This window comes from Mytilus galloprovincialis, chromosome 9 (assembly GCF_965363235.1).
Source record: "Mytilus galloprovincialis chromosome 9, xbMytGall1.hap1.1, whole genome shotgun sequence".
NCBI lineage: Eukaryota > Metazoa > Mollusca > Bivalvia > Mytilida > Mytilidae > Mytilus > Mytilus galloprovincialis.
The window spans coordinates 64,391,120-64,458,522 of NC_134846.1; the positions used below are offsets into that span (position 1 = coordinate 64,391,120).

Here is a 67,403-nt window from a genome sequence, read left to right on the forward strand (position 1 = left end):
TTCCAAGGCAAGTAAGCTTATTTGTAAACGGGGTCCTGAGTTTGCAATGAAAGGAACTTGGGGCATGTTAAGCAGGATGATTTTAGAATAAACATATATCTATGAAAAAAAAACAAAAAAAAAAACATTGATACGAAAAATATTTCATTGTTATGAACGCTTAAATGTCGAGTTTTTAACGTAATGTTCGATGCGGTATGATTGAAAATCTATTTAAATGATTCGTACTTTACTTTTTGTTTTCAAATATCAATACCGAAATAACATTATAGTTATGCAGGAAAATCTTTACTCTATGACTTATATTACCTATACTAGCAAACCGAAAGTAGAATTGTCCCAATGATAAAGTACATATTCGGAAAGATTATCCGTGTGATTTTCTAAAATCAATGTTATTTATATTTTAGTGGATCAAACTAAAAAAGAAATACCTATATGAAAATTATTTTGCATGTATATAGACATTACGTAATATATGAGGATTTGAAGAATATTATACTTCAATATTTTGCAATTAAAGCTCTTGTTCACTCATCTTGGTATCCTTTGGAATACGAAAACATCAAACAATAAACAGATCATATCTAACAGGTAAGAAAACGCCACATTTTGGTACCTTTAATTCGTATCTACAAATTTGTCTATCATTTTGGCATATTAGTTCCAAATTTCTACCAATAAGTGAACATCAGGGGAAAACGACAAAAATAACCTCATTTTAGATCTACAAAATCTAGTCAAATATGTATGTAAAGATCATAGATCTACATTTGTGAAACAGATAATGCATACAAATCTCTGCATATAAACGGGAAAACTTTAGTCATTACATTTGACCCATGCCATGGTTAAGAATGTAAGTCTCGATATATTTTGTTAGTCGATTGTAAAAAGAACATATAAAAAATGTGTATGTACTTCCTTATAAACTACGATAGTGCAACTTATCTCTTAAGATTTTAAGATATATTCAGTTTTGAAAAAGAGCAGAACCTTGTCAGAAAAGGTAAGTTATATAATGAAAATTCTAATTTAACATCCTATTTCCATATGTGCTATAGGGTGACTCATGTTTGTGACATTTTGATTAAAGCATAGGCTTAAATTGGGTAGTTTAAAAAATGTCTAAATAAATGTGTTTATCTAAAACAACCAACACAATTACATCAAAGAACATTGTGAAAAATTAATAAATTTAGATGTTTCGCTGGTTTTCGGGGCCGAAAACAAAGCGCATAAAAAATACAGTGTAAACTAAATTCACTACAGTACTTGTCTATATCAAGTGACCTTATTGTTTTCTTTCTGAAAATCGTAAAGCCAAAAAGTGGTAGCTTAAATATTGGACTCTCCATTTAATGACAATACCAAGAAACTTATTTCTTACAATTCAAATAAGTTAACTTACGCGCATGTCATTGACAATATATAACTAAACAGATCAGTACTACCCCTGCAAAGCATAAAGAAATAACAATTGTAGACTATCTATTATAATTTTGGCCTCCTTTTTTCTGTTTTATTTCTCTTTTCCTACCATTTTTCTCAAAGGTAAGCACATTATCTGTTTGCCATAACGAATCAATTATAAATTTAAATAATGTTAAATAATGTAGGACACCAGTTATTTTAGAAATTCGAAAAACGAAAGTAGATCTAGAATTATTTGAATTGATTTCATACTAAATTCTTAAATCGCTTTATATCAATGTTTTATAATAAATAAATCTCATGTACATACAAGAAATAAAATGCGAGGCTATTAAGCATCACTAAGGAAAGATTGTAAAATTATGGTATTGTGTTTAACATAAACATATACCATTATATCCATTATTAAATATTCGAAAGAAACCAATAGATATAGATTTAGGAATTCGAAATACCAGATAAAAGATAACCCAAATCCATTGAAATCACTCGTAATATTTCCAATGACTCCAGATTACCTTCGTTATACAAATGAAGATAAATTGTAAGACAAACTAAATAATAATCATAATAAAAAACAATATCTGAAAATATACAACAGAGGGATAGGGTGGGTTTTGTGTTCCTTCAGTTCAAATCACGCAATGAACAAATCACGAAAAGCATGCAATTTTATACCAAATAAAAGCGGGAAAACCGCTTATGAAATTATGTAGGTAAATGAAAGACGCTCAAGTCCTTCAAAATTAAAGAAAAGATAACTCAAGTTTAGCAGAAGATAATCTTAATTTATTAAATTGATTTAATGCTTAATGATTAAATCTTATTATCAGAAAAAACTACATGTAGTGAAAAATGCAACTAGACGTATAAAAGCAAGCAATGAATCAATCATATAGGCGACATGGTAATACTTTTCTACTATTATTTCATGATTTCACTACCTTTTATAGAAAAATGGAAAGACAAATATATGTGATAGTAATTGATTAATCGGTTTTAGAAATTTCAGTGCAATGGGGACTTTCCATTTTTCTTTTGAGTGGGTTTTTTTGCATCAATATCAACCGTCATCCTTTATCAAATTAATGGTAGACTGATGCCTTTTCGATCTATACATCATTTTTTTTTTGTGTTTCAGATTTTTTCTGGTAAATCAACGCACTGCGGTTATTCATCAATAAATAAATAAAATATTTATGTATCCCAAGCATGAAATCATATTGTTGCAAATTGGACTTTCTTAATACAAGATCCCCATAGTCAAGATAGCTAACCCCTAGTAACATATGATAATATTAATATTAAATTTTTGTTGACTATATCTAAAGAAACATCCCTCTCCCTAGAAAATAATATTGTTGATTTAAATAGGGTTTTTATAAAAAAAAAATCGGCAAAGATTTTTAAACAATGTAAATAATAAAAAAGTAATTGTAAAGCTCGTTTCCGTTAAGAAGAGAAATATGAATCTAGACTCAAACTCCCCTATGACAACCGTTCATTTAAAATTTCTGTAATCATTAGCTGCGCTAACTTTACAAACGAGACAATTTTAATGTTTAAATTATCAAATTCCCCTATCTTCTATACAATATACCAACTTCCCCTGCAAATGGGATATACATTTTCCAATGCATTCGGCATTCAACAGATTGCAGCTGCTACTCAATCGTTCTTTAACGTCGTCACTGTATGAACACATAGTTGGAAACAACTTAGTGGAATATAAGCAGATGGAATTAAGGGAAAAACAAGTTTATATAAAAAAAAAACATTGACACGAAAAAAATGTTATGCTTTCAAAATGTATATGTCGAGTTATCCGTAACGCTTGACGAAATATGCCAAATTCATTGGAAATCGATTCAGAAGGTTTCTACTTGATATTTTATTTCTATTCTCAAATATCGATATCGAAAATACATTGTCAAAATGTTACCAAATCTTTATGCAGTGACTTATAATACCTACATCGACAAACTGAAAGTAGAAAAGTGACAATAATTAAATACATTTTCGGAAAGATTATCCATTGGAATTTTCAAAACAATGTTATAATTCGGTAAATCCAACTTAAAAAAAAATGAAAACGTTTCTGGAATAACATCATATACTCATCTAAGAATTTGAAAAAAAGAGAGGCGAAAGATACTGAAAACGTTATGGATAAACATTATCAACAGGTAAACAATAGTACATCACTTGAAGACAACATAGAAACTAAAACTTAACAACCCAAACCCAACCAAAACTAGGGACGATCTCAGGTGCTTCGGAAGGGTAAGCAGATCCTGATCGACAGCTGAAGAATAACATATTTCTATAGCTTGTAAGTAAAGAAGTTGTTTACTTGTTTTGGTATCTATTAGACATCACCAATACCAATCAATATTAAAGAAGGAAATAAAAGGCCACTTTTCGCCCCTTTTAATTCGAGAATCAAACGTACTATAAAACTTTAAAACCACATCACTCAGAGGTCGAAAATCAGTATTGTATTTTGAATTTTGACATAATTGCTACAAACTTCTTCAATTTAGTAAAACACAGAAACAAATATTTTCAAAAATAGCCTCATTTAGATCTTGTAGTACATCATATAATAAAAAAATATATTCTGCAATAAATTATATTTAATATAGATGTATATGTGTCGAGAATATCTTAGTAGTGGAAACGTGAAGCTTATATATATGTGTGTGTGTAAAAATTCTGCTTAAAGAGGCCATTTTAAGGGAAATGTCAACATGTTTTTAACATCAAATTGAACTCCCAAAATACCTGTCTGCAATGAAATGTCAAAACTATTGATATTTGTCATGATAAATATTGTCAGTCGACTATTGATAGAACAATTAAAATCATTTAGTCAACACAGCATGGATATGATTTGTATTTAATTGTAATTCATAAATGTATTCCTGGTTGTTGGAAGTGACTTTATAAAAAGTCATATCCTGTTGATATGAATGTTGAGCAAATGATATAATTAAATTTTGAATTTCAACAATTTGATAACATAACAGTTGATAATTTAATTACTTTTAGAAAGTCACAATTATATTATTTGTGTAGGTACTTTCGTTATAACATTAATTTAATGCAGGTTGAAATTCGAGTACTGGAAATTTCTTTTACAATTTTTGGAAAATTAACGTGGACGTTTGACAAGAATATATAAACTTGAGGGTAGACTTATGAATCTTTTTAATTTTGAACAGACAGTGGTACATTATCAGAGAAGATAAGTTATATAACATAAATTCTAATATAAATTCCCGTTTCCTTGTGTGATAAAGGAGGTCATGAACACTGATCGAGTTTACCGTGTCCGTTCACAAATTCTTAATGAGGAAGTAATACGTGTGGTGCATAAACACGTTACGTAAGAATGTTGTAGGATAATGATATAATAGAAATGTAATCTCACCAAAGAAACGTTAAAAATGTATGAAATTGTTGTCCAATAGACACATATCATCAGAAGAATAAATACCTGTAGTGAAATAATTGCTTTTTTGTCTAGCAATACATTTTTTTTTAATTTTTATCAGACCTTACCCCATTATAAAGTACGTGGTTTTTATTTCTATAGAAAGTACGAATAATAGTCATTTCATAGAGTTAAAGGTAAAAATAGAGATGTAAAGGCACGAAAAGAGGATGAAATTGAAATTCATGTAACATTAAAAAAAAATAAAATTCAATAAACAAAAGTATGATTTCCAAAGTGTGAATCAAATAAGATATTCAAGATCAAACAAACGGTTGTGTTAAACGTGGTATGTCTATAGACTGATATTAAAAGTTTGCATTATTAAATCAATCTTAAATAGAATGAAATTCAAAACAGTGTGGCTGTGGCCATTGATTGACACATTAAATTCATTTATTGACTGGGACAATTTAGGTGAACGTTTGTATGTAACGACCACTTCTCACTATGTACTTTTTAAAGACACTTAAACTATGGGGTCACCAAAGGATCTCAACACCTTAATAAAGTAATTCGAAAAATTAATCAGAAATAACACGATGTTTTGATTTATATCAATTATATAAATCAAAACATAAAGGTTATTCCTGATTAATTTTTCGAATTATTTCATAATTAAAGGCGTTAAGAAACCTTTGGTGATCCCACAGTTTAAATGTCTATCGTGGGTACGTCGTGAACAGTGTTCGTTACAGACAAACGTTCACGTAAATTGTCCCTGTCAATGGATGAATTTAATGTGTCAATCAATGGCCACAGCCACACTGTTTTGAATTTCATTCTAATGTCCCCTTATTGTAGCGATAAATTAATAAAACTTCACATTTTTTTTTCAAAAGTTAAAATGTGCGTCAACGCCGATTATTGGTACGGTGGAAAGGATTGATTCTGTCTTAAACCCATTTAACACGGCCACCAATCCAACTTAGTCATACACAAATAATATGAAAACAATTGTGTTAGTCCGACTTTCGAGTATGCAGTAGAAGAAATAAACAATATAGAATTGCTAAACATTCATAAGGTTAGTCACCAACTTATATCATAAGCTTTATTTTTTCCAAAAAAACGAGAATGTCATTCGACCCTTTATTTTGTTTTCCTTCATGGGTTATCACAACTTTGTTGTACATTGAGTAGTATTTTTATACAGCTTTCCTCCCGGTGAATAACGATACAATCTGCACAAAATTCTTACCGATATCTTATGTTATTTGTTAATAAGACACGTTATGCATGAGTACTGGTACATTTATTGATCGGTGTGATACATAGATTATTTCTAGAAAGAAAAATACTTTATAATTGTAGTAATTATCAAATTATCACAACAAAATAAAAAAAAAATGGATACGAAAGACCATATATGACTTTAAAATAACGAGTATTATTAAGTGAAAGATATTTCAGTAGCAAACATGATGATGTTCTTTTACACAATGTGAATAATTTCATCTTCAGGAACCGTCCTTCCTTTAAGGGATATATATCTAACAGTAATAATTAGTCAGTAAGCATGAAGATTTCAATTCAACCCTGTTGAGGCGGATTCGCTCAACTCCTATCTTAGTCGACTGGGATTGCCAGTTTTCTTACCGAAGACCGGAGTGTCTACTGGAAGCCTTCAACAATAAAAGGAAACTAGTAGTCGAAAACTGAGCTAGCAAAACAATCCATTTAATGAAACACGCAGATCAAAACTATTTGCCTGGAAATGCAAATAATTATTGTACGCATATAATTGCTATTTATCGTTATAACAAGTTAGCAACCTGCATATCATATATAAATATTCTCGTCCTAAATTCATTAAATGAAGTAATCTTAGTTTAACAGCTTCTAACAATCTAACTATGATTATAAAAATAAGGTCTATAGCACCATCAACTTTACTAAGTCCATAGTCTCTGTCCCTCTGTCTGTCTGTTAATGTTTCCCGCTTTTCAAAACATATCAAGTCAACATCTCCACCTGTTCTCACCTTTTTGCCATCGAACACCAACACGTTAGACTTGTTGTTTTGGTCTGTGTCGGATTTCATCTTTATCATTAATGTTAGCATTCCTGGCGGCATTTCGGTTTTAAAATTATTTCCTAAAGGATTAATATCTCATAAACTGTTCTCACTTGGACGAGGAACTTATTTTTTTGAATGCATTGGATCTAGTAGTTGACTCTCGCCTTGTAGGTATGCTGTTTATTTCTTAGACCAGACATGAATCTAATAAAACGTCGACCAAATAGCGTACGTCCAATCAAAAAAAATTATAAAGTGTCCTTTGAATACCTCATTTGTCACGTATTCATTTATACCATACCATTGGACAAGTTCACACCAAAGCGTGAATGTATTGTTATCCTTTAAAATTTGTTCTCGTGGATCAGTTTCATAAAGTAAATAAAAGAATTATCGCGATCTATCTCAGATAGGTTATCCAGAACCGCTGGTAAAATCTGTGTTGCGTAAGTCAATTTTTTAAATTTGATATCAGCGTTTTCTCCTGTCCCTACCTCATCCCTGACTCCGTCCTGCTCTTGGACAAAGGACTCAATATCACTTAACATTTCCATGTCTGGTTGGGATGATGTGTGTTGTTGTGTTAGTAAGTTACAACTGTAGGACGTTACATTTTCTTGACTTTCCAAAATTGTTCCTAGCCCCGGCCATTCACGTCTTAAATCTATTGTACGGCTGCTGTTCAGTAAAGTCATTTTTCCCAGTCTTTTCTTTCTAGGTGGGGATTTGAATGTTGTTGCGTCGTTACATAATCTCTTCCTGCTGTAAGTTTTGGATTTGATTCTGGATAAAGAGACCCCTTTTTTTCTTTTCCCTTTAACTCTTCGAATTTGGAACCTGCAAAGACAAGCGAATAAATTTAAAGGAGAGCTTATTCCGCAAGCATTACAAATATAAAGATGTTTTTTTAATAGAACGCTGGATTATCGAGATGTGTAACTACATTATACTAAGAGCAAACTCATACTTGGTACCTTTTAATCATATATGATAAATTCAAATCATATCCTCCTAGTTTTATATCGATAACATGATAATAAAGACATTTATCGCTATTTTGTGCATTATACCTTTGATCTTTTTTTGTGCTAATTTTCATATCATGCTACTCGCTATAGATGGAACATTATTACTAGAAACTAAGAAGCCACGTCGCATTGCTAACAATAATAGCGATAAACAGATTATCATTGGTCATCTCAACTCGATTGATTTTCTCGCTTTCGCCGTGACCGGCTCAAGCGAGAAAATCAATCTCGTTGAGATAACCAACGATAATCTATAAATATACACATCTCGCAACGTATGATTGATTTATATAACACAATGCTTATTACATGTACCAGTACTCTTGCATAACGTGTCTTATTAACAAATAACATAAGATGTCGGTAAGAATTTCGTGCAGATTGTATCGTCATTCACCAGGAGAAAAACTGTGGTAAAATACTACTTAATGTACAACAAAGATGTGATAACACATGAGGGAAAACAAAATAAAGGGTCGATTGTTATTCTCGGTTTTTTGAAAAAACATAAAGCTTATGATATAAATAGATGACTAACCTTGTGAATGTATAACAATTCTTGATTGTTTATTACTTCTACTCCATACTCGGAAGTCGGACTAACGCACTTGTTTTCATATCATTTGTGTATCATGACTTAGTTGGATTGGTGGCCGTGTTTAAGATGGCAAATTTAAAATTGAAAACCCAATTGGCATTGGCACACGATAACAATCATATTTGATAACTGTTTAAGTGAATTAAAGTTTGCGTTTTCATAATGGAAAACAATACCTTTGACAGGTCAATTTTGTATACCTCAAAGCAAATTGCATTGACACTTGATATCGTCCGTATTTATTCTTCAAAAGAATGACTGATCATTCTGAAAGAAAAGAATTCCATAAGTTATATCAGTTTTCTTTATCCTAAATTTTATTTGCCATAAACCTCCGCTTCTTTGATATATTATTTCATCATTATTGATATAAATTTTCGGAAAATTATTTAAATAAAATGTTACACTGAACAATGTAATGTGCAATGTTACAATTCACATGTTATTAACCTTTTGGTACATTTATACCTATATCATATCCGTACATTTGGTTTAAAAATCATATCTGTGTAATTTATTTGAATACAGTTGTTTGTTAATTTAATAGCCCCCGTTCATACTTGGACATTTAAATCGATTTAAACTAGATCGGTTCGCTTAAGGCCGTGTTCACACCAAACACCATGTACAGTAAAGTTTAATGGAATGTACACTGGTTTCACATTAAATTTGTTCTCATTCTAAAAACCTTGTTTAATCACCTGTACATAAGATTTGTTCACACTTGTAAACTATATGTCATTTAAATGTTCATAACGTAGAACCGAATGCAATTTTTTCGGAAAAAATTTCCTGCAGTAAGGGAACGACCATTTAACTTCAAAAAAAGGGGGGGGGGTGGATTTTTTCTTGAAAAATATTCTGGTCCTCAATTTGATAAAAAAAAAAAAATTAATATTCTGGTCATAGAGATGATAAAAAAAAATCTGGATCCAGAGTTTTCCCATACAGTACAGTGTTAAATATTGAAGAAAAAAAAAAGATATTTAATGCCGGCATCGAAAAAACTGAATAAAAACGTTGGCGCGAAAAAAAAATCTTCTTTTTTAAGTTTAGTGGTTGCTCCTTTATGAAAGCCTTTTGACGATTTGGAGTAGTTTAACGATACTAAAGATGTTTTGATTACGCATTAAAAAACGTAGGCTGCAGCAGCTTGCAGACGAAGAATGATGTTAAGGATCACTATATTTTTATCTTTTCTATTTCTTTCAAATGGTATTTCTTCTCCAAGGAGTATTTAGCAAAGGGATATGATTATGGTTTTTTTTTTTCATTTCTAAGTGTATTTTAACGGATCTGAGATACTAAACAATCAATACAACTTACCTCACACTTTTTAGTAATGCATGTATGAGTGGATCGTTGTTTTAATAAAGACCAGTGGCAAATATTTCCCGGTACGTCCAGTCGATTCGAAAAGAACTTTTCAAATGAATTATGTGTTCGGCAATGATGATGCTTTGATAATCGCTTTATAAAGTTACCTTAAAGAGAAAATTCGAAAAAAAAATATAATTTGATATTATGTTCATCCTAAATAAATAAGCATATTCCCAAAATATTTAAGGTTTATTCGTCTTGATAAAGTAGTTATTAGATTTTTCAAATCGACTCTCAATTCTCGGGAGGACGCCATCTTGAAAACTATTGAAAACAGTTCATGACTAAACTCAGTAAAGACCCGTCGAAATTGCATTTAATGGATAAATTCAACAATACCGTTATCTTGATGATATATTTTCGTTAAATAATCAAGAATTTTCTCAACATACTGCGGAAATTTACCCAAAGGAACTTACTTTAAATAAATCAAATTTATTCGGTAATAACTGTCCTTTCCTGGATTTAGATATTTCGGTTTTAAACTGGAAACTCCACACTAAAATTTACGACAAAAGAGACGATTTTTCGTTCTCTATTGTTAATTTTCCATTTTTAGATGGTGATGTTCCTTTGGCACCATCTTACGATGTTGGATGTGTACGGCCTGATAGTTTAGTCTTAGTTGCATGATTATTTTATTAGTTGTTAATGGCTTTGAACTAGCTTTCAGAAAACTGCGAGTACTCTCAGATCCGTTCATTGTGTCTTTTTGTGTAGGGATGTATAGGTACCGGGCCACGTCCACTTGTATTTTTGTCCATCTGATGAGTTAAGCCTTTTTCAACTGATTTTTAAAGTTCGTATTTATGTTGTACTGTTATACCACTGCCCCAGGTTAGGGGAGGGTTGGGATCCCGCTAACATGTTTAACCCCACCACATTATTTATGTATGTGCCTGTCCCTAGTCAGGAGCCTGTAATTCAGTGGTTGTCGTTTGTTTATGTGTTACATATTTGTTTTTCGTTCATTTTTTTTTACATAATTAAGGCCGTTAGTTTTCTCGTTTGAATTGTTTTACATTGTCTTATCGGGGCCTTTTATAGCGGACTATGCGGTTTGGGCTTTGCTCATTGTTGAAGGCCGTACGGTGACCTATAGTTGTAAATGTCTGTGTCATTTTGATCTTTTGTGGATAGCTGTCTCATTGGCAATCATACCACATCTTTTTTATATTCTCAATTCTCGGGTAGACACCATCTTGAAAACTATTGACCACGGATATTGAAGTACCACAAAGTCCTAGTATCCAGCATGGCATGTCCGTTAATCAGTGTTACAATGACATGTCAAGCTGATGTTGTTCTACCCGATCAAGCAATATGGAAGAAGTTAACATAGTTTCCAAAATCATCAAATCAAGTAATGCTTCACTAAAATTGATAAGAATATTTCAAAAAATATTTTACAAGTAATCTAAAAAATTTTAGAGGGTTAAATATTCAGCGCACAGTGGTGAAGTCAGGTTGAAAAGCTGTAAATGACATAAGATTGTGCATTCCCCATTTCCATTCTCAATTTTATTGGTTTTAGGTCGTCACTAAATTTACATTTTTGGCACTGAGATACAGTTTCAAGTATTATATAAGAATTATGCTATAATAATGTTAAAGTAGTCACATTAAAGATAAAAAAAAAAAAAGTCCGGTGACACTTATTGTGGAGGAATCATAAACTAATATTTACCTTTGTTGTAACAGTTTTTTTAAATGTTTCTTTTTCTAACGTATGTTTTTAGATTATTTTGGGATTTGATCTAACTTGACCAACGTTCAAAACCTTGTCTTCTTGTAATTAGCATAGCTTAATACCGGTAATTACCTAGGTATTGCGAAAATGACATATTCGGGTATTCTAACAGTCGGCTTCCTGGCAGGCTTGTTTAATTTAATACACAATGAACAATGTCAATGAATCACGTGCGTGATTGCGAGTGAACCAGGTGTGCACAAGTAAAACTTATAAAATATACCATACCAATATAAAACTGTCCGTGATATACAGCCTGTGTACAAAACTAACATAATGTAAGAGTGGTTATAAGAATAGGTATAGACCACATCCCCATGTTATCTAAATAAAATTTTACTTTTATTTATATTCCAGCACCTATTCTTCCGTTTTATATATATTTTTTTATTCCGCTATTTCTAATCAGCTCGTCCCGTTTATACCCTCGCATGGCTCAATATCTTTAATTGTTTTACATAGGCGGTAATGGTAACGTTTTTTCATGTAGCTCAGTCCATATCGTAAACTTGGATATGTATGATAGCTCGTTTCGAAGCTGTGACATTTTCACATATGTGGTTAAATTTTCGGGGTACGAAGTGAGATTACTTTTTCCGTAAATTAGCAAACCCCGAACATCCTTTTGTGATGCGGCTCCTTATGGTAAAATATCCCCTTTTTAACACAATAAGTTCTTTGAAAATTTAACACTTTGAACACATTCAATAGCTCCATAGTTTTTACACATTTATTCTATGTTCCTCTACTTTCCTAATCACCACAAATAATTAAGTTCGGTCATTTGTTAAAAATAGAAACATGTCCAATATCACTACACAGAGATTTTTTCTTTACACGTGACTTTTGAGTTCCTCATTTCGAGGCGCATTAGGGATGTTGTCCCACATATGTGACTTCACTCTAGAAAACTATGTTTCAAAATGAATGCCGTTTTTTATAATTGTTCATTCATTTTACATGTGAAATAAGAATATCAATTAGGAAACTTCAGACTATAGAAATGCAGAATATACTGTGCCGGTTTGCTTTTGTCTAACGAGATAAGAGAAATGAGAAAAACTATCATGTAAAATCAAGCACGCTAAAATCAAAATAGAGAAAAAAAATGTGTGATTAAAAGATGACTGGATCAGCAAAATTAACAACCTTTGATCTCGAGTGTATTGGTAATTAGTTTATTTGTTTTTATAGAATAGCTTCTTCCATTATCCAAATGATATCAGATAATCTATATTATTTCATAAGATTAAACCGTCCGACCCCACTATAATCTGAGACTAAAATCTAATGCTAAACGCTAGAAGTGAAAATGTCATATAGGTACACCTTTCGTTTGATAATAGCTTTCAAATGTCTAAATTTAAGAGTTCCCGTACATTATTTGCCTATTTAGGACAAGTAAAATGCTTTTGTAAGACTAGTTTTGTTTTTCTTTTTAAAGAAAAAATAAATAAATGATAAGAGTGTATATCATTTCATTCCGATAACTAAATTTAATTTCCAGACCTTGACCGGTTCATTTCTTAGTTTTGTAACTTTTTTGAATTCAAAAAAAATATTAGCACCAAATATAATTAAATAATTCCACAGCGATTCACCTGTATTTGTCCACACCTTGAAAATGTATTTTAAATTTGTGTATTAAAATTGACCTCCTGTCGTATAACCCACTGATCCGAATAGACAGTCACACCTGGCACGGTGTGCCCTAGAGGCCAAGCTAATTACCGATCTGCAAATAACATTTCACCTTTATACAGGTCTTTCACGAGTATTTTCGGAGAATAAAACACACATCGCATAAATCAAGGCATAGCGTAGATAGTAAAAGGTCAATAAGCGTAAACCTATATATTGTCTTAACAGTTTAAGTTTTATACTTTAATTTATTCACTTTATCAATCTCAAAAAGAATATATTTAAGCAAAAAATATAATTATAATAATTTCTTTAATATTTTTAGCATTAATCATCGGCACGCTTACGATAACGGTAAAATATGATTAAAACCCAAGACTTTTAATAATTGTATTTTAAATTCCGGCATGCAAAAACCAGGAGAAAATGACACGACCTACAGGCAGTAATTAATATTTTTCATTAATTATTGAATTTCTCCTTTATTGCTGCACTTATAGCGATAAAACTTTGTGAATATATACATTATGTCATAATAAACATATCTAAACCATAAGTACCAAATCGCGAATTTTCCCTTTAAGTTCAGGTTTAAACCATCATTTTCTACATTTGAAAATGCCTGTACCAAGTCAGGAATATGACAGTTCTTGTCCATTCGTTTTTTATGCGTTTTGTTATTTGATTTTGCCATGTTATTATGGACCTTCCGAATTGATTTTCCTCTAAGTTCAGTATTTTTGTTATTTTACTTGTTATAACAAAGAAATATATCAAGTTTAGACAAATATGTCTGTAATGAACTTCATTAATAATTGTTATAAATATCAATTTTATTTAAAAACCGTTCCTTCCTTAAATATAAATCAAAGTTTTGTGTACACTTAACCTACACAAGGCCTACATTGACTATCGACTGCATGCATACAAAACATGATCTAAACTACATGTAAACTTGAGTTTAATCAATGGGAACGTAATTGCATTTAGTTTACGTGTGAGCTACACTAACACAACACCGAGATTAGGTCAATGTGAACACGGCCTAAGATTGATTTGAGTCCAATTTGAACGCTTTGAAGTGATATCAAATCGGTCTAAACTAAAACACCAACAGAGGTTGTTTAGTTTGAATCGATCTAAAGTGAACCAATCTAACTTTAAATGGGGACGCAGTGATCGATCTTAACTGGTACGATTGAATCGAAAATAATTTGTGTGCATGTATGGGGGAAAAATTACACGTGCAACTGATTACAAAATTGATGGTAAAAAAAAGCAAAATCACAAAAACACTGCACTCTCAAGAAAAGTCCAAAACAGAAAGTCCTTAATCAAATGGCGTGAACAAAACAGACATAATCGGAAGAATAGTCAAAATATGGTTATAGCAGTCATCATTGTGTTATAATCTCAAATCAACGAAACATTTCCAAAAAAACATAATAAGCATCTATCAATGTAAAAAAGCACATTCATTGTGTCGCGTGTTTGGCGTCAGAAAATGTAAACGTAACATAGGAAGAAATTTTGTCGTTCAATGTTTATTCAAAACAATTGTTATTTGACATGGGGAATGGTGAAGAAGGGTTGAAAATTATAGTCCAGTTAATCTAGCAGAAATTTGATCTTAACCTTGAAGTAATTGCAACAGAAGATTTGTCATTTTTAATCTTTAGCATTATACCTCAAATATTCTCAGAAAAAAACTCGAATAAAATCTAACTTGAAGAAGACTAAAGAATTATGATTTTAAATTTCCTATGGATACTTGCATTGATATGGGAGATAACTCTGCAAAAAAGGCAGAAACATCAGTAAAAAATCATACATAATTATAAATTTACCGCTTCTATTCAACAGAATGTATGAATTCTTGATATTTAAGCCGTCTTGAGAGTATAAAATACAACTCTAAAGGTGTTTTTATATCTTATATCAAGCTACAACCTAGATTGCATTTATTAGATTTTCAGCATGTCAAGATAAAGAATCTCAAATTGAATAAAACTAATTTGTAAAAGCATATATTCTTGTTTTTGTGGTGTAAAGTTTCTCTTAACAAAGTAGATGCTGCACAAATATTTTTTACAGATATAAATAATACCAAATATTCACATTATTTTTTCAAAATGGTCAAAAAGCCATAAATCTGAAATTTCATTAATGAAAAATGTGCAAAAAAACCATTACCCATAACACTTCGGTTTGTACACTTAATGCGCAGTGAATTATACAGTTTACTTTAAAAGAACTTATAACCCCACAAAGTATCAAATTTTACATGAATTTTAATAAAATCAACCAAAAACTGACTAAAAAATCTCTTTTTTTGTGGGGTTATCTCCCTTTCCAATGTTAATTTAAATAAGAAATTAAAAATGTAAAAATTTGAGTTCTTCTCAAGTTCGATTTTAAGGGACTTTTGTCTGTGTATATTTGGGGCAGTGTGCTATAGATTAGAACTAAACATTTTCTGTTGCAATTAGTTTAAGGTTCAAACTTGTGACTGGACTATAAACAAAAAATATACTAACAGTTCGCAGAAAAGAGTCTCGAATACTCAACATTAATACATCGCTCAAAGTAAATAATTATATATATTAAAATAACAACTAGTTTCAACAGCAAACATAATTAATAAAGCAAAAGTTTTTGTTCTCCGCTTCAGAATTTTGAAGTGAATGTGATATTCACTGAACATGCTGAATTTGTTGCATGGTTGATTACCACGCTGGTAACACAGGTTTACATTCAGTTGGCGCCGTAGAAATTGAAATTAATCGTGTTGTTCACGTTTATCTTTTAGCAGAAAATGGGTTTAATTCATATTGCTCTAAAGAAATGCTTGAAAACAAACAGAATGTAAATAAATCTATAGTTCATATCAGGTCCATACGTCATAATAATACGACTGTAATACACTATCTGAGGGAGACGAAATCTGGATTGATTTTTTACCATTTGCGGCACCTGTAAATTCATGTTCATCATCAACTGTCATCGTCATTCATTATGTAAGTTAAGACTATTTCTATACTGTGGATTCATTATTAATCGTTGGATGCCAATTTTCGTAGATTTCGTTTGTGCATGTGACCCACGAATTTAAATATTCAACGAATTTCAAATTGTATATAGGCTTTGTTTGCAGAGATTGGCAAAACCACGAAATCAAAACAATCCAAGAAGTTTTTCTTACACTTGATTTTGAAATTAACAATATTCATACCTACTTTTTCTTATATTATTGCATGATTTTAGAAATCCAATTATTCCATAGAGACTTAAGCAGAACAAGAAAGTTAAGAGACAGGTAAAAACCTTGTACGGTCTCACAATGACGTCTACTTTCATTGCACAGGTTTTCATTTCCAGAATTCTTTTATTGATAATACTGCATTGCTTTCGTCTTCAATTGACAATTTTTGCGCGAACGTCAGTTTGCAAAGAATTCCGCTCATACCGATAGTAATGACCGTCTTAAACAAGAGTCAGGTGAAAATGTCTTAATGTGAATTTCAGATCAAGAACAGAAACAAAAGCGCTGTTCGTTTGCTTTTTGTGTTTGTGCTGTGCATATACTGATTCAATTCATCATTATTGAACGACTTGTGTTTTGAACAAAAGTTCTAAATAATTATTGACGACACCAAATGTGCATTTTGATATCTGATGTTTTTTAAAAGAGGGGGCGAAAGATACACGAGGAACATTCAAGCTTATAAATCAAAATCAAACTGACGTCGCCATGGCAATAAAAGAAAAAGACAAACGTGATGAACACAAACAATAACTTTCTGATTGTTTTTTTTTTTATTTTTCTATCACCTGATAACTCTGCCGTGTTTAGAATGAATAATTTACCGAAAACGCAAGACTGAAATCCTCGCTGCTCTATATCTTATCTACATGTTCTGTGTTTTCAAGTTGTGTATATTTTCTCAATTTTGTGCGTCCGAGGCGCTTTTTATTTTTCGTCATCGTGAATACTCAAACTTTAGCATCTGAAAGCCTTGCTGAATAAATGCGTAGTATAATTAGGTGCTTTTCTGGATTACCATCGCCGAGCTTCTACTGAACCCCGCCAGATGTTTTGAAAATTGATCAGTAGACCAACAAAAGGTTAATTTACATACAAATATACAATATATAAATATCGCATAGCAATAGCAGAGAATGTGATATGGCAGATTGTTACCAAGACAAAAGATTGTCAACAGAGGCTTTTGGGGTCTAATCATGCATAACAGTCGCGTGCATCATCCTAAAGCTCTGTGTTAATCACTCTATTATACTGAAAGACCTGTTATTTTGTCTTTTAAATTGTAAATCAAAAGTGATGAAGTATGACGGCGTTATGAATTTATTTATCCATTATAACCAACCGAAAACTGTGCCAATTTTATATATATCGATAAAATCAATACGTAAATTAACATTTAATTTTCATTGAATCAGAGTAATTGATACGGTAATAACTACTACAAACCTAACTAAATGGGTTATTTAAAAGTCATATATTGGTTAAACAGATAATACATACAAATCTAAACATTATCTACCAATAAACAGTGACACATCAGTCATCACATTTGATCTAAGATTAGGAATGTTGATCTTCATTGTTAGTGGATTATAAATAGAACAAAAACAATAAGATCTTAACATGTACATTTTTAGTACTTCCTTGTAAAATGTAAAAAAAAACTAGAAAACATTGGTCTCCAAGGAAAATTCCTCACAGAAAGTCGTTTAAAAAATGTCAAAATCAAAGGAATGAAAACCAACTGTCCCATATCTAACTGAGGACATGCATAAAAATGTTCGTTTAACCTTCAAGTTGTTAAAAATGTGAAAAATTGGCGTACAGCAATTAACATTGAGCCATTATTTAAATCACTATAAAACAAATTACCATGTCAACAACAACAAAAATATAGACAATCACATAAGCAAAAAAGTAAACCAAAAATACAAAAATTACCATATCAAACAAAGGCGGTTTGCAAATTCACCAGTCCACGCTTAAACGATATTACCCAAAATGATGTAGAAAGGTTGAATGTATACAAGGAAAAAGAAAATATCATATATGCAATCTATCTGTCTTGTGATTATAGAAAAAAAATAAACCAGCGTTAGGAATTTGTCATATTATATGTGTTGGTCATATATTAATATGTTTTATCATGCTCCTTTAATTTTTCATACAATTATAATCAGTCGTGATTCAAAATATTCATTCCTACAAATAGAAAAATGTTGGGATTTCAAATATTAAAAAACAAAAAAGATAGACATTCGAAGCATTAAGTTATTAGATTGAATAAACAATTTTCTTTTCTTATTACGTCTCACCATTGCTCCCCACTGTAGCGAACCCTTATGAACACCAGTGAACATCACACAAGCAAAACTCATTCATATTTAATTATAAATATAGTTTCAAAATCTGTTTCAGGTTTTCGGAAGCGAATTTATAGAAAGTCCTATATTGTAGATATGAAAGTTTAGTATGTTAGATTACCAATATTCAACAAATGATTATGATAACAATAAGTAAATTTGAACACTTTTAGTAAATCAGTTTGTACTTTCGTTATGTCATTCGTTTAAATGCAGTTTGAAATCCAACACTGGAAGGTTTTTTTAACAATTTTTCGAAAATTAACGTAGGCGTTTGTCAAGAATAAATAAACTATCGGGTATATTGTAAGATATATTTATTTTGATCAATCAGCAGTACATTGTCAAAGAAGGTAAGTTTATATCATAAATTCTTATATAACATACTATTTCCTTATGTGTTATAGGTTGACATAAAACATTGATTGAGTTAACTTTTAGTTGTCTGTTGTTATTTATTTATTACTGTCATTCTATTTATTTTCTTTTGTTACATCTTCTGACATCGGACTCGGACTTCTCTTGAACGGAATTTTAATGTGCGTATTGTTATGCGTTTACTTTTCTACATTGGCTAGAGGTATAGGGGAGGGTTGAGATCTCATAAACATGTTTAACCCCGCCGCAATTTTGAGCCTGTCCCAAGTCAGGAGCCTCTGGCCTTTGTTTGTCTTGTATGCTTTTTAGTTTAAGTTTCTTTATGTATAATTCGGAGTTACGTTTGACGTCCAGTATCACTGTACTAGTATACATATCTTTTAAGGGGTCAGCTGAAAGACGCCTACGGGTGCGGGAGTTTCTCGCTTCATTGAAAACCCATTGGTGGCCTTCGGCTATTGTCTACTCTATGGTCGGGTTTTTTGTCGCTTTGACACATTCCCCATTTCTTTTCTCAATTTTATTTACATTTAGAAATTTTTACTGACGAAACATATGTTTGGTGCATACAATTCAACACAAGGAGTACGCAGGATGACCCATATTGGCTTGCTTTTTTTTCATAAAAAGTTAACATTTTGATCAATGCACAAATTCAAAACTTGACAGGCAGTTGATATAAAAGACGTCAAATACATGTATAAATGTTTGAAAAAGAATAACTACTTTGAATTGTTTTTGTGATAAATGAGTTAATTTAGATATTGAACATTACATTAGTTACTGGAACCAATAATAATATAATAAAAAAGAGAGTTAACTGCATTCAATACAGTATGTATCCAGATTGAGTGACTCGATGTGTTATCTCTACAAATTTTGTTGCAGAATAAAGATGAATTATTGGATTATATATTTAACGAGGGGATTTCATGTCATATCCGCCTTTTTAATCGGTTTTTTTCTGAAAGACAAAAGAACATTAGTGTTTGCAGTGACGAATCAATAGTACATTTAAATAACAAAAACGATAGTGTAGGACACGAGTGATTTTAGAAATTCAGATAACGAAAGTAGACTAATTTTCAGCAAAATAAATGCAAACAAGTCGTTTTTATTAGTTTGATATCCGTTGAAATAAACGTTAATTACTGCGTTATAAAAAAAATGCGTGATGTTATAAAATGGCCACAATTAAAAAGATGTCATAATATACAATGTAATAATGAACTTTTAACAAATATCTTAATGGTTGCAAATGAAACGATTTCAAAAATAAAATACGATTAATGTATAATCGAAACGGTTTGTGTAAATGATAAAAATGACATGTTAACATCGAGAGCTTGTAAATTTATCAAAAGGTTTTCTCATAGTCACAAATCATCGGATGAAAATAATACCTACAGTGAAAACGCCACTAGACGTAAAACAAATAATCATGTAGGGAACAAGGTATCATTAATCCACTATCAATTTTTGAACATAAAAAAAGAAATATATGTGAGCTAGTTATTTATTATTCTGTTTTTTGAGGAATTGAAACCAAATGGTTGCATACTAATTTCCTGTTGGGTGTGCATTTGACCATAGTAACTGTTATGGTCTATCTAATTTAAGGAAATTAAGATTAAGTGAACGCAGTTGAAATACGGTGTGCACTTATGACACGTCTCAAATGATTTATGAAAGTTAATCCGTGAACGTTAACTTTATTTTTCGTTGACAATTAAGAATGCATTATCCAAACGAAGGATGAACTGCAACATAACACTACTTTTGTATGATACAACACCATTATTCATATGAATTTTCAGAAAATTATTTAAATAAAATATAACACTTATCGATTTGTACAATGTTACAATTGGCATTGTTATTCACCTTGACTATCTTTATAAAAATATCCATTCGTACTTTCGTTTGAAAGAGACAAAATTATGTAATTTATTTAAATGCAGTTATTTTCTTATTCGTGCCCTCAAACGCAAATAAAGTATTTATGAACAAAAACTCAAACACATATCTATGGGAAACAGCTCGCCTAGACGAGTACAGCAAAGTTTTATTATCAAATAAATGTCCTCAAATCACTTTGCCAGCACACTAAGACCGCTGCAGCATACAAGTCTTACAAACATATCTACCATGAGAAATAATGAAATAGAATCTTTCATATCACAAAACCATAATTTCATAATGTTCTTTTTTACATCTGCAGAAAAAGCATAATTCATTTACAATATGTTAAGCTTATACAAAACATGTACACAGGGGGAGGGGGTGGGGGCAACTTCACTGCACTTTAACTGAGCTTCGAATGGTCAAGCTATGAAAATACATTTTCAATGTTAACTTTTACCGCGAATGACCAGTCCTTGCTATCATACAAAGAACTTTAAACTCTTAACTTTGTTAAGGTGACTTATTGTTATGCTAAAATAATTTGAATATTATTGTAAACATAAACACATGTTTCCAATATAACAACAAACCCATGTGCTATCGATAGTTAATAAATACATTTGTTTGTAAATCAATATACAAAATTCTAGAGCAATTTCAGAAAAATATCAACTTGTTTCCATGAGGTTTAGAAACGTGAGAAGGGCGATGTTAACTGAACCATTCTAGAATCTATGTAAAATACAAAAAGTTGATTTTTTCTGACATTTGCCTCACATTGTTTTTATAGCACCAATGAATACAACTATTTTCCACCATTTAATGAACCTTAATTAGTACAGAAAAGTTACGTAACATGTAAACGAATATTGCGCGACATCCCCTTTTGTATTACATTTGTTAGATAAAGTAACCAGTAACTGATGTGGATACTGTTTAAAAATATTGGAAATTACGCTTGAAATTTCTCGAAAATTGTATTGGCGTTTTGTCAATAGTAAATGAACTTTCGGGTAGATCTTTTCACAATATGTAATTTTTAGAAATCAGCAGAAAAGTCTCCGATAAGGTAAGGAATATAATTGATTTTTATATGGCATCATGTGTTCTATATTTGCTATAATCTGCAATGGGAAAAACCGTATTCCATTGTCCAACGAAATCTTTAATAACCAATCAATTAGTTTGGGGTGAAAACAAAGTCGCAAAAGTGGAGAAGGAAAATTCAGATATTGGAATCTTTTGATAAACTAGTACTATAGTTTATTTTATCATATGTTTAGTAGTAAATACAGTAGTTTTGCATATTTGATAAATAGCCTGCTGTTTAATCCATATCACGCAACTTTGATGCGCACCCTTTATCGCATAGAACACCTCTACTTTTTTTTTTTTTTTTTTTACATAAAGTCAGTTTTGTTTCTTTTTTGCTTAAGAAAAATTTTCCTCAAAATAGGTCCAATAGAACGGTCATTCGGGCATGACGCAATTTATTGAATGACGTCATAGTTCGGTATGTGACGTCATGAACGTCAAATTTTCATATTTTTTGGCACACTAAATGGAACTATAAAAAAAAAAACAAAAAAAAAAATACAATAATAAACAAAATATTTTCAAAATAACAGCACGCAAATTATGAGGTAACCTAGGTGCTTCGGATAAGTAATTGAGCAGTTCTTTTAAGGCCTTTGAAATAAAACAAAAGTAGAACTGAAGGTAACCCAGTGCTATGGATCAGAAAACAGTTCATATAATATAATACTCTTCTGTTGAAATATATGATAAAGCGTATAAAACATAGAAAAATATCCGTATCACATGCCGTATCACCCTCGACCAATATCATCCCTCGGGCCAAAAGGCCCTTGGGCTGATATTGGTGTCTCGGGATGATACGACATATAATACGGACTTTGCCATGTATTATTCTCTATATATAACATTCCAAAATATATCAATATATTATTGTGATTTGAACTTCGGAAATGTGATTCCTTTCGATGCAGTCTTCTAATAAGCTTTTGTGCAGAATTCTTTGCTGTAGATATTATAAAAATTAGCGGTGTTCGGACAAAAATTGTTAATAAAATAAACAGAACGCAAAGATCAACAACTTTTCATTGTATTCATCTAAGCAAACACCAGCATCACATATGGTTTTTCTGAAACATCGGACCGAAATTCTTTTCTTAAAATCAATGTAAAACAACTGCCATTTGTTTTTACCGCCAATGAAATTTGCAGAGATTTTGCTTTTATATTTTGTGGAAAATTTATAATAGATATGTAAGACTCGGAGGTGCGATGGGGACACTGAAGTACGATGGTCACGCTGAAGTGCGATGGTCCACGCCGAAGAACGATGGTCCTTTCTTTGCAGTGCGATGGTTTGGCATTACGTTCGAATACTGTTTCCCACATAACTTTCCAATCCAACATAGATTTTAGGAGGATAGGGTTTTGTAGATGAATGTGTCATGCTCACAGAGGAAATAAAAAGAAAACGAAAGGAAAGAACGCTTCATAACAGTTTTTAGCATTACATGTGAAAGTTACAAAAATATTTTTAACCATGTAAGGCAGCAAAATATATATAAGGAGCAACGGGACTGAATGATGAATTTGGTCAGCAAATGGGCTATCCTATGTTCAGATAATGCCACACGATAAATACAACTGAAATAAAGTATACTAATATAATTTTAAATATTAATGTTAATTTATCTATAAGTAACATTCTCGTGATTTTATGTGAACAATTTAATAAAAAAAAAAAATTGAGAGTTTTAGCAAAGTTTTTGTTAATGTTGGTTAATCCTTAGATAAATCCTGATTTGTAAGAACACCGTCGCTCTAGTTTTATTTTATTACGGTTACAGTGTTAATTGTCTGCAACATGGTAGGTCGAGATTAACCTGACTGCTCCCTACGTGTAGGTTCTAAAAAAATGTTGCGATCAACTTCTAAATTTTGTCATAACATTTGATAAACTGAAATGATTTCTCCTAAGTGTTATCGTATAGACATGCAACCTCAATAAAAAAAATCGCCCTTGAACACCGTAAATCTGACTCTATACTTCTGCGTGCTAATCGGAAAATTGGCAAATTTAAAATTATATTAAAAAAAAATCAAAATTTAAAGTCTTTTGTTTGGCTTGAACAGAAATTACAAGATCATCCAAACATGAGGCTAGCAGCTACTTTTGTAAAATCTTGATATTGTGATTACATTTTAACAGCTCAAATACATTTTGCTTTTTACTCAATATCATAGGTAGACCGTCACACTACAGCGTAACCACCATTGCACTTCAGCGTAGATATAAACAAGTTAACGTCACAATATCACCATCGCACTTCAGCGTGTTAACCATCGCACTTCAGCGTGATAACCATCGCACTTCAGCGTGGACCATCGCAATTCGACATGACCATCGCAGTTCAGAGTGGCATCGATGTTCCGAGTCCTACATATCTTTCCATTATTTAAACAAATATCACAATACATGATTGGAATATGCCAAATAATGTAAAAAAAAAAAAAAAAGGAATTCAAAATTAGCGTCAAAAAGAACTTGATCAAAAGTTAAAGTGCTGCTTTATCAGACTGCTTTTTATATTATCAAACTCATTTTTATTTGAATTATTTTTACATGACGTTTTTTTGTTATATTAATCTGTGTGTTATCATTTTTTTATGTCGAAACTATACGCCCTTTACATGAAGGGACCTCATTAGAAACAAGCTTAGAGCTTTCATGGGTTATCCCTGATAAAATATCAGCAAATACATACACTTATTAAAGGATAGACTCACCACTCATAAAATGTTATTTGTATTGTCTTTGTGTATTGCAAATTGTGTATTGTACAACTCACATGCTTGATATTTTATTAAATACAATATTATTATCATTAAAAAAAACAAATGAACAAATATCACATGATTTCAAAATGTGCACAGTGTGTTAATATGTCAAGGTAACTCTTATGGACTGCATGTAATCGTTAATCAGGAATATATATACTCAACAAATCAAATTCTTATTTGATAGATAATAGTTGACACTTCGATTCTATATAGCGTACTCTTTTCATTGTTTTCAACAGAAACTAATGATGGCGTGTAAAAAAGTTTTTGTGTAAAAAGTAAGAAAGAATTCTCGACCCTATTTAGCCAAATTACCACAACAATTTGATTTTTTTAATTTAGTGAAATATCATTTCATCTTTATTCCACAATACAGATATAAAAATCGATGGTTTGGGATTATTCACAATTTAATAGAACGACTACATTTCAGCAGGTCTTGCAAAATACATGGATGAAGAAGGAAATTTAAATAGTTTATTCAAATTGCCCCGCTTTTAAATTAAAAAGAAATACCAAGAGTTCAACTCCCTAGGGTAAAATGATGTTGCATTTCTATGATATAAGTTTACTGCTAGAACCTTATTAATGTCACATAAAATTAATATGTTTTTTTTTTTGGATTTGTCCAAAATAGTTCTTTTCATTTCCGTGAAAATTTAAGGTTTGATTGAACTTAATTCGTGCGTTTAGGGACATCGTCACTTATATAGATTTAAAACCTTTTAATTATGTATTGTATGAAGAATTCGGCAAAATAATTTAAACTGAATCCGAGTGAAACACATCAACTATAAGAGGAAAACAAAGGAACAATAGAAAGACTGAAGTGCAACAAAAAGAAATACAAAATACATAGAAACGAACTTATTGATAACAACTACCACCTTCCTCACTCTGTACAGGATGTTTTGAGAAAAATGTAAAACGTTTGATCCCTATCATTTCCTTGCCCAGAAATTCTCTTTTACTATTCTCTGATTACTTACGTCATCTAAACGTTAATGGGCTAGCTGCGTTCCTCTTATCTTTTATCGGAATAAGTAATTGTAACTGCGTGCATTTTTCATAAAAAAAACCGACTAAAATATTAGCATTCTCGATTCTTATATAGACTTAGATGACATTGTAAATTCAGTCCATCTCCTTAACACAAATCAAGTTGCATAAAACATATTAATCTATTGAAGTTTTTTCTGAAATTATTTTTAAAAGTCACAGGCAAATGTCATGCATATATTGTAATAGATTTTATTCAATAATTTGATTTAAAAATATATTGTAGACTTTATTTAAACAACCTACAGTTGTTTACCTAGAATTTAAAACTGCTTATTCTTCCGGAGCACTCGGCGTTTTTGAAGATACTATTGTGTTGATTTATATGTAGCATTGTTTTTATGTTTAGGTGGCTGAGTGTTTTCCTTTATCTTTGATTTCTAAATAGAAGGTAACATATGTTCAGAAATAGTTATTAAAGTACCAGGCTTATAATTTGATAAGCCAGAAGCGTGTTTGTATACATAATACTCATCAGTGACGCTCAGATCAAAATAGTTAGAAAGGCCAAACAAGTATAAAGTTAAAGAGCATTGACGACTCAAAATTCCCAAAAGATATGCTGAATAAGACTACGGTAAGATATGTCTTGGATAAGAAAATCCTAAGTTTGTAGAATAGTTCATACTTTTGCAAACATTAAATTTATAAAAATGACTATATAATTGATATTTATGTGAACACCGGAGTGCAGACTACTGGTTAGAGATTTCTTCGGGGACGATACGTCAACCAGCAGTGGCATCGACCTGGTGGTGTAAATAGTTATCAAAGGTACCAGGTTAAAATTTGATATGGTAGACGCGCGTTTCTTCTACATAAGGCTCAGATAAAAATAGTTAGAAAGTCAAACAAGTATAACGTTGAAGAGCATTGAGGACAGTAAAAACTTATTTCACCATACAATGCTACAAAAAAACTCAATTTGAAAATAGTATCTATGGGTTTCAGTTAAGAGTTAAACTGTCTCACGAAGTTATTTCTTTGGTGTATTAACAGTTGACCTTAGACGAATAAACCACAGTTGTCAATGTCTTTTATGGACATGAAGCTCATCAACTGTTTTAATGATCTGTAAACCTATTAAAACTGTTCATTAGAAATTTCATATTTAGGTTGATCATTTAAATAAATACATGAAGATAAAACAACCTTGTTTCATTTGATGTTGCAGGAATATCGAATCGTATGTACTAGCTGTAAATACGAGATCAGTGTTCTATCTGATATATCAATATCAAACCTACAATATAGCAGTAAATATGGACGATATTACCAATTCGGGAACATTTCTAAATGAAACAGAAGGGTTATTTTTTCGAAATATTTCTAAACGGAAACACTCAGATTCTGAATTTGATATTGAAAATACAAAGAGGCAAAAGATAGATCTTCAGAAGACGCAGGCGGATGATGATATAAAAGTTGAAAATAACGATGAGTTGTTGCAGTCAGAGAATGATGTCAGTTCCGGAAAAAAAGAAGAGAACGTAAAACCAGCACAATTTGAAGCACAAGAAAGCTATATCGCTCATTTAAAAGATGATGACGCATTAAGTCTAAATGAAGAGAATGAATTGGAACCAAGTTTAACTATAAGTAAGATTGAGAGCAACGACGAGTCATTAACTTTGGACAACCACCGAGTTGCTAAAAATGACGATAGTCAACCCGAACCGAGTGAAATTTCATGTGAAAAAGAGAAGACAAATGACACAGCCATCAAAACAGTTTGTGATACTATATCAGAAAGAGATACAAATAGTCAGAATAGTGATGACAGTTCAACTACTGGAATCGATATTTTAGACAACGGCACATCTGCAGTTTCAGATCCTGAACCAGAAATTAGAGTAGAAGCGGTAATATTTAAACACAATTTAATGTATCAAACGACCATAACACATGTATATCTAAAATAACATTAAATCTATTATGATCTTTCATAATCAATGAGTCACATCGGAAAAAAAATATTAGTGTATAATGTATTTCGGAGTCTAGTTATTGAATTTAATGAAATTTGCCTCCGACCAAAATGATCATTAGTTACATTATAATGCGATGCAAACATGCTTAATTACCATACACTTGAAATGAGAGAATCGTGCTATAGTAAGAACATCACTAATTCATGGCTCCATTGCCTTGTTAAAATTTTTAAATAAAGTGACAAACATTGCACGTCAGGGCAACACTTTATGGTGTCTTGTACTGAAAAAATCAACATACCTTTAGTGACATATAAGAAAAAACTGGTAACCGGAACTGCGGATGTACATAAACAGGTACTTCTGATCTGACAAACTGGCAAAATGTACCCTCTTTTTAAAATTTGGTGCAGTTTTTTTATTTTCAAAATTATAAGTCAAAACGTGTTCTACAAGGATCATTCAGCTTTCATAAGATACCATAAATACCTAATCATTCTACATATATTTGAATAGTTACACTCATGAGTATTACTTTCTGTGAATGTGCGTTCTGGCAGGGCCCGAATTAGTGTCGTTATATCTATATGTGATGTACTATGTTTTTGATTTTAGAAAAAATTTCCAAAGTTATATAGACTGTTACGTGAAGGTGAAAAAAAGGAAAATGGACTACGGGCAAAAAGTCCTGAATCAGATAGAAGCGTAGCAAATCATGTTGCAAGTGGAAGCAACGGAGGCTGTTCTAAATACATTTCGACATGTTCAACTCTTTCAGCAGCATATAACTGGCGTGGATTGAAAACGAAAAGACGAAGATACAGAAACGGAATCAAAACAATTGTAGAAATTGATGTCGGTAAACTACCTTCAAATGTCGACATTATTGATCTGACAAGCGAAGAACTCAGAAAACCACACGAAGTATGTAATGAAAATACAAACAACACATTTCATAAGTTTGCTCAAGCACATGGGGAGGTCTTGCTTGTAGGGCATATACCAGCAGACTGTCTTCAATATATATGATTTTCTACTAGAAATATATCTCTTATCATCGACAGTAATCTTCGAGACCGAAAACTGTTTACAATTGTACTAATAAATACGAAGCGGGTGGTAATATTTATGTTTAAAACATCAATATTACATAAGTACTAGAACACTTAATCTGGATTTTATATCAAAAGCAAAATGTGATAAAAGTTTTAAAAAACCTATTTGTTATCTCATTTTCTTGATTCTTTTTGACATGCATTTGAGACTTTTGTGTGTTTTTTTATTTTTATGATTTAAACTAATGTTTTGTATATTAAATTGTTGTGACAGCACATTTACAGATTATTTTGTAGAATAAAATACTATTTGATTTTTAAATCTATATGTTTAGTTCGACTAAAAGTTTTTATCAAAATTTCTTATATTTAAATTAAGAGTCTTCGTCTGATCATAGAATATCTTTCAAACATTTTTCAGCAACTTTAAAAAGAAATGCTTTAAGAGAAAGGTGTGGGGTTCTAGTTACTGAATTTTCAGTATGTCTTTGTTGTGTTTTGTACACTGGTGTTTGTCCATTATTTGTTATTGTGTTGTAAGTTGGGATCGGCTTATCTCTTTAAAATCTTCAGCCTCTAATGTAACTTTATTGTAACCATTTTTATATTTCCAATCGAACGTCGGGCATTTTTGTATTTTTTCCTGTAAAACCTCCGGAATCGTTTGAGACTGAGGTATAGTTAATGTATTTTATAATATAATGACTTACCATAATCATAATGCACCCACCAACTTTAATGTATTTGTTTTACTTACTTATACGTAGTAGCTTCAATGGCTGAAATAATAAAGAATATCGATATTCGATTTATTTAGAAATTTTAATATATCGTTTTAAAAAATGTCGTCCCTGATGAAGGCAATTCGTTGTGCATATTTTTTTGTCCGTAAACACGATTTTAAACATCTTCACATTGTTAATGTCTCTTAATAGAATCTATGTAATTATCAGTTCATGAATTATCAGTTCATGCGTGGATATTTTGCTACTGTTTCTGACAAAAAAATCTCAAACTGTCCTTCTGTTTATTTAGAATTTAATCAAAACTAAGATCCAAATTTAACTTAATATCGTATGGCTATTTTAGTTATCCGTTTTTCACATAATTGAACTCTGATTTATACAAAAGCTTTTACTGGTGTGGTTTGGGAGGTCCTGATGAAATGACATCTTGAAAAGAACTTTGTATGCACGAAAATAATATTTTCATTTATCAAGACTATAGAAGTGTAAAAACACAAAACCGATGGTGTTTTAAGTGAGAACATGAAAATAGGTTAATAATTTAATTATGTTTTTCAATGTCTGGTATACAAACATTGTATTAAATTCCATTACTCAGGATTAAACATGAAAATTAAATCAATTAAATACAAAAACAGTTCATGCACAGTAAAAGAAACCTCACACACAAAAAGCAAAGGAATACCGCTTTCATTGATGTTCTTCATTTCACAGAAACAGCGAGTCCTTCAACATGGAGCCAAAAATCACACTCTTATCTAACTACAAGTTAGATAGTTATCAAAAGTACCAGGATTATAATTTTATACGCCAGACGCGAGTTTCGTCTACATAAGACTCATCAGTGACGCTCAGATCAAAATAGTTAAATAGCCAAACAAATACAAAGTTGAAGAGCATTAAGAACTCAAAATTCCAAAAAGTTGTGCCAAATACGGCTAAGGTAATCTACTCCTGGGGTAAGAAAATCCTTAGTGTTTCGAAAAATTCAAAGTTTTGTTAACAGAAAATTTATAAAAATGACCATATAAGTGATATTCATGTCAACACCGAAGTGCTGACTACTGGGCTGGTGATACCCTCGGGGACGAAATGTCCACCAGCAGTGGCATCGACCCAGCGGTGTAAATAGTTATCAAAAGTACCGAAAAGAGACGGCCATTAGCAAACAGGAATAACTCAGGTAGAACATACGGAAAGTAGTAAATATTCGAAACAAAATAGTTCCGATGCATATGTGTAATTATCGAACATATATTTGGATAATTTACGTATCAAATGAAAAGCGAGGACTGATAATTTTGAATGATATATAAATGTATGAATGCATTCTACATCACAATCTAAGTCCTCCTCCGAGTGTTGGAATTTCTCACTGTGTTAAAGACTCATGGTTAGTTTTTTGGTTGTTTTCAGATTTTTGATCGGTTTGTTGATACGAAGTGTCTGCTTTCGTGTAGCCAGAGTTCCGATAACCAGTACGGTCTGCAAAACGGTATATAAACTGCGCACCCAAGCATTGCATACAATTGATTAAGATGCACACCCCCTATGGTATATCCTCTTCACTTCCTTTGTTAGAGTTTTCAATATCTAGGCTACTTATCAAATCATCATGTAAGTAACTATTAACTTTTTCGCATGAATACCTCAGGAATAGATTACCTTAGCTGTATTTGTGAAAAATTTAGGAATTTTTGGTCCTCAATGCTCTTTAACTTCGTACTTTATTTGGCCTTTGTTTTTGATTTAACGTCACTGATGAGTCTTTTGTAGACGAAACGCGCGTCTGGTGTAAATATAAATTTTAATCCTGGTATCACTGATGAGTTTATATGAAGTGATTCATGCATTGCGTATTTTGTTAACAGTTTAAAAAAAAATGAATTTATATTATCTTATATTTTTTTAGATCTGTATTGCAAAAGTACTGATCCACATAACGTTTGAAAAAATTAAAACCACCAAAATACGTAACTCAAATTTCAAAACTGAAAGTCACTAATCAAATCGCATAATTAAAAGGTTAAACACATCAAATAAATAGACAACAACTGTCAAATTCCTTACTGATTCCATTATATTGACAGCAAACAAAACAAACAGATGACAGAATTATTTGCGGCTGTCATACAAGCGATAGGTAAAGCTAGCTATAAACCAGGTTTAACCCTTCGTTTCATCGTTCCTAAAAATGAAGGCTTAAACCTTGTTTTATAGTTTAAACATATTTTATTGTCTAATCCATTGTTTGTCCAATAAAATATGCGTAAACTATAAATCCAGGTTTAATCCTTCATTTATTTATCGATTAATATCCATAGACACATACAACGTTTAAATAACACATAGCATATAATGTGATTTAGCCGACTGTTGCTAAGATACATTCACGTTGTTAAACTAGGTTTAATGATTTGATTATTCATAACAATATGGTCTATCACCCTGTTGGCTATGGGTTATTTAATTATTAGACTGAATGGCCTGTCATTTTTGTCTTTTGCATTGCAACTTGAAGGTGGTTAACCAAAACTTTATATCTAGTATAAAATACCGAAAACTGTATAAATATCATATGTTATGTAAAGGTTATATATCTTAAACAGATAATACATATAAATCTTTACATTCCTTAAATAGAAACGGGGACACGTCAGTCATCACATTTGATCTAAGATAAGGAAAATTAATCTCTATTGTCAGTCAATTATAAATAGAATAAATCTGAAACTATGCAGACCTTGTTTGCTTCCTGGTATTAAGTAAAATAACAAAAATACAGATCAATAGTACATTTACAAATGTAAATAACAAAAACGATAAATTCAGACATGAGACTTTTTAAAAACGCAAAAAAGAAAGTAGAATTATTTACAAAAAATATTTCAAATGATAAAAAAATATTTGATTTTAATACTTCAATATTCATTCAATCACAATATTTCGAAACATAATGAGTGGGTTTATTGAATGGCCCCACTTGAAAATATAATATAGATTTTTTTAACAAATATCTCAATTAATCAATTTCAAATGAAATGATTTTAATAGTTAAATGTGATCAATGTTTGATCGAAACGCTTCGTGTACAGACTAGAAATGGAAAACATTTGAACATAATAAAAAAAGATATATGAGATAGTTATTTTTTTTATTTATTTTAAAAAAATTAATTCAAATGGTTGGATACCCATTGGAAGTTCAAATTCCTTTCCGAAGATTTCTCAAATCATATGTTTTTGTTACTGTAAATAAATAAGCTGTGATTGTTCTAAAAGTATAAAAACAAAATATGTTTTACTCATAATCCAATCACAGCGCATCCAAATTGACCCTTCACTTGAGTTAGGTACACGAAAGAATAACATACTAGCCAAGGAATTTGTTTTTGTTCCGGCAGATAAAGCTGCTAATAATATTATTATTGTTTGACGTAAATTTTATATTGAGGTTCTGAAAAAGGAAATCACCAATTCACCAACATTCCAACTGACTCCATTTTCAGAAAACGAAATCTGTAACAAACATAAACTTTTAGGCACCGCTTTACAAGCAGAGCCAAATACAATGAAAGTCCCAACTATGTATTGGCTTCCGAAGCTACACAAAACCCCTTACAAATATAGATTTATTTCGTCTTCAAGCCATTGTTCAACTACTAAATTGTCTATTCTTCTTACCAGCACACTTGGTACAATTAAAAACCTGATAATAAATTGTTCAAATAAGGCCTTCGAAAATAGTGGAATAAATTACTTTTGGAGTGTCAAGAACTCGTTGGAAGTACTTGATAAATTGCATGCTTATATTGGTGATTTTGAATCTGTTCAAAGTTTTGATTTTTCTACCCTGTATACCACATTGCCTCACATTCTCATTAAGAAAAAATTCACACACCTAATTAAATGGGCATTCAAAAAATCAGAATGTGAATATATATGTTCAAACTCTTTTAGGTCATTTTTTAGTAGCAATAAACAAAAAAACTATGTTAATTGGACATGCTTTGATACTATATATGCCCTTGAATTTTTACTAGATAACATTTTTGTTCGCTTTGGGGATTCCGTATATCGTCAGATTATCGGAATTCCAATGGGGACTAATTGTGCACCACTTATTGCGGACCTGTTTTTGTATTGTTATGAGTTACAATTTATGACAAAAATAAGCAAAGACCCATCGAAACAACATCTGATAAACAAATTTAATAATACTTTTAGATATTTGGATGATATTTTGGCTCTCAATAATGACGACTTCAGTATATATATTAATGAAATTTATCCTGTTGAACTTACTTTAAATAAAGCTAATACTAACAATGACCACTGCCCTTTTCTCAATCTTGATATCTATATCACTAATGGAAAGCTGAATACTAAAATTTATGATAAAAGGGATGATTTTTCATTTCCTATCGTTAATTATCCGTTTTTAGATGATGACGTTCCCTTGTCACCATCTTACGGTGTTTATATATCTCAACTTGTACGATTCGCTCGTGTATGTAACAATGTTTTAGATTTTAACGAGAGAAATTTATGTATTACTGAAAAATTATTACACCAGGGTTTTCGATATCACAAACTAGTCAAAACATTTACTAAATTTTATCATCGGTATAAAGACATCATTCGTAAATATGGCTCAACATGCAGACTTCTAATACGTTCAGGTATTTCACATCCAATTTTTTATGGTAATATTCTTTATAAAGCACAAAGGTGTCAGTATTCACCTCAGAAACATACAAAACCTTTGAATAGACTTATTAAGAAGGGATATAATTACGATACTGTTGTCAAGTCATTAAAGATTGCATATTTTGGCGTTAATATTGAGTCACTGATAAGGTCTTTGCATCGGAACTAAACACATTTATTCTAAAAACAGTTGTTGGCATGACACGGGTTATGTTCTTTTCATATATGTTATGATGGTATAATACTAAACCCCTAATGGGAAGGATTGTGCCTGATGTTCATATGATGAAATCATAATCTTTCAGTCAGTTTAGTTGAAGTCTGGAGCTGGCATGTCAGTTAACTGCTAGTAGTCTGTTGTTATTTATGTATTATTGTCATTTTGTTTATTTTCTTTGGTTACATCTTCTGACATCAGACTCGGATTTCTCTTGAACTGAATTTTTTTAATGTGCGTATTGTTATGCGTTTACTTTACTACATTGGTTAGAGGTATAGGGGGAGGGTTGAGATCTCACAAACATGTTTAACCCCGCCGCATTTTTGCGCCTGTCCCAAGTCAGGAGCCTCTGGCCTTTGTTAGTCTTGTATTATTTTAATTTTAGTTTCTTGTGTACAATTTGGAAATTAGTATGGCGTTCATTATCACTGAACTAGTATATATTTGTTTAGGGGCCAGCTGAAGGACGCCTCCGGGTGCGGGAATTTCTCGCTACATTGAAGTCCTGTTGGTGACCCTTTGCTGTTGTTTTTTATTTGGGCGGGTTGTTGTCTCTTTGACACATTCCCCATTTCCATTCTCAATTTTATACTAGCAGGAACATTAATTTCCTTTTTTTTTATTTTTCTAATCTCTTAGTAAGCAGATGGTTAAAATGACTAACGCTAGTGTAAACTAGAATAAGGTTTCATTAAGCATTATATAAATGGTAAAATGTGATTTTTTTCTATGATAATACTATTGAAAAGAGAAGACAAATTAAAAAAAATTTGGTATCACGATCTAGAATACAAATGAAAGTAACAGTTTATGAAGGAGTAGGTCTAGTAAAACCCTTTTTTGACCCCAAAATATATAGCAGTTTTACAAAATTGTTAAAATGTAAACTTTTGCTTATTTATTGGAAAGTAGAATGCTTCTGCTGCATAACTGTGGGCTGTTTTTTGACAAGACAATGCACATATATTGGGTACTAGCATCATTAAGTCATGCTAAATTACTGAAATCTTCACAATTTTAGCATTTTAGTTACATTTTAGACGGTTTTCGTCTTTAACAAAAGTGACCGCATGTGTGTTCATTCTTAATATTGACATGTAAATTGTATTTGGTGATAATAAAATTGAGAATGGAAATGGGTAATGTGTCAAAGAGACAACAACCCGCCCAAAAAAAAAAAACAACAGCAGAGGGTCACCAACAGGTCTTCAATGTAGCGAGAAATATCCGCACCCGGAGGCGTCCTTCAGCTGGCCCCTAAACAAATATATACTAGTCCAGTGATAATGAACACCATACTAATTTCCAAATTGTACACAAGAAACTAAAATTAAAATAATACAAGACTAACAAAGGCCAGAGGCTCCTGACTTGGGACAGGCGCAAAAATGCGGCGGGGTTAAACATGTTTGTGAGATCTCAACCCTCCCCCTATACCTCTAACCAATGTAGTAAAGTAAACGCATAACAATACGCACATTAAAATTCAGTTCAAGAGAAATCCGAGTCTGATGTCAGAAGATGTAACCAAAGAAAATAAACAAAATGACAATAATACATAAATAACAACAGACTACTAGCAGTTAACTGACATGCCAGCTCCAGACTTCAACTAAACTGACTGAAAGATTATGATTTCATCATATGAACATCAGGCACAATCCTTCCCGTTAGGGGTTTAGTATCATACCATCATAACATATATGAGAAGAACATAACCCGTGTCATGCCAACAACTGTCTTTAGAATAAATGTGTTTAGTTCCGATGCAAAGACCTTATCAGTGACTCAATATTAACGCCAAAATATGCAATCTTTAATGACTTGACAACAGTATCGTAATTATATCCCTTCTTAATAAGTCTATTCAAAGGTTTTGTAAGTTTCTGAGGTGAATACTGACACCTTCGTGCTTTATAAAGAATATTACCATAAAAAATTGGATGTGAAATACCTGAACGTATTAGAAGTCTGCATGTTGAGCTATATTTACGAATGATGTCTTTATACCGATGATAAAATTTAGTAAATGTTTTGACTAGTTTGTGATATCGAAAACCCTGGTGTAATAATTTTTCAGTAATACATAAATTTCTCTCGTTAAAATCTAAAACATTGTTACATACACGAGCGAATCGTACAAGTTGAGATATATAAACACCGTAAGATGGTGACAAGGGAACGTCATCATCTAAAAACGGAAAATTAACGATAGGAAATGAAAAATCATCCCTTTTATCATAAATTTTAGTATTCAGCTTTCCATTAGTGATTTAGATATCAAGATCGAGAAAAGGGCAGTGGTCATTGTTAGTATTAGCTTTATTTAAAGTAAGTTCAACAGGATAAATTTCATTAATATACATACTGAAGTCGTCATTATTGAGAGCCAAAATATCATCCAAATATCTAAAAGTATTATTAAATTTGTTTATCAGATGTTGTTTCGATGGGTCTTTGCTTATTTTTGTCATAAATTGTAACTCATAACAATACAAAAACAGGTCCGCAATAAGTGGTGCACAGTTAGTCCCCATTGGAATTCCGATAATCTGACGATATACGGAATCCCCAAAGCGAACAAAAATGTTATCTAGTAAAAATTCAAGGGCATATATAGTATCAAAGCATGTCCAATTAACATAGTTTTTTTGTTTATTGCTACTAAAAAATGACCTAAAAGAGTTTGAACATATATATTCACATTCTGATTTTTTGAATGCCCATTTAATTAAGTGTGTGAATTTTTTCTTAATGAGAATGTGAGGCAATGTGGTATACAGGGTAGAAAAATCAAAACTTTGAACAGATTCAAAATCACCAATATAAGCATGCAATTTATCAAGTACTTCCAACGAGTTCTTGACACTCCAAAAGTAATTTATTCCACTATTTCCGAAGGCCTTATTTGAACAATTTATTATCAGGTTTTTAATTGTACCAAGTGTGCTTGTAAGAAGAATAGACAATTTAGTAGTTGAACAATGGCTTGAAGACGAAATAAATCTATATTTGTAAGGGGTTTTGTGTAGCTTCGGAAGCCAATACATAGTTGGGACTTTCATTGTATTTGGCTCTGCTTGTAAAGCGGTGCCTAAAAGTTTATGTTTGTTACAGATTTCGTTTTCTGAAAATGGAGTCAGTTGGAATGTTGGTGAATTGGTGATTTCCTTTTTCAGAACTTCAATGTAAAATTTACGTCAAACAATACTAATATTATTAGCAGCTTTATCTGCCGGGACAAAAACAAATTCCTTGGCTAGTTCTTTTAGTTTATGTTTGATACGAGAAATAGGTTTATTGTTGTTATTGTTTATAGTAAAATGCTCTTTAAAATGTTGAATACGTATATCAACTATCTTCATTACTGAATTAAAAAAAGAGTCCAAAGATTTTTTGTCAGCTTTTTCCCGTTTTATCCATTTCATACAGTAAGTATGGAGTGAGTCGTGGATGATATTACGACACTCATTCCAATTAATAATTGACGGGGGACGATATTTAGGTCCTTTACTGAGGAATGATTTTAACTCTCGGTCTTGAACGATGTTAAGATCTCCTGTTATAACATGGGAAATGGGTCCATTAATATATTCGGAATTACTGCAATTACATGAAGTAGGTGTATTTTCACTGATGCATACATATAAAGGTTGACAGACGTCACCATGGACACGGTGTCGTTTGATATAGCAGTTGTCCCCTCATCACCAAACATGACTACTATCTCAAACACGACTCATTCACATCAACACACTAGTGACAATATCAATATTTCACATATACAGCCATGTTCAGTTCTCCTTAAAGACATTTTGATTTTGATTTTGATGACTCACAACAACACTGTAGCATGTCGAAATATGAGATCAAAGGCTGCAAAATTTGTGAATTTTAATAACAGATGCTTAATTCATTAGCAATTATGAAGCTATTAAACCAAGAGTTCCAAATGGTGAAGTTGAAATCATCCCTTCGTAAATTTTACGGACGCCATCACGAGTTGGTTGACCGTTATGGAATAACCGTTTCACAAATGATATCGGATATGTTCCTTACGTCGTAACTACAATCCCCTTCCCTTTCATGAATATGACCTACCGAATTATACTATTTACCGGATTTGTCATCACTTAAGCAACACGACGGGTGCCACATGTGGAGCAGGATCTGCTTACCCTTCCGGAGCACCTGAGATCACCCCTAGTTTTTGGTGGGGTTCGTGTTGTTTATTCTTTAGTTTTCTATGTTGTGTCGTGTGTACTATTGTTTTTCTGTGTGTCTTTTTTATTTTTAGCCATAGCGTTGTCAGTTTGTTTTAGATTTATGAGTTTGACTGTCCCTTTGGTATCTTTCGTCCCTCTTTTAAGCAAGAAGTCACATTTTACCAGAAGTTTTACGATGATTTTGAATTGTAAATCGATAGATGTCGTCCACAGATTAGAGTGCAACCTTTGTAGATTAGTTTACGTCGGTGAAACGAAAGGAAGGCTAAGCAAACACATACGTGCAGTCATAGATCAGACATTAACATCAATGCAAACGACATTATTTACCCGAATTTTAATCAGCCCAAACATTCCATCGTTTCTATGACAGTTCGCATTATCGACAAAAAATATACCATAGCTATAACAAGCATAATCTTGTAACGCCTCTCCGTGGACAAAAAGAGGACTACTGGATAAGACAATTGGGAACTGCGACACCATATGGTTGCATTGACAAAATTGATGGTAAAGGTATTTTATCTAGTCATTCGTGTAGCTCGGTGAATGGGATGAATATTTTCAACTCTACTCATCGACGTAGACGCAGTCATGTTTATCGTCATTATACATCACCTACTCTGCATGATGTCTCTATTAATGACTTACTGCCATGTTTACAAAAGCCGTTAGATATTCATCATATTCGCACGAAACTTTATTCATTACCCCTTTCTAAACTTCATTCTCTGTTCGATTTATGTTTGGAAACCACTGTTACAAACCCTCATTCAAACCAATACAAACTTACAACTATAACTTCGGATATAGCAAGTCACAGACTTTTTCAAGCCAGTCCGCATTGGAAAAGATGAAAAAGAGAAAAGATCTTTCCTTAATCTTTCCTTTTCCAACAAAGTTCTCGATAGCGTCAACGTAGGCCATATCCTTCATTATAAATTAGTTCAATCGAAAATACCTCTTTATTTCAAAGATCAGTCCGTACCAATTATTTCTTAAACCTATACCAAACCTATTACAACTAAAATTTTCAATTACAAACAGGTTTTGCAGGATCTAAATATTGACGGCTTCAAGTTTAGACCTCATGATTGCACTTGTGCTAGTTTCAAATTCACATATAATCCGGCTGGCCACGTTATTACCGGTGACCTCAACATTGTTAATAACACTTCCCTACGAAATGTGTTATCTAATGGTCCTAAATCCATCAAATGGAAATACAACTTTAAAATGTTGATGGATTCAGTCGACGATTATGCCAGGCAATGGGCTAAGCGCAAGAAGGAAGGCGTAGACACTCTTTCAGAATGGATTAAGGCAGTGAGGTCGTTGATACAAATCAGAATTAAAAAACTGAATGGGTTTAATCTTTAAAGACCCAAATGTTGCAAAACACTTATCCTACGTCCATGACAAATATGTTGTTGTCCCCGCAGATAAAGCCCCAAACAATATCATTTTTGTGTGTAAAACTCAATACATTTACTGCTTGATAAACGAATTAGGTATTGACAATTCACTTGGTAACTCAACATATACACTCACGACAATTACCAAAGATGAAATCATGGATAATCATAGGTCTGTTCTATGTTCCTGTGGAATTTCATGATGAAGAACTAGATTTGTCATCACTGTTTATGATACCTAAACTACATTAGTGTCCTTACAAACAACAGTATATTGCTGGGTCTTCCAAGTGCTCAACGAAACCTCTTTCTAAATTATTAACATATATTCTATCAGCAATCAAACACGGGCTTCAAAGTTATTGTGAAACTGTCTATTCTAGTGGTGGCGTGAATCAGATGTGGATACTTTAAAATTTCAAAGATCTTTTAGTGTAATACAATCTAACTCTCTTTCATCTTGTAATAGTATTAAAACATTTGATTTTTCTACACTTTACACAAGTATTCCACATTCCAAACTAAAAGACAAATTGAAAGATTTGGTATTGCTGCGTTTCATAAAAAAGAATGGCCAAACGTAGATGCAAGTATCTTGTCTTAAGGAGGGATAAATCCTATTTTGTAAAGGATTTCTCTGATTCAAACAAAAAACTCTCTGAAACTGACATTATCAAGATGCTTGATTTCTTGATTGACAACATATTTGTTACGTTCGGAGGACGTTTTTTTTCCAACAGACTGTCGGCATTCCAATGGAATTGTGTCCCTCTTCTTCCAGACTTGTTTCTTTATCATCATAAAGCTGACTTCATACAAGAACTTCTTAGGAAGAACGATAAGAATTAAGCAACATCCTCTAACTCTACTTTCTGCTATATAGATGATGTTCTTTCACTAAATAATTCAAAATTTGGTGAGTATGTTGAACGCATAGAATTAAAATAAGGGTAACTACAGATACAGTTAAGTCGGCCTCATATATTGACTTACATCTAGAAATTGACAATGAGGTTCAATTGAAAACAAAACTTTACGACAAAAGAGATGATTTCAGCGTTCCAATTGTGACATTTCCATTTCTAAGTAGCAACATTCCACCAGCACCTGCAAACGTGGTATATATCTCCAAATTGATACGATCTTCCAGTGCTTGCATTTCCTATCAATCATGATTTTCTTTATAGAGGGTTTCCGCTCACAATGAAGCTATTAAATCAAGAGTTGCAAATGGTGAAGTTGAAATTATCCCTTCGTAAATTTTACGAACGGCATCACTTTGTAGTTGGTTGACCGTTATGGAATAACCGTTTCACAAATGATATCGGATATGTTCCTTACGTCGTAACGACAATCTTTTTCCCTTTCTTGAATGTGACCTACCGAATAAGACTATTTACCGGATTTGTTATCACATAAGCAACACGACGGGTGCCATATGTGGAGCAGGATCTGCTTACCCTTCCGGAGATCACTTTATTTTTTTTTTGGTGGGGTTCGTGTTGCTTATTCTTTAATTTTCTATGTTGTGTCATGTGTACTATTGTTTTTGTGTTGTCTTTGTCATCTTTGGCCATGGCGTTGTCAGTTTGTTTTCGATTTATGAGTTTGACTGTCCCTCTTGTATCTTTCGTCCCTTTTTTTTGAGGAAGTACACGGATGCGGACACTTTCATTTTTGACAAAAATCATTTGAAGAGTGACATTTTTTTTAGCAAATTTGACAGATTTTTCATATTTAAGACTGAATCAGAGCGATTTTTTATGACTAAATCAGTTTAAATCTTTCACATACACAAATTGGATCAACTGAAATAGACACTTAAGTAATTAAAAAGCGTCCAAAATCTTTCGTCAGACGAACCTGAAATTTGAAGCCAAAATCGGCCCTTACCGGACTAACTCCTTTCGTGCATCCTACTTTGCTTTAAAATACTTTACAAGTCCCATATGTTGTGACCAACTTTTTTAACCTGAAAGGGTGTTGTACGTCCTTCACTGTCATTGCAGGTCACAATAGGTGGAGGAGGATACGAAATCTTTCAATTTTTAAGAAAACCTAAAAACTAACCCTTTAAGTCAACACAGTACAAACACGTTTAGCACTCGTGACATAACTCGAATTAATTATCCCACAACGTTAACTTTACTTTTCGTATTTATGATCCCAATGAAGAATATGTAACTATACCTGTATACGATATTGCACCATGTTGATATGAATTTTCATAATTATTTAAATGAAATATAACACTCAAAGATTTGTACAATGTTACTATCGGCATTGGTATTCACTTTGAGTTCCTCTATACTTATATCCTGTTCATAATTTATTTTAAAAGATACATACTTATGTTATTTTTTTGAAGTCGATTTTTGTAAATTAATAAATAAATTTTGTGTTTTTACTGTCTTCTGATTGGTTAAAATTATTAGTTTTATTTTCAATGTTGTCAATTTTGATGGCGACACGCCCACTTTGACGTTGTGTATTCATACGCCAACATGTGTGTACGTTGTTGTTGTTAATATAAATAATATAAAAAGTTCTTTGAGCCTTAGTTTTGATAGAAATTTATTTATAATGAATGGCAATAATTTATTTTGATTTTATTGAACCATAAATATGAAGTATGATTACGCTATAATTTCCGTTTTAAATTTTTTTGAAAATTGATGTGAGCGTTTAGTCAATGATAAATAACTTGCTAGCAAAGTTGATTTTTACTTATATTTGATTTGAGAACTAAGCATTCTCTGATCAGGTAAGGTTTATATTTCGTATTTGTCTAAGGCACCCTGTTATTTATATTTTCTATAGTCTGTGACGGTAAACGTAATCCATGTCCGGCAAAGACATTTTATTACGCAACAATGTTTAAAGGAATTAGAAAAGACACAAGAATGACTAGAGGCTCTCAAGAGCCTGTATCGCTCACCTGATTCTACTTGGGTTTTTGAAATCATGTAAAAAAAGATTAAAATTAGACTACAAAGCAACAACACTTGGCCAGAACCTCTTTGAGAAAGGAAGATTTATGCTATGTTTGCTTTCATTCCATTCAGTGGTTCTCTAAAAGAAGACATTTGTATGTATTTGCCATAGGGTCCTATAATAAACTAAGTACCCCGTTGGCGGCCATCTTGGATGATGGATCGGCTACAAAGTAACAACACATGGTCAGCACCTCATAAGGAACATTCATATTATATGTGGTTTCATTCCATTCAGTGGTTCTCTAAAAGAAGACATTTGTATGCATTTCCCATAAGGTCCTATGTTAAACTAAATACCCCGCTGGCGGCCATCTTGGATGATGGATTGGCTACAAAGTAACAACACTTAATCATTACCTCATAAGGAACATTTATGCCATGTTTGGTTCTATTCCATTCAGTGGTTCTCGAGAAGAAGTTCAACATGTACAAAGTTAAAGCCGACGACTGGCGACGCCGGACGACGACGGACGCCAAGTGATGAGATAATCTCACTTGGCCCTTCGGGCCAGGTGAGCTAAAAAAGGATAATGATACTATTGAAACTCTGTTGATATCCTGTTGTTTATTATCTTACGTTCTAAAATATATATCAATAGGTACACCAAAGATTGATCTTAACTACGAAAACATTGAAATATGTCTGCAGATATCTAGTAGACAAATTGTGAATACTCTCAAGAAGGAAATTTTCGCTGTGGGGCATTGCCACCTCCTTCTTACGTTGAGTGACCTGTTGAAAAAATATAAAGCTGTATGGCGCGAATCATTCGGCAAATTAAATTCTTATATTGATAGTCAACACCGTTGTCATAAGAGATTTGAGATTAAGTACTATTTCTGGGTTGTCCGGCATAATGACGATCAAAATGACATTTGATGAATTTTATTACAGCAGGGAAACGGGCGATCCTCTCTATTTGGAAAATAACGCCATAAAGGCGCACACAATTGTCCGGTGAAGGACATAACTCGAAAGTGTTCTATTCTTTTTAATATTTATTATTCTATCAACCAAGACTGTTCTTGTGCATGATGAAATGAATTATAATGTTATTTAGTGTCTTTACCAAAATAAAACCATGACAAAGTTCTAGCTAAATGTATATACTAGTACCTTCGGGGATTTTAAACGTCGTTTGGTCGGAAGTTTTAATATTGTGTCAATAAAATGGCAGGTGATACCCTTATCCAATATCATAGGGTTTTCTAAAATATGCATTAACCAAATGATCTTTCCTGAAGGGAAATTTACCTTAAATGTTTAAATACATTGTATAGTATATGAAGCAATTAATAACAATTTCCGTGATTGTTTGGTAATTGACAAAAAAGATAATTCAATCGGTTTTCTGAAACTTTTAAAATGTGTTAAATGACACAGTATAGATATATTTTTAAAATCGCACAATATCATTGTTAATGGTTACGCTACATATTGCAATACTAATATTTTGATTTAATTTTCGGAAACTCTGTATAGAAAACACGTCAGTTGGTTATTTTTTCTCTTCTTTTTTATATTGGCAACGAATACGAGTTCAATTTTGATAACAAGATTGCCGAGCAATAAAACCTTGTTCGGCCAATTTCCGATGTTCCTATGAAAACCATGTCAATCGATTTTTCCAACACTCTTTTCCCTCCATTTTTATCAGGCATTCGAAACTGTATTTAAAAATTATCGAAAGGAATCAAAAAAAAAGGAGAAAAGTGTAATATGGAAATCCGAAACCATTACCATTACTCAACGAAAAGCAACTCCATGGTCAAAGAAAAAACAAGAAAAAATCAGATAAGAAATAAGGAGGTCATACATCATATAAAATCAATTGAAGTCTAGATTTGCACCAACAAGAGGATATTATCAATGATGGGCCATTATCCCCTGGAACGTCAAATTAAAAACAATAAGTTTGATATTGTGCAACGTCCCCATTTACAGACGATAGCGGGGTATGTTCCTTATGTTGTAACTGCAATCCAGTCCCCTTTTCCCGAATGTGACCTACCGAATTGAACTCATTACAGGGTTCGTACTAACATGAGCAACATAAAATGCCCTGTACCAAGTCTAGAAAATGGCCATTGTTACATTATAGTTCGTTTCTGTGTGTGTTACATTTCTGTGTTGTGTCTCTATTGTGTCGTAGTTCTCTTATATTTGAAACCTTTCCTTCAGTTTTAGTTTGTAACCCAGATTTGTTTTTCCTCTATCGATGTATGAATTTTTGAACAGTGGTATACTACTGGTGCCTTTATTTATGGCATACGTGTACCAGGATCTGCTTAGCCTTCCGGAGAACCTGCGATCACTGCCAGGTTTAAAAGGTGTCCGTGCTGCTTTTTCGTATTTTTCTATGTTGTATTTTGTGTATATTTGTTTTTATAATGCAATTTATTGTTTTGAGTCATCACCATATCAGATAATTTTCAATTTATGAGTTTGAATGTCGTCTTTGAAACTAGAAATCCTTAATCGATATAAACAAATATAAAGACAATCAAAATCTCGAATCTTTTAACTTAATCTTAACTCTTCACAAGACAGAAAAAATAAACTGATAACGCAATGGCTTAAAAGAAAAAAAAAGACCAACAGAAAACAGCAGTTCACAAAACACAACCTTGAAAGATTGAGCAACATGAACTCTAAATAGGAGTAAATTTGGTTGCTCCGGACAATGTTGTCTTTAGAGATAGTATGATGAAATGTTTCCAACCAGCTCAACTAGTGGTGTCAATCAGACGCGGATTCTTAATACTTCCATTAAACATATAACGACATATTCCCGATTGTGATATTTTCAATGATTATAAATTATGATTGCGGATGATGCATGAATATGATACCATACCATTTCCCGTTACCCCAATTGATCTCGCTTCTTTCAGAGATTCCTTTAGATTTTTCTTGTAACCTGGTTTAAAAATTGGAAATTACCTTTGTACTAATTTACTGCATTTGATGTGCATTTCTACAACAAATATATCTTTAGTGATTATAAAGGCCAAAATTGTCAAAAATCTAAATTTTAATTCACTTGAAGTAAGAGCTTTACAGGAGGGAGATATTTTTCATAATTTATCTATAAACAAATTTAATGACAACACATACACATTTATGAGTTTGAATGTCGTCTTTGAAACTAGAAATAACATTCACTTGGAAACTCAACATATACCCTCACGACACTTACCAAAGAGGAAATCCTGGATAAGCATAGGTCTGTTCTGTGTTCCTTTGGAATTTCAACCACAGATGAAGAACTGGATCTGTCATCACTGTATTGGATACCTAAACTACATAAGTGTCCTTACAAACAACGGTATATTGCTGGGGCTTCCAAGTGCTCCACGAAACCTCTTTCTAAATTATTAACATCTATTTCATCAGCAATCAAAGACGGGCTTCAAAGTTATTGTGAAACTGCCTATTCTAGAGGGGGCGTGAATCAGATGTGGATACTTAAAAATTCCAAAGATCTTTTAGAGTACATACAATCTAACTCTCTTTCATCTTGTAACAGTATTAAAACATTTGACTTTTCTACTCTGTACACTAGTATTCCACATTCCAAAATAAAAGACAAATTGAAAAAGTTGGTATTGCTTTGCTTCGTAAAAAAGAATGGCCAACGTAGATACAAGTATCTTGTCTTAGGGAGGGATAAATCCTACTTTGTAAAGGATCACTCTGATTCGAACCAAACATTCTTAGAAACTTATATTATCAAGATGCTTGATTTCTTGATTGACAACGTATTTATTACGTTCGGAGGACGCGTTTTTCAACAGACTGTCGGCATTCCAATGGGAACAAACTGTGCCCCTCTACTTGCCGACTTGTTTCTTTATTATTATGAGGCTGACTCCATGCAGGAACGTCTTAGGAAGAAAGATAAGAAGTTAGCAATATCCGTTAACTCTACTTTTCGCTATATAGATGATGTTCTTTCACTAAATAATTAAAAATTTTGTGACTATGCGGAACGCATCTATCCAATCGAGCTAGAGATAAAGGATACTACAGATACAATTAAGTCAGCCTCATATCTTGACTTACATGTAAAAATTGACAATGAGGGTCGGTTGAAAACAAAACTTTTCGCCAAAAGAGATGATTTCAGCTTTCCAATTGTGAACTTTCCATTTCTAAGTAGCAAAATTCCAGCAGCACCTGCATACGGGGTATATATCTCTAAATTGATATGATATCACCGTGCTTGCATTTCCTATCATGATTTTCTTGATAGAGGGTTGCTGCTCACAAGGAAGCTATTAAAACAAGAGTTCCAAATGGTGAAGTTGAAATCATCCCTTCGTAAATTTTACGGACGCCATCACGAGTTGGTTGACCGTTATGGAATAACCGTTTCACAAATGATATCGGATATGTTCCTTACGTCGTAACTACAATCCCCTTCCCTTTCAAGAATTGACCTACCGAGTTAGACTATTTACCGGGTTTGTTATCACATAAGCAACACGACGGGTGCCGCATGTGAAGCAGGACCTGCTTACCATTCCGGAGCACCTGAGATCACCTCTAGTTTTTTGGTGGGGTTCAAGTTGTTTATTCTTTAGTTTTCTATGTTGTGTCGTGTGTGCTGTTGTTTGTTTGTCTTTTTCATTTTTAGCCATGGCGTTGTCAGTTTGTTTTAGATTAATGAGTTTGACTGTCCCTTTGGTATCTTTCGTCCCTCTTTGAAGGTAGCACAATACAAAGATTTTTCATCCCAATCAGACATCTTTAAACTGCTGTAATTCCACTCATCTTTCTTTAAATTTTATAAATTAGGTACCAAAAGAAAGAAGAAGGATTAATCTTTCAAGTTGTGGTAATTTCATTATGACATAATTATTACATAATTAATTATTATGTAATTAGTTGCCATTCTGTGATGTCCATACTTGAATGAATTTAGCTTCTTTGTTCTTCATAGCATCCTAAACATTTTTATAGATTCTGGCACAACACAGTTTGACCTCCAAAGCCGTGTCTCAGATTTTTCCTATTGTATTTCATTCTCTCATAAATCTTCAATGAAGTTTGCAACATCAATTCATTAGAGACCACTAAGTTCAATTGGGTATAAAATTTGTTCTATTGATGTTTTTGGAAATCTGAGACATTGTTTTGGAGGTCAAGCTGTGTTGTACAAGAATCTATAAAATATTTTGGGATGCTATGAAAAACAAAGACGCTAAATTCATGCAAGTGTGGACATCACAATATAGCGACTAATTACATAATAATTAATTATGTAATAATTATGTCATAATGAAATTATCACAATTTGAAAGATTAATCTTTCATCTTTCTTTTGGTACCTCATTTATAAAATATAAAGAAGGATGGAATGAATTACATCAGTTTAAAGTTGTCTGATTAGGAGTGACAAAATCTTTGTATTGTGCTACCTTAAATCATCTACACGTTCGTATGCAGAATACGTAAAATTCAATTCTTTAGTTAATAATATCCAGAGAAAACAATTAGAACGATTCACATTTTAAGTCTTAACATTTAAAAAAAATCACAGTGAAGTGTATCTTCTTAATGTAAAAAAAGAAAACAGTATTCAGTAAAACATATTTTCATTTTACTATGATTCAAGAATCTTATCAAAATTCTCCCATAATACTCCTTCCTTTAAAATCTTATTATTATTTTATTCTTCGAAATGAATATAATAAAATAATAAAACCTAAAATATGGACAAAATTCCAGTTGAGAAAACGCCAAATGAAATTCAACGTATGGTAACTCGGAGTATGTTCAAACGGAAACACTTAGAAATTCGTGAAGAAAATAACAATATAAAGAAGCATAAAGTACAGCTTCAAAATGAAATACAAGGTATGGTTACTCGAAAAATGTCCAAACAGAAACACTCAGGATCGGTAAATGATAATGAAAATAGAAAGAAGCTGAAAAAAAGAAATGAACAGTATTTGGATAACATCAAAGTTGAAATTGAGGACGGAGTGCTGCAGTCAGAAAATGATGTCATTACCGAAAATAAAGAACAAAATGTAAGACCAACACATTTAGAAATACCTGCAAGTTATATTGTCAATTTAAAGAATGATGACGCCTTTGATCCCGATGAAGATAATGATCAGAAACCAAATTTACCTATTACTAAAATTGAACAGAGTGACATTTCTTGTGAGAAGAGACATGACATAGCCATCAATACAGTTTGTGAGACTGAATCAGAAAGTCGAACCACTACCCAGAATAGTTATGAAAGTTCAACAACAGGAATCGATACTTTATACAGCTGTATATCAACATTTCCGAGTACAGAAACAAAAAAGAGAGAAAAACCGGTAATATTAACAAATGATTTTGAATACATATATTGAACGAATATTACATCACCATGCCCATGTTCATCACAAACAAAACATGTGAAGTTTATCATCTTTCACATCCAGCATCCATAATATCTGTTCAGGTATTATGCAGCATCCATAATATCTGTTCAGGTATTATGCAGCATCCATAATATCTGTTCAATTGATGTATATTTGATATATTACAAATATGAAAACACATCAAGAGAAATATTTGTTGATATTCGTCTTGCAGGAACTTGTTTCAATTAAACGCGTTTAAATAATCTGATCTACCTAGTCTACTTCTCAAATCATCATGTAATGATATCAGTATAACGAAACTATTAAATTATTCACATTGGATGATTGCAGTTATATCCTTGAATATATGTTTAAATAAAATTTGTAATAATTTTGGAGAATCCATATCTGTTTTCACATCGTCATTAAGTGATGAACACTATCAATTGCTTCCTAAAAGCTTTTATTTTCTACCACCCAATCGCCGTGTGTATCATTAATAATTTACCGAAAGCTCAACACAAAAATCTACGAAACATTGTTCATGACTACTTTTCAATGACCACTAAATTAATAATAAGTATTCGAGTGTTCTAGGCGATGTTCTGGGTCATTCTTCATCATGAATGCTCAAACTTTAACATAAGAATGTATGTGCTGAATACATACGTTGAAATATTTAGCGCTATTCTGGATTACCAATATCATGTAGCTGCTTAACGCCGCGAGATTTTTTAAAGATCAATCAGTGGACCAACAAAAGGTTAAAATACATACAAAAACAGATTAACTATGACGGCTTTAAGACTTGATACTAGTACATAAAACCAAAAACAGTGCCAATATTATATGAATTGATAAAATCGTTTTATTACATATTTGATATGGTATAAAAGCTAGTTAAATGTGTTTTGTAAAGGTTAAATAGATACTACACACAAGCCTTAACATAATCTATACATCAGTCATAACATATGATCTTAGTTTAGGAATCTTGATTTTTATTGTCAGTCGATTTTAAAAAGAACAATTAAAATAAGATCTTACCAATTGTACTTTAAATACTTCCTTGTTAAAAAACAAAGTAAACAAAGGTTTAAAAAAAAGTATTTCGCCGAAAAAACAAAAGTTCAAACTCACCAAACGAATAAAAACTAACTGTTCCAATTCTATAGTATAGACAATAGTGCGTTAAACCTGGTTTAATAACTTGCTAAACACCGGTATTGTATGACAGTCTCATAAATTCAATTATGTTGACAACAATAAACACCTACTAACTACTTAAACTTGTAGTTTAAGTGAAGCTTAATGACGAGTCAACGCAGTTAACTAAAAACTATTAGAATTATAAATGTTTTTTTTCACTTTCTACATTTTTGTAATTAGAGACGACAATAAAACTGGAAATGTTTTAAAATTAAAGTAACAATTTTCTTTTCTAATAACTTCTCACCATTGCTCTCCTCTGTAGCGAAACCGTTTGAATACAAGTATACAGCACACCAGAGAAAATCATTCAACGTATTGATACATAATTTAAAAATCTGTTACGGGTTTTCGGAAGTGAGTTTATAAAAAGTTCTATTCGGTTGATATGAAAGTTTAGTAAATTATATTATCAATAATCAACAATTTATTATCATAACAATTAGTAAATGTAAACACTTTTAGTAATCCAGTTTGTACTTTCGTTATGTCATTCATTTAAATCCAGTTTGAAATTCTAGTAGTGGAAGGGTTTTTTTAACAATTTTTTGAAAATTAACTTTTGTCAAGAATAAATAAACTATAGGTTAGCTTTTAAAACATATTTTATTTTGCAATCAGCAGTACATTGTCAAAGAAGGTAAGTTATAAATGTTATGTATCCTGGTATCGTTGATAACTATATAGATTATTATATAGCATTCCGGTGTTTTATGTGTTAAAAGGCGGAATGAAACATTGATCGAGTTATCTCCGAAATTCATACCGAAATAAACAATACGTTTAATTTGGTGTATAAAATGTAACTCGAGGATTACGTAGGATTGCCCACAATTGGCGTGTGTGTTTTTTTTTTCTAAACATTTTAAAATATTTTTATGAAATCGCAGATTCAAAACTAAACAAGTAGTTTATTTAAGTGATTCAATTTTTTTTAACAAAACTTAGTGCAGAAAAACGATAAACTATTCTATTTCAAGAGAATACGAAGAGACTCGTTTATAAATCTTACTCGTATAAAGTAAAATCTCAAAAATACCGAACTTCGGGGAAAATTTAAAACGGACAGTCCGTTATTAAAACGCAGAATATAAAAGATCAAACACATCAAACGAATGGATAACAACAGTCATAATCCAGACTTGGTACAGGCATTGTAGAAAATTGTGGATTGAACCAAGTTTTATAGCTAGATAAACCTCTCACTTGTTAGACAGTCACATCAGATTCCACTAAATTGACAACGATGCGTGAACAAAACAAACAGACATAATAGGTAAAAGTGTAAAAAAAACACAGCAGTCAACATTGTGTTATTATATTCAGAAGTCATTGACAATTTATAGCTAATATGATAAGTTTTCCCGCTGCTAGGCATGATCAACAGCCGTAGACTGTTTACTCTTCTCTCTTTTTTTTGGGGGGGGGGGTCCATTTTCAGTCTTCCCCTTTTCTTGTATTTTTTCTAGAAGCAAAAGAACATTATATGTTTGCAGTGACGAATCAATAGTGCATTTAAATAACAAAAACGATAATGTAGGACACAAGAGATTATAGAAATTCGAAAACGAAAGTGGAATATTTACATCAAATATTTCAAATTGTTGTAATAAAATGAGTTACATCCCTTTACCTCACGATAAACTTTCAAGATCTTCGAAGACTTATTTTCATTGGTCGAACAAGACACACCTACGAGGTCACTCACATGTGACCTCAAAGCAGGTTTCGTTAGATCTCCCATGCGACATCAGAAAACGGGAGCGATGAGAGATCGGTTTTTAATTAGATTGGATGTTATAATATACAGTATAATGTAGATTTTTTTAACAAACATCTAAATTGATTGCAAATGAAATATTTTGAATACTAGTAGTTTAGTGTAAAAATAAAATAATTTTAAATCGAAACGCTATGTGTACATAATACGAAACGTTATGTGTAAATGCTGTTCAGTGTGAGTCAATGCTCCGTGTTTGAAAGTTTCTTTAAATCTTCTTATTTCTTTGTTATTGTAGAAAACAAACTGCGGTTATTCACTAGTATAAAAACAAAGTATGTTATACTCATAATCCAATCACAGGGCTAAAAAATTACTCTTCGCCGGAGTCATATACACAAAAGGTTAACCTAATGACGGGAATATAAATTAGGGTTTTATTCTAATCATCCAGCAAGCGGATTGTTAAAATAGTGCATGTGGTTTGTTATATAATGCTACTGAGAAAAAGGAAAAATAAATAACTAGAAAATAATTGGGATCACCATAAAATACAAATGAAAGTAACACTTTATTAATTTCGTGCTAAATTGTATATCTGAAAGGGTGTTTTCCAACCTTCACTATCAATACAATACAAGAAAACCCAAAAATTCAAGCCATTAGGTGAGCACAGCGGAAACACGCAATGCACTCATATATCATGACAAATTTCATATGAATTGTGAATGTTTCAAGAACGATAACTTTACTTTTCGTTGAAGATTGAGTATTCATTATCCTAATGACAAACTGTCATATAACACTACTTGTATATGCTACTGCACTACTATTGATATTAATTTTCAGAAAATCATTTAAATATAATATAACACTGAATGAGTTGTACTATGTTAAAATTGGCACAGTATCCCATTTCAGTATCTTTATACCTATATCCTCTTCGTACTTACGTTTTAAAGATCCATACTAATGTAATTTGTTTTGATGAAATTTTTGTAAATCAATATACAATATACAATATATTAGGTCAATGACAGAAAAACATGTAGGCTGAGAACCTTTAGAAGGCGGTTTCGTGCAAAATACCAAAAGTTGATAATTTTCAGACATTGGCCTCCTTTTTTTTATACAGCAGTTAAAAATGGTACAAATTACGTTTATGAAAATGCTAGCACAAGCAAAACCTAATTGTCCACCCTTAAATGAACCCTAGTGTGTGCAGACAACTGACGTAACATTAAAACGACATTGCACGAAATACCCTTTTGTGTGGTATTTGTTAGATACAGACAACGGGACCTGTTGTAGCTGTGGTAGTAGGTATTGGGAATTTCGTTTGCAATTTTTCGAAAATTGGTGTTGGCGTTTTGTCAATGATCAATGAACTTACGGGTAGATCTTTAAATTGTACTTAATTTTGAGAAATCAGCAGAACATTCTCTTATCAGGTAAGGTATATAATTTATTTTATAGGGCATCCTGTTTTCCATATTTTCTATAGTCTGTGATGGATAAATATGTAATGTATGTCCGAAAGTTCTGTAATTACCCAGTAATACGTTTAGAAATTAAAAAAATATCACAAGAGTGAATAAGGATAATTATTGTATTGTAAATCTGTTGATATACTTATACTATAGTTTATTATCTAACATTCAATAAAATTGAGAATGGAAATGGGGAATATTTCAAAGCTACAACAACCCGACCAAAGAGCAGACAACATCCGAAAACCACCAATGGGTCTTCAGCACAGCTAGAAAATCCCGCAACCGGAGGTGGTCTTCAGCTGGTCCCTAAATAAAATTGCGTACTAGTTCAGGGAATATGGACGTCACACTACTATACTCCAAAACATATAACTGAACTAAATAAAAAAACATACAAGACTAATAAAGGCCAGAGGCTCCTGACTTGGGGCAGGTGCAAATATGCGGTGGGGGTAAACATGTTTTGTGATATCTCAACACTCCCCCTTTATCTATAGCCAATGTAGAATAAAGAAACACATAGTTATACGCATAGTAAAATATATCAAAATATACATCAACGATTATTGCAATTTGAACTTATGAAATGTTGTTCTTTTTATGCAGTTTCATAAAAGATCATGAAAAATAAGAAGCTGAAATTTAGAATAACATTAAATAGTTTATCTTAATTTCCCCGCTTTAAATGTCCAGAAACTGGAAGAATATGACAGCTGAAGGTCCGTTGATTGAAAGCGTTTGAGTTTGTTTTTGTCAGTTTGTATTGAATTTCCCTGTTTGACTTTGCCTTAGAGATTTTTGTTATACCTTTTGCTATTCTGTTTACGTCATTATTGGTTTGTGGCTCCTACTGTTGCAACTCATTTACAAATTCCTGGCTTTAAATGTTCAGATTTCAGTGCTCCTAACGAAATAATTCTAAATAAACGAATCAAACGCACTAGAGTTATTAAGTGTTTTGTTCATTATATTTTTTTTTATATGTAGCTATATTTTAAACAGGGGACGTTAGAATACATTGATTTCATCAAATTTCTTAAGAAAAAGAACAAAACAATAAGCATGGTGGGTTCTCATATAGACTTAAATGATATAGTAAATTCATATGCAACAATCCATTTCCTTACACAAATATGCTTGCAATAAAGATACTGATCTATTTGATATTTCTCTTAAATGAATTTTAAAAGTGACGCGTTTTGCCAAAAGTCATACTAGTGAAAATATACACTAGCCATTCGAAACAATTCAGTATCAAAATGATCAGTTCTAATCATTGTTTTATAATTCTGGTTGTTGCTAAGTAAACAACTGTAGGTTGTTTAAATAAAGTCTACTCATTTTATTTTTTTCAATCAATTTATCGATCAAAAACTATGATGTATGATATAGGTAATTTTTGAAAACTCGAAAAACGAAAGTAGAATTATTTGCAGCTAATATCTAATGATTGCAAAAACATCGTTTTTATAGTTTACAATTCTATCGATCAAAACCGTTCAGTCGAAATTTAATTATTATTTTATTATTTAAATGTATATATGAAGACCAGATAACCATGTTTTAGTTATTGTTGTAGGAAAATCTGATGAAATAGCTATAAATACGAGATAAGCATAATACTTGTATATTGATAACAGACCGTAAATATGGACAATATAACAGTTTCGGAAACTTTGCAAAATGAAAAAAAAGGTTCGGTTATTCGAAATACTTTCAAACGCAAACATTCAGATTCGTTTGATGACCATGAAAATACAAAGAAGCAAAAGCAAAATGAGCAGGCGGAGGATGATATCAAAGATGAAAAGGAGTCGTTGCAGTCAGAAAATAAAGAAGAAACCGCAAAACCAGCACCTTCAGAAATAAATGAAAGTAATATCGCCCATTTAAAAGATGATTATGTCAGACTCGATAAGGAGAGTGAACTGAAACCTAATTCAACTTTCACTAAAAGTGAGACCAATGAAGAGTCAGAAGATTTGGACGACTCTATTTCTAAAAATGAGGATAGTCAACTTGATCAGAGCGAAATTTCATGTGAAAAACAGAAGACAGAAGACACAGCCATCAATACAGTTTGTGAATCTGCATCAATTGATATCAACAGCAAGAATAATGATGACAGGTCACCTACAGGAATCGATAATGAAAGCAACGGTACACCCTCAGTTCCAGAACCCGAACTAATAACCAGGGAAGAAGCGGTAATAATTAAAAAAAATCAATTTGAATATACAACTTTTGAATTGAGTTCCATACGAAAAACACTATTTTTGCAAAACTTATTTCGCGAAGTATCTTTTGTATTCAATATAATCAAAACTTTTATTAGTCACATAAGAGCGACATTAGCTGACTAATAAATATACTCCGATTTGACTCAAATTATCATATGTTATCATGGGTATTTAGCGACATACTAAGATGTTTCACTAAATTGCAAAGACAAAAAAAAGAAAAGAAAAAAAAAAACCGCACAATTAACAGTGTATACGTCTTCATAATGGATCAGCAACTCCTGTGTGTTTTAGACCAGACACCAACTAATTGATAATCGAGATTGATGGCTTTTTATTGTTTCAAAATATATATGAGTCATCGTTTTACCTGTAAAAGTATGATATATTATTTGTGTGCAGATCTGTCAAGGAAATAGTATGAGCTTTTGATTTTGCCATTTGATTAGGTACTATCCGTTTTGAATTTCCACGGAGTCTAGTAATATTATGAATTAACTTTTTGAATCATGCCGTCAGTGATGACGAAGTTGAACCAAACATACTGCTAATAATATAAAAGTTTTACGTTATTATAAAGTTTAAAAACAAAATGTGTATCCTATTTTTTGGTCGAATTCTTAATCCTTAAAAAAGACTAATAAAAATGTAATGTTATACGAAATATATTCTGTTTTTGGTTTTAGAAAAAACATCCGAAGTTATACAGATTGCTACGAGAAAATGAAAACAAGAACATTGGATTGAAGGCCAAATTTCCCTTTTCAAATATAAGCGTGGCGCATCATGTTGCATATGGAAGCAAGGGAAAAAGTTCAAAGTACATCTCAACATGTTCCAATCCTTATGCAGCATATAACTTGCTTGAATTAAAAAGAAGTAGAGGAAGAAAAAGAAACGGACACGACGACAAGGTTGTAGAAATTGATGTCAATAGATTACCTTTAAATGTCTCTATTATTGATCTTACAAGCGAAGAACTCAGAGAACCGTATGAAGTAAGGGATGAAAAAACAAACGAAAGATTTCATATCTTTGCTCGACAATATGGGGAGGTCTTGCTTGTAGGAAACATACCTGCAAACTGTCTTCAATATTATTGATATAGCACCAGAAACAGTAAATAAATGTTTGAGACCGAAAATAAAAACTGTCGACAATTACATTGGTAATATTTATGTTTAAATCGTCAACCAACAGGTTTCATGGCATAGGCCATTAGCATGTAGTTAGCGGCTTCTTATCAAAAGCGTGATGTGATATAAAAACTATTTATTTGTTAATCGTTTTCGTTCTTTTCAACATGCATTTGAATTTTAAAACTGTGTGTGATGTAATTAATAATACTATCGTGTGTGTAATTATCTTTAAAATAATGTTGTAATGGCAAATTTACAGATTTTTGTAAATAAAATACTATACGTGAATTTAATTTTTAACAGTTTGTGCAGTTTTAGCTCTTGTGTATATTTGTATTAAGAAATATCAACGACAGAGGATAAACAATGGAAAGATACACGATAATCAATAGTCTAATATGTTCACAAAATAAAGATGGCATTACAAATTAGAATAACCACCATTCAAGGTGCTAATACTCCTTTTCCTACAAAGCACATTAGAGCTAGCATATATTGTTTATTGTTTTTATTGTTTTTCCTTTTTTGTCAAGTAATATTAGTCAGTTTGATTTCGACTTAAGAGTTTGGTGATTGTTTTGGGGTCTTTCGCCTCTTTTCTAAATGTCGCTCACTAGTCGTATACGAAATCAATTATGAATATTTGTGAAACGTACAGTGTAAAATATAACATTTTTAGAAAATGCAAGTGACAAACCTATTAATGGCCCGTTCCTAGAGACGCAGAAAATTATAATTCTCAATTAACCGGAGTGGGCATTAAACCAACAACCACCGGTAGTCGAGTACGTTACCACGATGCCCAGACAAAAGCACCATTAATAGATAAAATAAAGTGTCTGACTAGCTTCAGAGAAATAGAATGCCCCTCGGAATACCCATGAGAACATTATGCCTATAGTGAGCCATATTTGCCATTACCTACACAATAACTCATCGTTTGTAGACGCTTTCTTCGCATTAACTCCCTTCCCCTCTAAGGGGACGACCATTTGATATTCTGGGGGGGGGGGGCAGGAGGATTTAGAAAATAAATAACTCAGCCTTGATAATCACAAAAATAAATGGTTTGTTCTGTGGTAGTCTGAAAATAAATTACCTGACTTGCAATGTATTGAAAATAAATAACTCAGCAGGTCTAATCGAAAGTATGAGATGGCACCAGATTCTTCATAAATTCATCTTTTTCCCTAAAAAAAAATCGGGAAACACTTCCCAATTTTTTTTAATAATAAAAGTATAAATGTTATTTAACTATACTTGAAATGTCTGAAAATAGGTTTCATTTAACTTGAGGTATATTGTTTCAGGAAACCTTACCTCACTTTTATTTTAACAGGGCCGTAACTACATTGAGGCAAATGCCATATGTAGGGAATTTTAAAACCAAACGCTTGTCTCCATATCAATTGTGTTCACGGCGAGTGCCTTTTAAGAAGCAAGTTCTGTTTACCTCAGACGTAGCCCTGAATTTTTGATCAATGTTTCTTATTTATATTTGTCTTTTGTTTATTGACTCATCTTCTGTATTCTTTGAGTGTTGCATTCATTTTGTAATCTAGTAATTGTGTTATGAACTTGATTCCATTTTTGCTTTATCATGCACATTGGTCTTTTGGTGTTGTCCCTAGAAACTTGAATTTATACATTTTGCTTTGAGACCAAAATATTGTCAAAAAATTATTAAAACAAACATTGCATTTTCAGATTAAGAAAGGGTCTTCGGAACTCCCAGAAAGAATGATTTTGGATCATTTGTTCTATAGCTTTTTGGGCCTTTAGTGGCTCAAAAACCCTTTAAAAAAATTGCCTATCTCTGCTCGGCGACATATGTTTGCTGATACTTTTAAAACAGTCTAGCTACAACCAAACTTTAATACTATGAATGTATGCAATACATGTAGATATGCAGTTGGGAATATGAAAGATTCATTTCTGCCCAGGATGATGATTAATTCTGATTAAATGATTACCGTACATAATGACTTGACTATACATGTATTATTTATAATACACAAATAATTTAAAAATTGTATGTTTTTCGATCATCATAAATATAGTTGTGAAAATAAATAATCAGTCCCTTGCTTTAATGAAAATGAAAAATCTTGCTTCAATAGTGCAGAAAATGAATAATCTGTCCTCTTAGTTTAGAAAAATAAATAACCGATCAAAAACAAATCCTCCTCCTGGAAATAAAAAAACCCCGACATATATCATTATATTTAATGCTTAAAGCAGTTAAAAAAATGTGCACTAGAATAAAGCAGTTAAAAAATGTCACCGTTTAATGTGCACTAGAATATCAATGAATACAGACTAAAGCTTGGGAAAAGAACATAAAGAACATGGCGACATCAAACAGGTTTGTAAGCAGTTCATTCTCCTCTAACCTGGCACAGTGCACGTGTTTTTTTAATAATGCTATATATATATATAGCAAAATATTAAAAAAAACATGTTCAAATTCATTGGAAAATAACTAATCAAATCAGATTGGTACAATACACAAAAACAAATAGCAATTGGTACAATACACAAAAACAAATAGCAAAATTGAGTGTAAAAACGTAGTGTTTGCTGACAAATTCTATTGGAAATGAAAATCGAATAAGGAAATAGAAACTGAATAAGGAAATGAAAATTGAAAAAGGAAAAAGAAACCGAATAAGGAAATAAAAATCGAATAAGGAAAAAGAAACCGAATTAGGAAATGAAAATCGAATAAGGAAATAGAAACCAAATAAGGAAAAAGAAACCGAATAAGGAAATGAAAATCAAAAAAGGAAATAGAAATCGAATAAGGAAATGAAAATCGAAAAAGGAAATAGAAACCGAATAAGGAAAAAGAAACCGAATAAGGAAATGAAAATCGAAAAAGGAAATAGAAACCGAATAAGAAAATGAAAATCGAAAAAGGGAATAGAAAACGAATAAGGAAATGAAAATCGAAAAAGGAAAAAGAAACCGAATAAGGAAATGAAAATCGAAAAAGGAAATAGAAACCGAATAAGAAAATGAAAATCGAAAAAGGGAATAGAAAACGAATAAGGAAATGAAAATCGAAAAAGGAAAAAGAAACCGAAGAAGAAAATGAAAATCGAAAAAGGAAATAGAAACCGAATAAGGAAATGAAAATCGAATAAGGAAATAGAAACCGAATAAGGAAAAAGAAACCGAAAAAGGAAATGAAAATCAAAAAAGGAAATAGAAACCGAATAAGGAAATGAATATCGAAAAAGGAAATAGAAACCGAATAAGGAAATGAAAATCGAAAAAGGAAATAGAAAACGAATAAGGAAACGAAAAAAATGAGGAAAAAAATTTAATTTGAACATCGAAAAAGGAAAAAGGAAAAAGGAAACAACTTGTGTCTGGTGTTTGATACAGCTCTGAATTTGGATTGTGATTAAAAAAGCTGACACAGAATAGGTTTTTGACACAGAATGAACATGGTCTAAGAAATTAAAAAATCTAAATTGGACATTAACTGATTATTGTCCAATATAAATACATGGTTAATTAGATTCAGCATATCAAAGAACCCCAAGAATTCAATTTTTCATGAAATCAAACAAAGTTCAATTTTAGACCCGTTTGGACCCTTATTCCTAAACTGTTGGAACCAAAACTCCCAATATCAATTCCAACCTTTCTGTTTTATGTTTACTTACATGTAGATATAGGAAGATGTGGTGTGAGTGCCAATGAGACAACTCTCCATCCAAATAACAATTCAAAAAAGTAAACCACTATAGGTCAATCAATGTACGGCCTTCAACACGGAGCCTTGGCTCACACCGAACAACAAGCTATAAAGGGCCCCAAAATTACTAGTGTAAAACCATTCAAACGATAAAACCAACAGTCTAATCTTTATAAAATAAAAAAAACGAAAAACGAGAAACACGTATAAACTACATAAACAAACGACAACTACTGTACATCAGATTTCTGACTTAGGACAGATACAAACATTTACAGCGGGATTAAACGTTTTAATGCATTCTAAAAGAGGGACGAAAGATACCAAAGGGACAATCAAACTCATAAATTAAAAATAAACTTGTGGTTTTGAACAACAAAATATTGTTAAATTGGCTAAACAGAACCAAATATTGCTACGTAATATTGCTTATGATTTTTATATTTTTATCCAATAAGAATCAAATGAGGCCCATTTAAAGAAAACCATTGAAAATCATTTGTTATATAATAATGCATTTTTAAATATACAAAGTATTTATTTAAACTTGGGGCAAGCAGATTAAAAAGATAAAATATCTGACTGATGCGCATGCAAAGTGATTGTAATTGCTCACATACATGTAGTCAGAATATGGTCTAGGACAGCTTAACAAGTGAACTATGTGTGAGTATGCAGAGAAAGGGCAAAACTTGAATTAAAACAAGCATTCTGAGAGTATTGCATGGTAAAACATAGTCCCATACCACGCATACTGGGTCAAAATTACATTATACTGGAGCAAAATGCTAACTTGTTCTATAACTTGTCATGGTGTAAACAAAACGTAAATATCAAGTCATTATATGTAAGCATGACTAAAAACAGTGTGAATAACTGATTGTATGAGTGAATTTTTCAAGTCCAAGAACAATAACATGCAGAAAATTAGACCAAAACAAAAATTTGAACTTGATCTGAAACTTGTTATGATAAAACTATATACCAATTATCAATCAATATCTTAAAGCATGATGAAAACTAGAGGTTCTAAAGAGCCTGTGTCGCTCACCTTGGTCTATGTGAATATTAAACAAAGGAAGCAGATAGATTCATGACAAAATTGTGTTTTGGTGATGGTGATGTGTTTGTACATCTTACTTTTGCTGCTTTTGTTACTTGCTGCTTACAATTATCTCTATCTATAATGAACTTGGCCCAGTAGTTTCAGTGGAAAATGTTTATAAAAATTAACAAATTCTATGAAAAATTGACTATAAAGGACAATAACTCCTTAAGGGGTAAAATTGACCATTTCGGTCATGTTGACTTATTTGTAAATCTTACTTTGCTGAACATTATTGCTTTTTACAGTTTATCTCTATCTATAATAATAAATCCCCAAGGGTGACTGCATGGGGAATAGAAATATGGTCACTTGGTCTTCTCCCGACCGGCAGTAAAACGCTTGCCGAAGTGGGGCGTCCGTTTGGCTGTGCGGGATGTATCAAGTTCGCAGTCACGTCCGTTCAGAAGGGGGACGTTAAATCCGATGCCTCGTGTACAGAGAGTGCCACGCTCTTTGCACGTTAAGAACCCTTGCAACACCTCTTTGAGGGGTCCGTAGGTGGCCTGTTGCAAGGTTAAATTTCTGTCCCTATCCAATATGCCCTCATTTTCCAGTGGTAGTCCAAATTTCCCCGACCATTATCCTAGATGGCCTCTATCATAATAACCTACCTATTGTATTTATTATTAACTTGTTCTCGTCCTAAATATGCATGACATATTTGCCACTGGACGTTAAGCAACCAACAATCAATCAATCAATATCTATAATAATATTCAAGATAATAACCAAAAACAGCAAAATTTCCTTAAAATTACCGATTCAGGGGCAGCAACCCAACAACGGTTGTCTGATTCATCTGCCAGGGCAGATAGATGTTGACCTGATAAACAATTTTACCCCATGTCAGATTTGCTCTAAAAGCTTTGGTTTTTGAGTTATAAGCCAAAAACTGCATTTTACCTCTGTGTTCTATTTTTAGCCGTGGCGGCCATCTTGATTTGAATATCGGATACCCAAGATATATCATACTGTCTTATTACTTTCTTTTATCTCTACTATTGTATTTATTGAAAAAAATGTTCTGACAGGGTATTGTAAGGGGCGGATTCAGAGGTGTTTTCAGGGGCCCCGGCCCCCTCCCCCTTTTGTGGAAAAAAATGGTTGATTATATAAAGGGAATCACTGAGGCATGATTGGAGCGGGCCCCCTCTTAGGCAGTCAGTGCCCCTCCCCCTTTATGAAAATTTCTAAAACTAACAAGTTGTTATTTCAGTTTTAAAAAATTATTGAAAAGTTTCTCGGACTCTGCCATTACACTTGCACAAGTGAATATTTAAAATTGTCACGCTGTATCTTCTTATGCCGTGTGAACTGCAATCGATTACAGTTCTGTTATTTATTACGATCTACACCATCCGTAAAAATGATCTGAAATGTTAACTTGGCATGCCATACTTGATAAGATGCGGACGTGAAAGAAAGCACCCTTCACATACGCGTCAATGGAGATCGTTATTCCCAATTATTTCGTCATTTCGTATCTTTCGCATGTGTAGAAGGTATGACTTAATTAACAAAAAATATTTAACAGATATTTGAAGGAATCATTATGTAAAAACAAAAACGTCAACTGAATTATCGTTGCTATCACGGACACTGTCGTTGTTGTCAGACACCAAATTCAGGCATTAAAAGCATGGCCATGAATGATGCATTTTGATTGAGGACCGAAGACCATCTCTGACATTGCATCTGAGTTAGAACAGTCACATGTTGCATGATAAGACTTTTTCAACAACGATTGAAACTTTTTAATATAATTAAGAAACAAACTGATTTCAAGTTACTCATTGAATGTTGGGTTTTCGACCACCTGCATGACCTTGAGCATCATTTCAGATACCAAGATTTATGAGCAATTACATGAAAAACTCTGGCTCTAGTCATAATTTAAAGTGGAATGCAAATGCTGATTATTACAAAATGTACCCTAAACCATTTTCATGGTAAATAAATGCATATTACTTTTGAATTTGAGATTACTTAATCAGTGCATTCACTGAAATTATTTTTCATTCAAGCATATATTTCATTTTGAACTGGAAACATATCTAAAATATGTTTATGTTTCCATAAGAAAAAACATGAACATGTTATAAGATATTTATTTAATAATTATTGGCACCCAAAACCTGTTTAAAAGAAGAATGTTATAATTTAATGCATCAAAGGAAGTTTTGTAGGCCCTGATTTACAATGCATTGTGGGAAACACTTGCTAACTACCCAAATTTATAAATCATATGATTAAAAATTAATCGGATGATTAGTAAATACAATGATTAAAATAAGTTGAACTTTTAACGACTGATTAAAATTAATCATATGATTAGTTTAATCACAAGTTGAACAACAGACCCCTGGTCACTGGACACATTTTTTTAAACCAGATACACCAAAGATGAGGCCCCTCATAGGGGGGGTCCTAGTAATCACATAATCACCATTTTTTTGCCAATATAATCACATAATCATTAAATATTTGCTTATCTTTAGTAATCAAATAATCATAAACTAAAAATACAGTCCTAGGTAATCAAATAATCATGAAATATTTGGCTTAATAATCAAATAATCATTAAAAAAACGGCCAAGTAATCACATAATCAAAAACCCCATGAGGGCCCTCAAAGATGATTGTGGCCAAGTTTGGATTAATTTTGCTCAGTAGTTTCAGAGGAGAACATTTTTGTAAAAGATAACTAAGATTTACGAAAAATGGTTAAAAATTGACTATAAAGGGCAATAACTCCTAAAGGGGTCAACTGACCATTTCGGTCACTCTGACTTATTTGTAAATCTTACTTTGCTGAACATTATTGCTGTTTTTAGTTTATCTCTATCTAGAATAATATTCAAGATAATAACCAAAAACAGCAAAATTGCCATAAAATTACCAATTTAGGGGCAGCAACCCAACAACGGGTTGTCCGATTCATCTGAAAATTTCAAGGCAGATAGATCTTGACCTGTTGAACAATTTCACACCATGTCAGATTTTCTCTAAAAGCTTTTGTTTTTGGGTTATAAGCCAACCAGATGCTCCGCAGGGCGCAGCTTTATACGACCGCAGAGGTTGGACCCTGAACGGTTGGGGCAAGTATTGACACAACATTCAAGCTGGATTCAGCTCTAAATTTGGATTGTGATTAAATAGTTGACACAGCATAGGTTTCTGACACAAAATGAATGTGATCTAATGAACTTAAAATTTTTGTTTTGCCTTTGAGCAATTCACTATGCTGTTGAATATTAATCCTCTCAAAAAAATGTTTGAAGAAATATTCTTTTTATTTATGAAATCTGAAATGAGAAAAATTGACCCCCCTCCCCCAAATTTTTTTTTTTCACATCCCCCTTTCCCTAATTCCAAAACTGATCTCAATTCAAATTTCTAATGGCCCCTAACAATAACTACTCATTTAAATACATCATAATATATTAAAATGTAAAAAAGTGCTTGTTATCAATGAATGGTAAAGATTGTTTTAATTTATCAGTTGGTAGTAAAAGTGAATATACATTGTATATTGTATAAAACAATGATTTAAGTTGATGCAACTACTATTCTGGACAAAGAAAGATAAAACCAATTGAAAATTTCTTGCTATTTCGCAATATTGTGCAATTAGATATTTCTTGCTATTGCGCAATACTGTGCAATTGAAAATACTTGCCATTGCACAATACTTTGCAATTGAAGATTTCTTGCTATTGCGCAATACTGTGCAATTGCAAATTTCTTGCTATTGCACAATACTGTGAAATTGAAGATTTCTTGCTATTGCTGAATACTGTCCAATTGAAAATTTCTTGCTATTGCACAATACTTAATATGATAATTTTGAATCCTGATTTGGACCAACTTGAAAACTGGGCCCATAATCAAAAATCTAAGTACATGTTTAGATTCAGCATATCAAAGAAGCCCAAGAATTCAATTTTTGTTAAAATCAAACTTAGTTTAATTTTGGATCCTTTGGACTTTAATGTAGACCAATTTGAAAACGGGACCAAAAATTAAGAATCTACATACCATGCGCGTAGCTACGTTTACGTCAAAACGCCCGGGAATTTTGATAAAAAAAATATTTTAACCAAAAGAAAATAAAAAGAACTTGTTAGAAGTACATCAGCTTTGTAGTTCTTTCTTCGTTGGTTTGTAATTGCGGATCAAATTTACTTTTCAGCCAAATGGTATCATATTATATATTCGTTTATTTTCTGTCAAGTCTGAATCTGTGTGAGTTCAGGGGTCGAAATTAGCGCTAGTCCGGTAGTCCGGGACTAGTAAAATTTGCGTCGGACCAGTAGATTTTGTCAGCTGGTGGTCCGGCGGACCAGTAGAAATTTGTCGATAAAAATCACTGATTGCATCGCAATCTCCGATTGTTTACAAAACTATTTACCTGTGAAATCAATTACACGGTACTGGGGGTATTACAATTGATCAAGTTAATTAATATCTCGGGTGAGCGTCCTTCACAACAATATAAAATGTGTAAATTTTTGGAAGGAGTTAAACGATCTTAAACCGCCGGACAAAAAAATTAAGGAAACTGAAAATCAAAAGGAAGATCAAAATAAAGTATACGAAAGTGACAAAAGGAAACCAAATACCAAAAATCATGGGAAAAAGATCGTGAATGGTTGCATTATATAGTAGATCGGAATTTAATGAACTGTACAATATGTGAAAAAATTATATTAGTGTTTGTCAAATTAATGTCATTTTTACAGGACCAGTAGATTTGGAGCCGGACCAGTAGAGTTTTCAGTCCACTTGTCCGGCTGGCCAGTACACAAAAAAGCTTAAATTCGACACCTGCTGTGAGTTCTATACTCATTTCCCTTTTGTTTAAAGCACTTCGTCATCTTCGGAAATTCGTTTTGTGGTATACAGTTTTGTCGAATCTGTGAGTCGACACAGTTAGATTTGGCATATCAAAGAACCCCAATTATTCAATTTTTGATGAAATCAAACAAAGTTTAATTTTGGACCCCGATTTGGACCAACTTGAAAACTGGGCCCATAATCAAAAATCTAAGTACATTTTTAGATTCAGCATATCTAAGAACCCCAAGGATTCAATTTTTGATAAAATCAAACTAAGTTTAATTTTGGACCCTTTGGACCTTAATGAA

The 67,403-nt window shown here is 32.0% G+C and overlaps 2 protein-coding genes across 4 annotated transcripts; both read left to right on the forward strand.

Annotated features, from left to right (window-relative positions):
• The first annotated feature begins 370 nt into the window (after window positions 1-370).
• Window positions 371-29,282, forward strand: LOC143045621 (uncharacterized). Of its 3 annotated transcripts, none has more exons than XM_076218242.1 (3): window positions 371-594; window positions 27,149-27,836; window positions 28,521-29,282. In XM_076218242.1, exons 2-3 carry the CDS (start codon window positions 27,237-27,239, stop codon window positions 28,932-28,934), a joined length of 1,014 nt encoding a protein of 337 aa, XP_076074357.1. In that variant the 5' UTR covers window positions 371-594; window positions 27,149-27,236; the 3' UTR covers window positions 28,935-29,282. The 3 variants fall into 3 exon arrangements, with proteins under 3 accessions (XP_076074357.1, XP_076074359.1, XP_076074358.1); XM_076218244.1 differs by lacking the exon at window positions 371-594 and adding an exon at window positions 968-1,009; XM_076218243.1 differs by lacking the exon at window positions 371-594 and adding an exon at window positions 19,012-19,109.
• A 13,660-nt stretch (window positions 29,283-42,942) lies between these two features.
• Window positions 42,943-57,742, forward strand: LOC143045623 (uncharacterized). Its single transcript, XM_076218245.1, has 3 exons — window positions 42,943-43,040; window positions 55,643-56,270; window positions 56,990-57,742. The coding sequence occupies exons 2-3, from the start codon at window positions 55,713-55,715 to the stop codon at window positions 57,404-57,406; spliced, it is 975 nt and encodes a 324-aa protein (XP_076074360.1). The 5' UTR covers window positions 42,943-43,040; window positions 55,643-55,712; the 3' UTR covers window positions 57,407-57,742.
• Window positions 57,743-67,403: the final 9,661 nt, after the last annotated feature.

Coding starts and splice junctions, on each gene's coding strand:
- LOC143045621 (XM_076218242.1), top strand. CDS start 27,237: ATGGACGATATTACCAATTCGGGAACATTTCTAAATGAAACAGAAGGG. Junction 27,837..28,520: donor CAGAAATTAGAGTAGAAGCG/GTAATATTTAAA, acceptor TTTTGATTTTAG/AAAAAATTTCCAAAGTTATA.
- LOC143045623 (XM_076218245.1), top strand. CDS start 55,713: ATGGACAATATAACAGTTTCGGAAACTTTGCAAAATGAAAAAAAAGGT. Junction 56,271..56,989: donor TAATAACCAGGGAAGAAGCG/GTAATAATTAAA, acceptor TTTTGGTTTTAG/AAAAAACATCCGAAGTTATA.